Source organism: Furipterus horrens, unplaced genomic scaffold (assembly GCF_987537825.1).
Source record: "Furipterus horrens unplaced genomic scaffold, mFurHor1.1.pri manual_scaffold_3, whole genome shotgun sequence".
Taxonomy (NCBI): Eukaryota; Metazoa; Chordata; class Mammalia; order Chiroptera; family Furipteridae; genus Furipterus; species Furipterus horrens.
In genome coordinates, this window is record NW_028327173.1 from 124,234,808 (window position 1) to 124,306,896 (window position 72,089).

At 36.9% G+C, this 72,089-nt stretch overlaps 1 protein-coding gene across 1 annotated transcript; it reads left to right on the top strand.

The window, feature by feature from the left end:
• The first annotated feature begins 9,776 nt into the window (after positions 1 to 9,776).
• On the top strand, positions 9,777 to 32,784 carry MBIP (MAP3K12 binding inhibitory protein 1). The gene is given in 10 exon segments (XM_090271845.1): positions 9,777 to 9,956; positions 13,631 to 13,750; positions 15,459 to 15,474; positions 15,477 to 15,715; positions 15,801 to 15,897; positions 18,395 to 18,460; positions 18,706 to 18,858; positions 22,374 to 22,471; positions 30,711 to 30,749; positions 32,204 to 32,784. Coding segments are annotated over 10 exon segments (1,065 nt in total). The 5' UTR covers positions 9,777 to 9,827; the 3' UTR covers positions 32,312 to 32,784.
• The last annotated feature ends 39,305 nt before the right edge of the window (positions 32,785 to 72,089 follow it).

Genomic DNA, 72,089 nt, shown 5'->3' on the forward strand with positions numbered 1-72,089 from the left:
AGTATTTCAAGCAAATGGACATGAAAAAAAGAAGCTGGGGTAGCAATACTTATATCAGACAAAACAGATTTCACAGCTAAGTCCATAAAAAGAGACAAAGAAGGACATTTCATAGTACTCAAGGGAACAATCCATCAAGAAGATATAACCCTTGTAAACATACATGCACCCAACATAGGGGCACCCAAATATGTAAGGAAAATCTTGAAAGACTTCAGGAAGGATATAGACAGCAACACACTCATAGTAGGGGACCTTAACACACCATTGTCAACAATGGACAGATCTTTGAAGCAAAGAAAACACCAAAGATATTGTGGCATTGAACAACACTCTATATCAAGTGGACTTAGTTGATATATATATATATATATATATATATATATATATATATATATATATATAGAACTTTTCACCCCAAAGAAGCAAAATATACATTCTTTTCAAGTGCACATGGAACATTTTCAAAGACAGACCACATGGTAGGATACAAAACAACCCTCAACAAGTTCAAGAAAATTATACCAAGGATCTTCTCAGATCACAATGGCTTAAAACTGGAAATCAATCTCAAGGAAAAAACTCAAAAACATTCAAACTCATGGAGAATGAATAACATGCTATTAAATAATGAATGGGTTAACAATGACATCAAGAAAGAAATCAAGAAGTTTCTGGAAACTAATGATAATGAACACACAATAACCCAAAACCTATGGGATACAGCAAAAGCAGTCCTGAGAGGAAAGTTCATAGCAATACAGGTCTACCTAAAAAGGATAGAAGAATCTCAAATAAAAAATCTAACCCTACAGCTACAATAACTAGAGGAACAACAACAAACAAAGCCCAGAACAAGTAGAAAGAAGAAAATCATCAAGATCAGAGAAGAATTAAATGACAGAGAGACTAAATAAACAATTCAAAAGATCAACAAAAGTAGGAGCTTGTTCTTTGAAAAAAATACACAAAATCAACAAGCCTTTAACCAGGTTCATCAGGAAGAAAAGACAGAGGACCCAAATAAACAAGATCAGAAATGAAAAAGGAGAAATCATGACTGAAATCACAGAAACACAAGGGATTGTAAGAAATTACTACAAACAACTATATGGCAAGAATTTCACAACCTAGAGGAAATGGACAAATTTCTAGAAACATATACTCTTCCAAAACTGAATCAAGAAGAAGCAGAAAGCCTGAACAGACCAATAACAACTAGTAAAATTGAAGCAGTAATCAAAAAACTCCTGTCTCACAAAAGCCCTGGACCAGATGGCTTCACAGGTGAATTTTATAAAACATTTAGGAAAGAACTAACTCCTATCCTTCTCGGACTATTCCAAAAAATCCAAGAAGAGGGAAGACTCCCAAACTCACTCTTTAAAGCCAGTATTACCCTAATTCCAAAACAAGGTCAAGAAAGACACAACAAAAAAAGAAAACTACAGGCCAATATCGCTGATGAACATCAATGCTAAATCCTCAACAAAATATTGGCAAACCGGATCCAGCAACACATTAGAAAAATCATACATCACAATCAGGTGGGATTCATCCCAGGGATGCAAGGATAGTTTAATATTTGTAAATCAGGAAATGTAATACACCACATAAACAAAATGAAAGACAAAAACCATATGATCATATCAATAGATGCAAAAAAAGCATTTCATAAAGTACACACCCATTTATGATGAAAACTCTTAGCTAAATGGGAATAGAGGGAGCATACCTCAACAATAAAGGTTATATATGAGAAACCTGAATCCAACATCATACTCAATGGGCAAAAACTGAAAGCATTCCCCCTGAGGTCAGGTACAAGACAAGGATGTCCACTATCTCCACTCCTATTCAACATAGTGTTGGAAGTTCTAGTCACAGCAATCAGACAAGAAAGAGAAATAAAAGGCATCTAAATTGGAAAAGATGAAGTAAAACTGTCATTATTTGCAGATGATATGATAGTGTACATAGAAAACCCTATAGACTCCACGAAAAACTACTCAACATAATAAGTGAATTCAGCAAAATAGCAGGGTATAAAGTCAATATTCAGATATCAAAGGCATTTCTGTACACCAACAATAAAATATCAGAGATAGAAATTAGAAAAAATCCCATTTACTATAGCATCAAGAAAAATAGAGTACCTAGGAATAAACTTAACCAAGGAGGTATAAGACCTGTACTCAGAAAACTATATAACACAGAAGAAAGAAATTAAGGAAGATACAAATAAATGAAAGCATATACCATGTTCATGGATGGGAAGAATCAACATCATTAAAATGTCCATACTACCCAAAGAAATTTATGGATTCATATTTCACAGACCTAGAACAAATACTTCAAAAATTTATATGGAACCAAAAAAGACCCCAAGTAGCCACAGCAATCTTGAGGAAGAAGAACACAGTAAGAGGAATGAAAATACCTGATACCAGACTATATTACAAGGCCATGGTAATCAAAACAGTCTAGTACTGGCATCACAACAGACATACAGATCAATGGAACAGAATAGAGAACATATAAATAAACTCAGGTCTATATGGCCAACTAATATTTGACAAAAGGGGAAGGAATATAAAGTGGAGTGAAAAGAGCCTCTTCAACAAATGATGTTGGGAGAACTGGACAGGGACATGCAAAAAAATGAAACTAGACCACCAGCTCACACCATACACCAGAATAAACTCAAAATGGATCAAAGACTTAAATGTAAGCCGTGACACCATAAAAGTCCTAGAGGAAAGCATAGACAAGAAGATTTCAGATATCCCACATAGCAACATTTTCACTGATATATCTCCTAAGGCAAGAGAAGTAAAGGAAAGAATAAACAAATGGGGCTACAGTAGCCCCTCTCTATGTCACAGTTCACTTATCGCACCCTCACTGTATCATGGGATTTGAAGAAATATTATATTTAATTATTTATCACAGATTTTTTGCTATATCATGGGATTTTGCGGTACTGTATATGTATGTCATTAAATTTATGTAGGTTTAAGAGTGTAGAACAAATGTAAGGTTCCTACTTCGCAGAGGGGTCTGGAATGTAATACCCGCGATAAGTGAGGGCATACTGTACATCAAACTAAAGAGTTTCTGCTCAGCAAAAGAAAACATCAGCAAGATGAAAAGGAAACCAACCATATGGGAAAACATATTTTCCAATGATACCTCAAACAAGGGATTGATCTCCAAAATATATAGAGAAGTTATAAGACTCAATACCAAGAAGACAGAAAACCCAATTAAAAAATGGGCAAAGGACCTGAACAAACACTTCTTCAAAGAGAACATACGGAGGGTCCATAAACATATGAAAGAATGCTCAACATCACTAGCCATCAGAGAGATGCAAATAAAAGCCACAATGAGATACCACCTCACACCAGTCAGAATGGCCATCATCAACAAATCAACAATCAACAAGTGCTGGTGAGGATGCAGAGAAAAGGGAACCCTGGTGCACTGCTGGTGGGAATGCAGACTGGTACAGCCACTACGGAAAACAGTATGGAATTTCCTCAAAAAAGTAAAAATGGAACTGCCTTTTGAACCAGCAATTCCATTGCTAGGATTATATCTGAAGTATCCTGAAACCCCCATTCAAAGGAACTCATGCACTCCTATGTTCATTGCAGCACTGTTTACAATAGCTAAGTGCTGGAAACAGCCTAAGTGCCCATCTGTAGATGAGTGGATCAAAAAACTGTGGTACATTTACACAATGGAACACTGTGCAGCAGAAAGAAAGAAGGAACTTCTACCATTTGCAACAACATGGATGGAACTAGAGAGAATTATGCTTAGCGAAATAAGCCAGGCAATGAAAGAAAAATACCTTATGCTGTCACCTATTATAGGAGACTAATGAACAGCACAAACAAATATGCAAAATTGAACCAGAGGTATGTAAAAAAGGAGTAGACTAACAGTGACAAGGGGGAGGGGTGGGAGAGAAGAGAGTAAGAAGGGGAAGTGTCTAGTCAAAGAACATGTATAAATGACCCAAGGACATGGACAACTGGATGGGGACTGACTGTGAGAGAAGGGGTGGACTGGGTGCAGGGAAGCAATAGGGAAAAAAGTGGGACAAATGTAATAGAAAAACAAACAAACTCAGGACTGCCCTGGGTCCCCGTGGCTGTGTTGGTTTTATTGCACAGGCCTGTTTTTTCTTCACAGTGAGTATTATATTAAGTAAAGACAAATAGTATACAATTTCACTTACGTGTGGAATCTAAAAAAAACAAAACAAACAAAAGAAAACCAAAACAAACTTATAGATACGTAGAACAAACTGATGGTCACCAGAGGGAGCATGGACAGAAAAGGGGAAAGGGATTAAGAAGTGCAAACATCAGTTCTAAAAAAATTCATGAGGATATAATGTACAGCATAGAGAATATAGTCAGTAATAATGTAATAACTACATACATTGTCTTTTGGGTACTGAACTTATTATGGCAATCATTTTGTAAGATGTAAAAATGTTGAGTCACTATGTTGTACACCCGAAACTAATATAATATTATATAGCAACTATAATTAAAAGTAAATTAAAGAGGAAAAAAGAAAAAAAAAAACAATAGAATCTAAAAAACAAACTAAGCAAACAAAAGAACAGGATAGAATCATAAATACACAGGGTGTTGTGATGGTTGTCAGATGGGAGGGGAGTGTCGGGGAATGGGTGAAGAAGTGAGGGGATTAAGAAGAACAAATAGGTAGTTACAGAATAGTACTTTATGGGGACGTATAATATAGGAAATGGTGTAGTCAAAGAACTTATACGCATGACCCACTTATACACTTGCCTGAGGGAGTAGGTTTTGCTGGGTCGAGGGTGGCCTGGGGAAAAAATCAGCACAACTGTAATAGCATGATTAATAAAATATAATTTACAAAATGAAAGGAAAAAAATTTTAATATCTTTCTTCCCTTGAATGGGCCATTTCCTTTTAATTGGCCTAACTTCTATTAAAATTAGTGATTTACCAATTATTGAGAGAAAGGTGTTGAAGTTTCCAAACATAATTGTGGATTTGTATCGTTCTTTCAGTTCTATCAGTTTTTGCTCCAGATATTTTGAAGATGTGTTGTTAGTGCACAAACAGCACTGTTGCATCTTTTTTTTTTTAATTTTATTTTTATTGTTTATGCTGTTATAGTTGTTCCCACTTGCACTGTTAAGTCTTGCTGGTGTATTGACCCTTTTAACATTAATTCTACTGTTATATCTACTTTGTCTTATATTGAAATAGTCATTCTGCTTTATTTTTATTGGGATTGGCATATATACCTTTTTCATGTTTTATTCTTTAACCTATCTCTGTCTATATATTTAAAGTGTTTTTTCTTTAATCAATATGTAGTTAGATTTTAACTTTTAATCAGTCAATCTGTGTTTAGATCATTCATATTTAATGTTATTATTGATATGGTTGGCTTAAAATTTATTACCTTGTTTGTCCCATCTATTTTTGTTTCTTTCTTCTTGTTTTTCCAACTTTTTTGAATTACTTTTATGGTTCCTTCATCTCTTCATTATTACCTTATTATTTATATTTCTTCTGAAAATATTTTATTAGTTGCCCTAGGACTTATAATTTACATCTTTAATTTATCACAGTCCACCTTCAAATAATATTATATTGCTTTATGGGCAAGGTAGAACCTTACAACTGTATCCTTACAGTTCTTCCCTCTCCGTTTTTGTGCTATTGTCATCACAGCTTCCTTTTGCATATGCTATAAACCCGTGATCATTTGCCACTATTTTTGCTGTAGACAGTTACTATCTTAAGAACAAGTAAAAATAAGAAAAAAATTATTTTATATATCACTTTATTTTAACAATCTCTTAAGATCTTTTTTTTTATAATGTTTTTTATTGATTATATTGTTACAACAGTTCCAATTTTCTCCCCCCTGTTCCCCTCCACCCAGCACCCCCCTCCCCCAGCAATTCCCCCCCCCAAGTACAATCTCTTAAGATCTTAATTTCATTATCTAGATACAAAATTCTTTCTGGTATCGTAGTCCTTTTGCCTGAAACACTTCCTTTCACATTTATTTTCATTTTATTTACTTAAAAAATCTTTATTTCTCCTTCATATTTGAAAGTGAGATGCAGAGCCTAATATTTTCCTCTTAACTGTGGGCCAGTAACTTGCTACTAACAAATGAATTAGATGATAATAAGAGACTAGGCCTTACAGGGACTGAGGCCTCTATATTATTGGCTTTCTCCATAGTGGGTGACAGAACACCCAAGCAAAGCTCCACAATTTCTGACTAACAGAACATGGGAGATAAAAAACTGTTTGTTGTTTTAAGCCACTAAATTTTGGGGTAATTTGTTACATGGCAGTACAAAATTAACACTGGAGTTCTGTATATTTCTTGGTCTGTGGTTTGATGCTCTCATTATTTTTGGAAATTTCTCCATCATCATCTCTTGAAATGTTTCTTCTTGATTCTCCTTTAGGAGTCTCAATTATACATATGTTAGACAGCATAGTATTGTCCTATAGTGTCTGTATATGCAATTTTAACGCATTGCCAAATCAGCTTCTTCATGCCCGTACAAAGACACCAATCCCAGCTGAGCAGTACCCCCTTTTCTGAAGGTCTCGACAGACATGTTCCTCATAAGCTTCTAAATTTTAGTATTTCCAAACTCTTCCCTTGTTCCCCCAGTCCTAGAGTGGTTATCTGTTTCCTGAATTTGCTAACTCTGTGATATATTATTGTTCTTTGTTATCTTCTCAGTTAATTAACAACTTCTCCTAATTAACACTTCTGATTAAAATTTTGTTATAACGACAGGCATAGTTTCTGTCTCCTGACTAACACTTGACTGATTCAAAAAGTGTTACAGAGAGTCCCAGTAAACAAATCTTCAAAGATGGAATTTTGAGATTGGTTTAGTTGTGTCCATGGACTTGATTGTAGTGCTGAGCTCCTTGATAATAGAAAGTGGAATGTTGTGATCCAGTGTATGACATGGCAACACAACTAGGAAATATTACTCCGACCTATTTAATCACGGAAATTTTTATCTAGAAAAGCTTCTTATAGGACTAGTATTCAGCAGAACAAACTTTGGAAAATGTTGGCTTAGTCACACTTCTCTGTTCAATGTAATTCTCCCTAAACACATCAATCATATTTAAGTTGTTACTCATGTTTTACCTATATTGAGAAGTTTGAGTCATCATGTGGGCCTCAGTCCCTGTTTTACAAGCGTTTAGAGCTTTTCCTGACACTGAATCTAAACACCACATGAAAGAAAATAATTGATTGTTTTGTTTTATACAGCCCTCCAGTATGATCATTGTCACATTATATCATAGTTGTTCATTTCCATATATGCCTAGACCACTAGAAGTGGAGCTCTTTGAGAGAGACACCTGTCCAAATTCATCTTTGTACTTCCAATGCTGATCAGAGTGTCTGTCATATAGTAAGGATAATTAATCTGCATGCATATCATTTATGAGAATGGTTATGGAGTCCAGCTATATTTATTGGTTAAGAAAATTTGAGCACTTTGAATTGAGTATTCCAGAAGAGGCTACAAGGACATGAGTCATTATTTGAAACAAATTGTTTATAGCATTCTTACTATATGTTACAATTTAACCGCAAGAGTAGAAACTTGTTCGTTTGTTTTTCTCCATTTTACAAATCTGTTCACCTTAGATAGGCAAATAAATTCAGCTCGACAGGCATATGCTGAGCAATTACTCTGCAGGAAACTGTACTAAATCTTAAGTACATGAACGTGATACAGTAGGGACATTCACCCTAAAAATGTTTCAAAGGAGTGAAACACTGTCAATATGATTCCAACAAGAATTTAACCCAAGTGTTGCATGCAGCACAATCTTTGAAATAAGGAGGAAGACATAAATCCAAATTGAAATTTCACAAAGTATTATTAATCAGACAGCTTTATTAAAAGATACTTGTAATTTCATAGTCAAAGTCCAACATTTAAAAAAGTTTTGTTGTCCAATTAAAAAAAAAACAAGATTTAGAAGTATTTTTAGTTATAGCTCTATTCAAAAACACTTAAAAATAACAGTTTAGAGATAAGGGAAGAGAGATTTAAAATTTTTAATTCCAATAGTCTAGTGAATTACACTAGAGGAAGCAAAGGTGGAAAGTTGCACAATGTGTATTCTTCAGTTTTAGAGGAGGCCGAATGAAAGGGGAGGAAAGAGGCATCAAGGAACTGGGATAAGGGCTGTAGGGATAAAAGAATTCCTTTGACCTGTCCCTAGGGAGCCTCTTAATTAGGCTTTCACTTCTAAAGGTTGCAGGCTTCACAGGATCTTGAGAAATCTTGTCTGTTCTCTTTTTCTCAGCAAGATATAAAGTTTATAATCCATCGTATGTCCAGAGACATCCAGGAAAAAAAATTCACAATATCTAATCCCATATTGAGCAACATTCTCATTCAAGCCACTCATTCCCATATCTAACCTACAGGCATGATTCTTTGGAATGTTAGCATATTTTCTTTTCCTCTGGTTCTCTTCTTAAAGAGGAAAATAATTGTAATGGGGTAACTAGAAGTTTTTGTTTTACAACAAATTAGCAATCGGTTTCAGATCATTTGTTTTCATTTAGGTGTAAAGGTCCCCCCTCCACCACCCCAATATTCAGGACACTGGTTTGAAACACATTTGGAACGTGTTTTGTATATTACCAGAATACAATCTTTAATAAATAAGGTACTGCTTATTCCTTGATTTGCCATCACTGATTTTGAAATTTCAAGTTTTACTTGTTTCCTTGAACTCCTAATATAGAATTAATTGATATTATCATATCCAAAAGTAGAGCTTTCCTATCAAACCTTTCATAAGCCAAAATGGTATAAAGTGAATATGCAATTATCATTAATTTATATAAAAATATTTTTAAGCACTCCCAGACCCCCCAAATAATCTATCAAATAATACCACACATGCTTAATTACGTCCATCTTTACGCTAAGCATACCACCCTTACTAGCTCTTAGGCTTTTCGACACCTTTGTGCTAACAGATGCACAAAGTAATTCTGTGCTTCCACTTATACATTAGTATTAATAATACTTAGATAATACTTTAAGTTTAACTCGTTTATGCATTATTTCTCCTTTCCTGGAACCACTCTTCCTCTTTCCTGATGCCCATTCCCTTCATTCTGGAAAAAAATTTAAATTTTCTTCTATTTTTTTAAACAAGATTTTGTAGGCTAAAACGATGTGGATTTCCTCGAGCTAACTTTAAATATATAAATAGTAACGTATAACAAAATAAGACGAAATAATGAAATCTAAAAAGGGACGTTAGTTTGTGTAAGTTTCAAACTGCCTCGTAGAGACGAAAATGTTCTCTCCGATTAGTATACTTCTGCTTTTCAGCGTTTAGAAATACGTGTGGACACCTGCGATCTTTCTCCAGACCACTCTACAGTGCTATGTTAGAATTTCAACTTTTAATTTGGGACGCACTCGTAAGCAACATCTAACAGTCAAGGAAAACTTCCCAACCCTCCCCATCAGCGAACCACACCTGCCATAACCACCCCAAACTCTAGATCCAGCACCACGCAGGTGGGCAATTACCCGGTCCCAGTACTTGGCGTAAAGCTACAACTGCACCTGATTGGTGCATATTTTTGTCAGTCAGTTCTAAAGAGTGGGTTCCCAAATCCCGCTTTTGCCGAGACGCCGTGTTTATACGTCATCGCCGAGCGACGAAAGCAGGAGAGGGGCGGGGGTGGCGTTGGGGGCGGCCTGCGAAGGTGTCATGGCTGGTGTCGCTGAGTTTAGTCTCCCGTGCATCGGTGACAGGAGCCTGGAGCAGAGCTGCAGCCCCAATCTCTCCCAAGAGGTGCTCCTCGAAATCTTTCGCTCCCTGCATACGCTGGCTGGACAAGTGAGTGATGGCCTGTAGGAGCAGGGGTACGGGAAGTCTCCGGCCCCTACTTTTTTTCTCTAGGGGAGGCGGGGGGCGGGTCGGGGGCGGTGGGCCTTGGGGACCGTGGAGGCCTGGCTAGGACCCGGCCCGAGTAGCTGAGGCCAGGGAGGAGCCGGCACCCAGCCACCAGCGGTCGAGTGAGGGCGGCCGCCCGGAGCTAGCTCAGGACCCGTCGCAGGCTAGGTTTCCTGGCAGCTCTCTCCGCAGCAGTGAGTGAGGTCAGTGCAAACCTGGCTCTGCGAGGGACCGGCTCAACGGATGCGGAAGAGCTCTGAGGGTTTGGGAGGCTCCTGGCGCTGAGGATACTTTTCCTCCAGTTCATTCACTATAGAAATTGATAGGTTAGTACGGCCCGAGATTTCTGCAACATCTCACCCCCCCCCTTTTTTTTTTGTATAATTTGCTCTTAGGAGTCACGGACTTTGTTTCAATATTTTCCTTTTGGCCGTTGTGTGCATCAATTAACTCTTTCAAAAGGGGAGAGGAGTAAAATAAATTAATATGAAATACTTATAGAAGAAGTTCTATGAATTACTATGGTGGATACTGTTTGCATCAGAACTATTGTTTAATTATTAACTAGTTTAGCTAGCTGATAAATAGCTTTTGCAGAAACGTCATAATAAAGTTTTGTTTAAGTACAAGTTCACCTTACACTATTCCAATCAAGTCACTATTTCGTTTCATGATGTAAAAATGCAAAGCAAATTTTAAATGAAAAACAACTTGAAAATAAGTTTGTCTGATGTTTGAAAAGAAATATTTTCTCTTATAGGTTAGACGGAGTATTTTCTAGCTGTAAAAGTTTGTTTAGGAGCTAGTACTAGTGCATGTAGTAGGAACAGAAGGCATTTGTGTCAAAGATAACGTTACTTCCTTTATGAAAACAAAGCCTTTGTCTGATTTGTGAAAATTATTTTTAAAAGCCTTGGGTGGATGGAGAATCAATTTTTTAAAAAATTATTTCAGTATTTTAAAAAGTCCTGATATATTTATCATGATTACGAAGAGCATTGCTCTAAGTTAAACATTCATTTTAGTTTAATGGAACAATTATTAATAGAATCTGCTAAAAGCTGTAACTTTTAAACTCAGTTATTTGCTATGAACTTATAAAAAGTATTTCAAAGACTTGGGGACATTAATATTTCAGTCTTAAGACCCAAAACCTGAACATGATTTAAAAGTTTGAGAACTTTTTCTGGTGTGGACATGGAAGTTTTAAGGTTTTTTGTTTTGTTTTGTGATGAGATTTTTTTTTAATGACAGGAGAAATAATTTTATCATGTCTTGAAATATTTGACATACTGAATTTTTAAGACTCATTTAAAATTTTAAACATTCGGGTATTCTGTAGCTATAAGTAGAGATGTGATTAAAATTTACTCATGTCACCTGTCAGAAATGTTTAGAGTAAATATTGGCAAGTTTACTTGACACAATGAAGTGACCATCTATACAAGTGTTAAAAATAAGATTGTGTCAATTAAATACTAACCATTTTGATAATACTGTTTATATTTTGAGATGTATTCCTTTAAGATGAAAGTGGAAGCCAGAGTACTATACTTAACAAAATTGCCCCTGTAGAAAATTAGTATTTCTTTTTGCAACAAGTTTAAAGGATTTTTTAAAAAATGTATGATGTAATATGCCTAAGTTCATTCTGTATACTATCATTGTATTATTAGCTCTGCAAAGGAAACATAAAATTGAATGTTAAAAAGTATTTTCTATTTCAGATTTCAAATTTACTGATTTTTAACCTTATTACTTGCCTCTGCATGGCCCATGTTACCAAACTGAAGAATTATTTATTTATAGCTTGGATTTTCATGTTAATAAAGTTTTTACTGAAAATGCATATTTAAATAGTTCACATTAATGACAGACTAATACATTTTTGAGTGAGTGTTTTACAGTTGCAAGTTCTATAGGGTAAAAGTGCATAGAATTTATATTACTAATTGGGACTTGGTTGAGTAAGTAATTGGATATATTGGAATAGTTTTAAAGTTATATTATTATGTGGTCTTCTGAAATTGCACTTCTTTAATTTCACTTGAAGGCTTACATAATCCCGCTGACTTAAAATGAGAATATGGTCCAAATATTGTGATTTATTTTCTTTAAGTTATTATTTTCTCTAGAAAAATGTGATTGCTTGCTTTATCCCCAACTGTAGTCATTAATTTGTATAGACAAATATAGATCTCTTTGAGGACTGTAATACTGTAGCTATAGTTTCCATACATAAGTTGTTGTCTAAAAATGTCTTTATAGGCATTAAGTAACACAAAATTAATGTAATCTTAATGTAAAACCTTAGTTAAATTGATGTAAACTAACCTTTGCTAGTGCAACCTACACAAAACTTCCTTTTTCTTTATACTTGTCTAATATGGACTTTAAATGATTCTGGTCTCATGTTTAGAGAGTGGTAAATTTCCGTCCTGTGGTATTCATTCAGTATACTGTCTTTGGCGTAACTTTGTATTTCTTTGGTTCTTTGTACAGTTATTCATCTTTTTGTTTTATTATGATTACAACTCATATGACCTGTATTTGAACTAATGTAATGCTTGCCTTTATTTTGTAGAAAATGTGACTTAATTTTAAAAAAATGATTTCTGAAAAAATAATGTAGTAGCTTACTTGATCCTGCTATGCAGTATGTATCCTTACAGTATAAGCATATGTTCCTAGAAAAGTTTATGGAAGTTCACTTTTATTCATTCAGAAGATTAAGGGTGGAGGGTTTCCCTCTAAAATTTTTGCTCATTGTGATATTAATTTTATATTTAGGTTATTGGTAGTTTTCCATATATAACTTTATTTAAATAGGTCACACTTACCTAACTAAAATAAATTGTCATATAATGAACTCTCACAGTTTACCAGAAAATACATTTCAGCAAAAGATCTGATCATTTCATCCGGTCTCTGGCTATTTATTTCACTGTTGTAGAAAAGCATTTGTTTTTCAATTTCAGGTTTCCACTGCCTAACAATAGCTTAATTTTTATTTGAAGGAGATATACATGTTGCCATTTATCTCTAGGCTTCATAATATATATGAATAATTTTTATATTTAAATTATTTTTTAAATTGGTTAAAGTTGAAAATAAAAATGTGATACAGAAGACATCAGAGTACTAATATAGTTTAGTTATGTATTTATGTATATATTTCACAGAAAGAATGCGTATATCAGAATTTTCATAAAAGTGCATGCCCCCTCTGTTTAATGTTTTGAGCCTGAAGTAGTAGGATTCTGAATAGGGCAAGCCTATCTTGGCCTCCATCAAAAGGTTTTTAGATATTGAAGTGTCAAGAAAGTCTCATTCTTTCATCTTTTGTGGATGGTTTCACCCCCAAAACGATCCCATTACACAGACCCAAGAATAGAATTAGAATGAGATGTCATTTTACTTTTTAATGAAAATTGCACCTTTCTTGGCCTTTTAAAATGGTAACTCAATAGAGCATTTTCATGTGTCATTAAAAGCTTGATAACTTTGAGCTAAATAGGCATGTTACTCTATAGAAATCCTTTTTGTGTGTGACAATCCCAAATACATACATCTTAATCGTGTAATTTTTGTAATGTTTCTGGTTTGCCTCTTTGAAGCTTAACCTCAGAGATGATGTGGTGAAAATTACAATCGATTGGAACAAGCTCCAGAGCCTCTCAGCATTCCAGCCTGCTTTGCTCTTTAGTGCACTTGAGCAACACATTTCATATTTACAGGTAAATTCTTGTTTAAAATATTAACTTGATATAAGTATTAAGTGTACTTAAATTATAAGCTGGAGTATTTGTCAGTTCTGTCTTAACACTACATTAATAGTATTAATAATAAAAGATTACTTCATCCAGATTGGATCCAAATCTGTCAATTTACATAGTGATCAGGACAGTTAGAGGAATATAGCCCAACAGGCCGACGTGGGAATGAAGATTGAATGAATGCAGTTCTATGCAATTCTAGACTTGCACTGAAAATTCAATACAGTTGCATCTATGGTGGGTTATAATTAAGCAATAAGACACGGCAGGTGTGTGTCATGCCATGATAATGATTCCATGCCTTGGGTGAGTTTGGAGGCTCATGGAGTGCTTTCTGTGGTTCAAGAAGTGGCATTATCCCAGCATGACACATCCTGGAGTGTCTATTGCAATTAAACAGTTTCAGCATAGTTTTTAAAAAGAAAGTAATTTCTGTGGCATTAATATCTCATCTTAGTGAGTATCCAGTCATTTTTTTGTCTTTTCTTTTTCTTAACAGTTTTAAATAATTCATACTTTTTATTAGAAGTTAACATTGAATTGTTATTTATAATAGTATTGCTATGTTATAATGTTTAGTATATCAGTTCAAATAACTGAACAGTATTTTGATCTTGCTGGTTTTCAATTGAACATGTCTGCAATTATAATTGATGTAAATTTGCAGTTTATCTCTAATCAAAATATAAAATATGAAGTGTCAAAAAGGTAACTGGAAATATTATTTGGATTGGTCAGTTTGCTGCTATTGCGATGAAAGGTTTTCAGAAGAGTATTTGGTATAGCAAACAATGGAAGCAAAATTATAGGTAGAAAAAATAATTGAAAGGTTGACAGGTGTTGGTGTGTTTTGATTAATGGAAGAGACATTAATTTTCAGCCCTCTGTTTAATGACTTTATGGGAAATTTTAACTCTGTTTTACATTAAAAGTAATAGTTAACCCTAGTTTTAAAGGCAGAAGCAATGAACTATAGAACTCAGTTGAGGCCTAATTGTGGTGGGTACCTGAGTAGTATAATTCATATTATACAACAGGCTCCCCCCTCCCCACTGGTAATACTGATAGGCATCTATCTCTTTTCATCTGTGGGTCATGGTAGGTTTTTTTTCTTTCTTCATTTTCTTTGTAAAAAATTGATTTCATGACCCCAGAAGATATCTTGCCATGTCAGGAAAAGCCTGAGTGTTCACTCAGCATAACACCTATATATTTCATGTCTATACTCTCTCATTCACTTTGGCCAACTGCAGTTTCAAGTGGAGAATCTCCAGTGATACAGTGATAATGCAGGGCTTTGCTGAGTGAGAGCACTGGCTCTTGTGCTAAAGAGGAAAAATACTAAGCCTAGTGTTCTGAGGAGGCATTTGAATGACATGTTAATTAAGTGGCATTGGTGCCAGAGGCTGAGGCTTTCATATGGCACAAAATAAAAGATGAGTGACAGAATGATTCCCTCAAAGAATATTTTAAATTTCCTCAGGTTTTCTTTCTCTCTTTTTTTAAAAAACAGATTTATAACAAATGATAATGGCCACAGTAGCAGTGTGGTCAGATCTGTATATTCTGATATGCCAACTTTTTATATTTAGCTAATAGATACTAAATATTGTATTTATGTAGCAAAAATTTATGTAAGTATGTTAAATGTATAATTAATTTTGATCAGTTTGAACCCCAACAGATGGATTGTGTTCTTCTCAGCCTTTTTTAGCAAAACTTCAGCCTCTGATTAAAGAAGAGAATACAACTGTTGAAGAAATAGGAAAAGGAGAAACAGGGACCAAAAATGAAGTAAATGCCAAATTTCCCATGGGAGACGTACAAAAGGAAGAAAAGCACAAAGATTGTGATTTAGGAGATGTGAAAAAGACACAGATCCATTTTGATCCAGAAGTAGTTCAAATAAAGGCTGGAAAAGCAGAAGTAAGAAGGGTTTTTTTGAGGGGGTACTAGTTTTAAAATCTTGTTATATTTGAATTATTTAAACATGCATACGTATTGTTTGTAGATTGACAGAAGAATATCTGCTTTTATTGAAAGAAAGCAAGCTGAAATCAATGAAAACAACGTCAGGGAATTTTGCAATGTTATTGATTGTAATCAAGGTAACTATCTAGAAGAATAATTTTCATAGGATTTTAAGAACAGTTTTTACAGTTGCTCTGATCTCTCACTTGTTTTAAAAAATGAATAACATTAAGAATGCAATTTATTTCATAAGTTTATTTAGACACTAAGGCAGCAGAATTTCCTTCTGTTTAATAATAGACTATATTGCAAAATGGTTTCATTTACACAAAAATCAAATAAATGGTAACATAATGAAAGGCTCATGTTTACCACAGGTGGAATGTTTTATTAAAGTTTCTTTAGGAAATGAAGATGAAGTGTGGGTAACAGGGTTGCTTGGTCTCATTAGTAAGAAGGAACTAAGCTATATAAATTTCATGCCTATAAATGTACTCATGAAATTATGATGTGAACTTACATAAAGTGAACTAAGTAAAGTTAATACTCCTCAAGAGGGAGCAGTTTTCTCAATACTCTTAAATTATTCAAAATGTTTTATGTCATGATAAAAGCAATTTGTCATGAAACTGTGGTGCTTATGCTTTTTCTTTCTCTCATTTGCTGTTTTTCATCAGATTCTCCCTTTCCTCCCCAGTTGATGCTCTAGTATATTTACAGATCTGCAGGTATGCTGCTGAATACAAAATATTGTAAAGCGCTGGCATAAATCATTCAGGCATCATAGTAATAATCAGAACAAGTAGCCTTATAAAAATTATGGAGAAGAGTTCCTAATTGGAATGAGGATTTTTCTGTTGCTTCTAATATCTCATGGCTAATTATCATGAATATAGAATTGTCAGATGAACCTAGAATTGGCTCTCATCACTGATCCTCTTAATAATGAAATAATACAGTCTCAAGTTGGGTCCTAAATTCAGCCTTTTCTACTATTAACATTATGTCTACATATCTGTAGGTTTGGTATATTTTACTGTTAGTTTCTCAAAACAGGTGCAACAGTGGCAGAGTCTCAGGTACTACAGTCCAGCTGCAAGCAACCCATGAGAAAGGGTTTGTTGAGGGAGCAAGCACATGTGTCACTAATGTTATTCCTCTGTTCTCCCTGCTAACTCTATTATTATAAACCACCAGGGGAAAGAAATTGACAAGAATTGAAATACTCAGCAGGATTCCTTGGCCCATTCAATTCCTAACTGGCTCAAAACAGAGCTAGCAAGAATTGCTGTGGAGAGTGACTAGCACTCATACATTCACTGTCTTCACACCATGCTGAATTTCTCTCTGATGGGTCATTTAATCTATATATTTGGAATATAGCTCCGAAATGGATGATAGCTTCTCTTTTTAACCCTTAGCCCTATGAAATGCTAGAAAGGGAATGGAGAAGTGATGGGCCTTTAAACATGTTTTGAGGTATCTCAAAACAAAAATTAAAAAAAGAAAAGAAAATGACTGTTTAGTATCTATATATAAAAGGTAAGTGAATTTGGCATTTTATTCACACAGTTTGGTTTTTTCAGCAGAACTGTTAAGAAAACTTAGACTGAAAAAAATACAAATGTATTATTGTAATGTGTTAGTGTGTTCTTTTTAACACTTCTCAAATTGATTTAAATATATGAACAGTGGATTTTAAAAAAAAATTCCATAGGGAAAAGACTTTTCTTTCAGTATTGCTTTTACCATTTGTTCTATTATAGAATAAAGGGAATTTTTCAGAAAATATACTGCAATGGATGGTTTTACCTAATGTAATTTAAAATATTATTTTATAATATTTGAAATATTTATATATTATGTTAACATCTTTCCAATAGTCTCCCTTGTTACTTAATTTATTTATTGATACCCATTTTGAAAGAAACCATACTTTTCATCTTAGAAAAAGTGGAACAAATTTCCACAAGGTATCTTTTGTAAAATTGCATTTTTTTGAAAGGGGCAGTCTAGAAAGGGGTATGTGGCTTTTGTGATAGAGGGATTTTTTTAAAGGAGCATTGGAAATCTAGGTAAAGTGGAAGAGTATGTGTTATACTGGAAGTTTCAAAGTTTTTTTGTGTGGAGTTCAGAAATAAAAATGTGTTGAGTGTATAATAGTCCTTTTTGTTAGATGTTCACTAATTTGATCAGTATGTAATATAAAAAACTGTATATTTTAAAAAGAAAGTTGAGTAAAATAATAAGTTTTATTTATTTCTGTGTTGAAATGAAGTGAATAATGTCTCTTTGGCTTAGAATTAAAATAACCTCTGTACTATATAAATTTTTCCTCAGAGGCCAAGATGGTTTTTAGGGATATTGTTATTCGTTAAAAATTATATTACGCCACTGAATGTTGAGGCTTTTGTATGTGTAATTCTGAAAATTAGATATGATTAGATATTATAAATCTTAGAGGGCAAAGATCCCTAATTTTATCCTGTATGTGATGCTAATTTAATTACTCTTACTTAAAATTGTATTTGCATTATGAATAATATGTTAATTAATACAAATTAATGGAAGTTTGTCAAAATCTCATACATTTGAAGTTAAGAATATACTTACACTCATCTAAATTCTCCTCAGAAAATAGTTGTGCAAGAACTGATGCCGTTTTTACCCCCTACCCCGGATTTAAAAGTCATGTAAAAGGTAAATATCTATTACTTGATATCTTTTATCACTGACAGGCTTATTATAGATTACAAGCAAAATGGAACAAAAATCACTTTGCTATCTATATTTTGTTTATTTTAAACCAAAAAATCCTGCCTTTTTTCATACCTGAGTTTGTGGTTAGATCATCTTTATGAAAAATATATAAAGTACTATTAGGGAAAAGGAATTTCTAACTTTTGCAATGTACGTTTAAGAAGCTCAAAAGTTTCTTAACTTAGTTTCTAGAGTCGTGAATACATATGGACCACAGACTCGACCTGAAGGAGTTCAAGGGTCAGGTCATAAACCAAGCAGCATGCTCCGAGATTGTGGTAATCAGGCTGTAGAAGAGCGACTGCAAAATATTGAGGCCCACTTGCGATTGCAGACAGGTAAGCAGAGTGCTGGGCAGTGCCCCATAAAGTACCTTTGCAAGTGGCCAAAGAAGTTGCAATTCATTTAGTCACCAAATTTTCATTGAGCACTTGTCATGTATTGTATAAAACATTGTTCTGGTTGGTACAAATATGGAAAAGAAAAAATAAACAGTTTCTGCTCTCAAGGAATTTATAGTTCATGTCTTTATGCTCTTCTTCCTCTTACACTTCTCACCAATTTGAGAGTTTTAGTAGAATGGGAACAGGTTCCAAATAGATCCTGACATTCTCACTTCATTAAAGTCAGAGCTGAAAACTAATGTAGTCTTTTCCTGCCGCCAGTTTCATAACTTACCTGTGAGCATTGTTCATTCTTATCGCCTACTGTGCTAGGTACAAAGTATTGATAAATGTGATCCTAATCCTCAAGAAATTCGCAGTGAGGGTAAGCTTGTAAATTAATAAATGCCATAGGAAAAGTGAACTAACATTTATTGAATAGTACTAAGTGCCAGTCACTCTGAAAGAATTATGCATATGTCAACTCACTTAATATTTAACAGTACCCTTGTGAGGTGTTGGTGCTCAGATAAAGAAACTGAAGTTCAGAGAGCTCAAGCTACATGCCCAAGGTAGCGACAGCTAGAAATCAAATCTAGATCTTAACTGGCTGCAAAGCCTGAGTCTCCCTCCTCATTCAGTCACCAGATTTGTTGATTTTGTCTGCAAACTATCTCTCACATCTATCCACTTCTTTCTGTGTCCATAGCTACTACTATAGTTGAAGTGACTGTGTTCTTAGTGAGGGAAGGATGTTAACTGGTCGTTTTGACATTGGACTTCCCCACTGAGACCAGTTTTTCACCCTGTAGCCTAATTACTTTCTCTAAAGCTCAAATCTGATCTTGCCACTCTCCCACTGTTTCCTGTTGCCCTTATATGCATACCAAACTTAGTACTTATTCATTCCACAAATAGGTATTAAGTTTTCTTTATAAGACGGGTACCGTTCTAGGCACGGAGAATACATGTGAACAGAAATTCTAGTACATCAGTTATATGCTACCCTAGGAAAGGTGGGCTGTGGATGAAGCAGTTTGACCAAGAGAGGGGGAAGGAGATTCGGATGAGTGGGGGCAGTAATTTTAAATAGCATGAGCTACACCTCTCAGCCACATCTCTGGGCTTTCCAAGCTTACCATTTATTTTGCTGTCATAGTGCCTTTACCCAGGCTTTTTCTTCACCCTGGCTTTTCCCTCCTGATCCCACGCTGTGTGGATTACCCTTTACCATATAGCCTCAAGGCACCTGGTACTCCCTGTCTCCTCTGCTAGATAGTAAAGCCATTGAGAGCAAACTGTCAGGTTCATTACTGTGTACCTAGTGCAGTGCCTGGCACAGAACAGGTATTTAAGTGTTTATTGAAAGAACAATTTGCTCATTTTACCTTTTCAGATATGTGCAAGGTACAGTGGGTACACAAAGTTAGTGTTTAGCTCTCTCAGGAGGTCAAGGAAAAGTGATATTTGAGCCCTTGTAGGGTTAGTAGGAATTTTTCAGTGGGCAGGAGCAAAAGATTCCAAAAAGGAATAGCATCTGCAAAAAAGTATCAAGGCACACATATGGTTCAGGGAACTTCTGAATCCAGTCTAGCTGGAGTATTTGCTGGATGGAGGTAGAAAATAAGAGAATGAGCAAATCTCCGAGGGTAATAAGAGATTAACATTAAAATTAATCCCTTTGCCCAGAACTGGATGAATTCAAAATATAGCTGTATAAAAGGATTGACTGGTTTGTTAAGTCGGGTAGTATTAAGTAGTTAATTTTGAAAAAAATACCTGTTGAATGTCTCCTGTGTGCCAAGCTCTATTTTAGACATGAGGGATACTGAGATGATGTAGTCATAGTCTCTTACTTCAAGGACTTTATAATCTGGAAGGAAGACAGATTACTAGTGAAGTGGAATATTAAAGGGGCTGTTGAAGGAAGGGTGTGGTGGGGACACAGGGAGCCACGATGTGAAGTGATTCAGGCAATGCTGTGTTGATCAGTGAAACTTGAACTGGCTCTTGAAAGGTACAACAGTGAGGCAGAGGACGTTCTAGGTAAAGGGAGCAGCAAGAACAAAGTCAAATGAATAAGTTACTCATTTTACCTTATTTAGTAACAAGAATACCAAGATCCTAAGATAAAAAACATACTTCTAGAGTTTTTATTTTTAAAAAGCTAACGCTTTTGACATGAAGTTTTCCCATATTCTTTAATTGCACAGTCATGGGTTCATTCAGACATTAAATAGTGAGCACCTGTGTAGTCTATGAACTGACGCTGCCTAGGTTTGTGCGGGGCACAAGCTGCACAGCCATACACAATGAACAAAACAAAAAATTATGCCCTCTTGGAACTTAGAGTGGAGAGTCGAGCAATAAATAAACAAAATACGTATACAGAATGTTGGGTGGTAGTAATGGTTCAGCGAAAAATAAGGGAAAGAGGAGCCAGGTAGGGGGAGGTAGTAGCACTGGTATTTTTTAAAGGGTGCTCAGAGAAGGCCTTACAGGTGAGGTTACTTTTGCACCAAGACCTGAGGTTGGCGAGAGCAAGCCTTGTGAATTTCGAAGTAGAGGGAACCACAAGTGCTAAAACAGGGTACTTGGCCTCGTTGATAACAGAAAGAAGGAATTAAGAGGCTGGGATGATATGACTATGGGGAGAAGGTCCAAACTGTGTCGGACCCGTAGACTCTTGTAAAGGCTTTGACTTTGAGTAGGATGTGAAGGTATTGGAAAGTTTTGAGCAGACAAGTGACGTTATCTGACTTAACGGTTTAAAAGGATCACTGCCTGCTGTGTTGAGAATAGACGGTATGGGAGCAAGGCCACAGGGGAATCAGTTGGGGGGTTGTGATGATCCAGGGAGAGGTGGTGGTGGTGTGCACCAGATAGTTGCGTTGGAGGTGTTGAAAAATGAAAGGATTTGGCATATAATCATAACCTTGAAATTTGAATAACCTTAACTTAATATTGCCCACCTTGGAAAGTTTGTTAAGAAATACTGTAAAGCTGCTCATAATATTGTTCTAGGTTAAAGGAGAAAACATGGCCATGTAGAGAGAAATATAAATTGAAGTAAATGATACAGTGTATTGCAACCACTGAGTTGAATTATTAATTATAACTGCATTTTTCTCCTCCCAAGTAACTATGAAAGTCTATTAGAAATATAATACAAATTGTTGTATACAGGAACTATTCAATATCTTGTAAAATGGATTTAACATAAAACTCTTAGTAATACAGGAAGCATAAATGGAGCTTGGGGAGAGCTGTGGTATAATAATATATCCAGTAGTGCCTAATATGAAAATGTGAGCTAAGGATTTCATTCTTATGTACTCTTGTTAATTTATTTCCTTAAGTTTAAATATTTCCCATTCCTATGCATAAGTATCTTTGCATGATATTTTAAGAATACAAATTGTAAGGAGAATTGTTCAATGGTATCTCAGAATGTTTTTAAATATATTTAGGTGGTCCAGTGCCAAGAGACATTTATCAGAGAATTAAAAAACTTGAGGATAAGATCCTTGAATTGGAAGGCATCTCTCCTGAGTACTTTCAGTCTGTCGTAAGTATAAGTATCTTTTGAAAATAACTAAATGTTATTTTATTTTAGGATTCTTAAGTGTATAATAATTTACTCATCGATCTGCTATATGTGAAATTTTTTTAATAATTCAAAGATGAATGAACATAGTTCTGTGTATGATGTTACCTAGCTCTTTAAAAATTATGATTCCAAAAATTATACTGTAGATTCACAATTTTTTAAAGGGGGTACTTATGTTATACATTACCCAGTTTCTGAAACTTAACCCATTTTCATAGCATAATATATCCTAGATAGTGGTCCATCTTGCCGCTCTGAACTTGCTGTCTTCTCAAACAAAGGCTTCTTCTGGGACCTTGTTCTGCCAGTTATCCTTTCAGTCTCTTTGATCCCTCCCTCTTCACAGACTGCTTCCTCAGCTCGTGCACGCTTACCAGTCTCCCCCATACTAAACAAACAGATCTCAATCTGCCACCCTGCCTTTTTCTTTACCTTAGCCACTGCACTTTTTGAAAGACTAGTCTGTATTGTCTGATCCTCAACTCAAGCATTTATTTATTCACTCACTTATTCATTCTTATCTCTTTCCCAAGGACTATAAGAAACAATGTTGTGCTGATAAGTATCTTCTTTGTAACATCATGTGTTTTAGACAATGATCCTGAGCTCATTGTATGATATTATTTCCTCCATCTTCTGGGGTCATTATCCATAACACTGCCTTTCCTGAGGTCTGGATGTGTGTGTTTTCTTTAAGGCGTGGCATATTAAAAAAAACTAAAATAATGTTGTAAAAGTGAACAAGATTTTGTGATATTTTTCCTAAAACTGTTTTTGAAAAATTATGTAAAATAGCTTATATTAGCATGGGTCATTATAAGTCACCAAAAATACATTTAAAATTATTTTAGGTATAGCCTCAATCTTTCCAAAGTCTTAAACTTGGGTATTAGAGTGAGGTACATAAAATAAGTTATTTTCAGATGAAGAAAGCAGCTTATATAACAAAAGTGAGCAGTGAATTCTAAAGATCAAAAATTTAGCCCTGGCTGGTGTGGCTCAGTGGTTTGAGTGTGGGCCTGTGAACCAAAAGGTTGCCAGTTCAATTCCCAGTCAGGGCATAAGCCTGGGTTGCAGGCCAGGTCCCCATTTGGAGGCATGCTAGAGGCAACCGATTGATGTATCTCTTATACATTGATGTTTCTCTCCCTCTTTCTCCTTCCTTTCCCCTCTCTAAAAATAGATAAATAAAATCTTTAAACTTTTTTACAGAAAGAATTTTAGTGATTTATAATACTTCTCTCAAGTGTAGAATGATGTTTATTAAAGTACTAAGGGCTAAAGCAAGGCTTAAATGAGATAACACCAGTCAAGCACTTATCACCTACCTAGCACATCGTGAAACCTCAGTATTACCAGTTATTTCATTTCAGAAAGCATCTATGGAGTAGCTATATAAAATGTGGACAAGTCACACAATTCTTCTAGCCTTCAGCTAAACAATTTGAGATTTGTTGGTTGTACTACATAATTTCAAACATCTTTATATTTCTAGGATTATTTTTTGAATGTATCTTTCTAGGAAACTTCATAAAGATTTTTATGCCTTTCTAAGAACAATATGCCATAAGTTTTCCCATTAAAGTTGTCTTCATTATTTTATCCCTCGGCAGGTTATTCTTCTCGTTCAATTTCATACCTTGTTAATATAATTCTTGTTAACAATAGAACTGATCTTACAAGAGAATGTCATAGATTAGACACCTCCAGTGAGACCTTGCCCATCATTTAGCTCTTCTCTCTGATTCTGATTTATAAAAGCTTAATATATACTTTAAATGCTATACCCAGAAGTTTAAAGTGTCTGAAGTTTAAATGCTATCGAAAGCATTTAAGCACAGAAGTGACTTGTTCAAGTGTTATTTAGGTGATTTATCTAGTATTGTCCTGGGAGGTAAATGAAAATGAAAGAATAAGAATAAGGAGATAGTATTATACTAGCTTAGATGTGAAGTGAGATCCTGAGCTAAGGACATGAGAATAGAAAAGATTAATGTAGGAGACAGTAGGAAAGAAAAGTTGACAAATACAGTATTGATAATTAATATATGGAGAGACAGAGAGCAAGGGCGAGTCCAGTTTCTTGTTGGGAAAATGATACTATCATTGCTAGAAATCAGAAAATCTGGAGGGGGTGATATTTTGGGGGGGGGTATGAATCTGAAGTCATAGCAGGATATACAGCTAGAAATATCGGGTAAGCTTTTCAAGATATAGGACTTAACACTTGAGACAATGAGGTAACATTGAAGCACAGCATGTGGAAAGGGAAACATTAACAGAAAAATAAGGTATCAATTGTATTGGGTTTATAAAACAAAACAACTGTGTAAAGTTATGTTCATTTATGAAACAGATACAAAACTAAAAAAAGTTAACATAAAGTAGGAATTACGACAGAGAATAGTATTTGTTGCCTCTTAATGTAATCATTTTAAAAATCTTTACCTTTCACATTCAACATGGAAAGATTTGTGTGGTAATGTTTTTAAAAATTTAAGAGCATTGCTTAACAGACCATTTAAAAGATACAATCCTTGAGTATTTCCAAAGAATTACTTAGTGATATTAAATTATGACCCTTGAAAACAGTGAGTATAATATGCTTCACAAGTATACTTCCACAGCACTTTTGTTCATTTGATAGCACTTATCACTTATAATTACATGTTTACACATTATTTTTCACATTGTATTTTGAATCTCTGAAGGACAGAAACTGTCCTGTTCATCTTTTAACACAGAGACTGTAGTAGGCATTGAATAAATGTGCAAATGAATGGGTAGGACTTGGCTGATAGTTAATTATTGAACTTTTGAAGGTGTGTTAACTTTGTTCCAAAGCACTGACTAGGCAGAATCTTAAATGTGTTCTGTAATGGTAACTCCCAGTTCTAAGGGAAGTGTCAGGAGAGTGGGTTGCTGAAGACCAAGTCAGCTTTATGTACACAGGCCATGCTGCATGGTGGGCCTGAGCGTGAAGCAAACACCGGATCCAGCAGGAAAATTAAATTGCAAACACAGTTTGGAGAGCCTCGAAGATCACAGGAACCGGTTTGTAATTCCAGTGTCATTGAAGGGCACAGGCACCAGTTTGCAATTGCTATGTCATTGAGAAAAAGATACCTGTAATTTAGTTTCATATCTGGTGGCATTATGAAGTGTGAGTTGGAGAGAGGTTAGGGTCAAGGAGAGCAGTTTAGGACCATCATTGTCCACACCAGGGAGAAATGAAGGTGTGATTCCGGGCAGTGGGACTAGAAGGGAAGAAACATTTAAGACACAGCATCTTTAAAGTCAATAGTCCTTGCCTGATTAGAAGTAAGGAAAGGGGTTGGTCAGAAAAGAACCTCCTTACCACTGAGTCTCCTGGGTGTGTGTGTGTGTGTGTGTGTGTGTGTGTGTGTGTGTGTGTGTGTGATCACCTTCTCATCAGGACATGGGCAGTACAGATATAAGTTACCTGCTAAGGTAAAAAACAGGAGAGAATAGACATTTTTTACATTGTGTCTGTTTAGCTCTTTAGTGTACTATGATCTCAAATATTTCTCTCAGGTACCAAAACCTGTTAAAAATTTCCATCTTGTGCCTAAAAAAAACATTTTAAAGCTTGTCCAGTGTCTCCACAATAAATGTCTTTCTAAGTGTTCTACCTGTCAAAATATTCTGCTCTGATCTAAGATAAGCCCCTAAGACCACATTTTACTGGTTTTTTTTTTTTTTTTTCATCCTCACCCGAGGACTATTTTTTTTTTTTCCATTGTTGTTACAAAAAGAAGGGGGAGAGAGAGACAGAGAGAAACATCTATGTGAGAGAGAAACACTGACTGGTTGCCTCTCATAGGCTTCTCAACCAGGGATTGAACCCACAATCTAGGTATGAGCCCTACTGGAAATTGAACCCCCAACTCTTCGGTGTACGGGATGACCCTCGAACCACCTGAGCCACACCAACCAGGGCCCACATGTTACTGTTTTAAGTCATTGAACACTGATGTCCTTATAACCTCATTCTGACACTTTTCTCTTTAGTTTCATGATACAATAATAATCTGATTGCTCAGTGACATGGAAACTAGCAATATTTTATAGATTAAACTGTTAGGAAAATAAGGGGGAGTATTTTTTCATCAGGTGTGTAAAAAGCCACCTCTAGGGAGGGTAAGAGACTGAGCAGTGAACAAATTAAACATTAAGCCCGTATCTGTCCATAGGTGCCACCAGAGGTATTCGGCTCAGTTTGGCAAAGGAAGGAGCATGTTTATATAAGCAGTTCTTCCCCGTATTTAATAATTTTAACGCTTGAATGATTTTGCACCTATCACTATTGATAAGAGGCATACCTCAGTATTCTTTGAAATAGCTTTTGACACAAAGGAAAATGTGACTTTTCACCTTTGTTCTAAATCTCAGTGGTCAGAAATGTTAATGAGAAAATTTTGTCTTCTACACCTAGTTTCTTTGTCAAATGTACTAATATATCAATTTGTCTTTTGAAAGCTTGTGGTTCTTTGAAACCAAAAACAGTATCTAGACAGATTTCATTAGGTTCGGTTTTAAATAGTTCAGCAGCATATAAGAATGTTAGCTTAATATAATAGAAATTTAAACTCAGAATGGCTTAAACAGTATGAAAATTACCTTATAAAAGAGGAAGTTCAACAGTAGTGCAGTCCTCAGAGTCAAATGATTTATTGGCTAAATCATGATTGGCAAAGGATTGGGCTCTTTCCCGTCAGCTCTACTTTTTTTCTCTTCGATTTTTTAAAAATTATAGTTTATTGATCATGCTGTTATGGTGGTAATGATTTCCCCCCCTAGCCTCCCCTTTGGCCCCCTCCACCCAGTACCCACCACTCCCTCGGGCAGTCCAGCATTGCTCATCTCCATGGGTCGTGTGTTTATGTTCTTTGGCTACTCCATTTCCTACTGTACTTTACAATCCCTGTGGCTATTCTGTGACTACCTATTTGTTCTACTTCTTTTTAATTGTTTTTCTATTATAGTTGTCCTACTTTTTTTCCCATTGCTTCTCCCCACCCTGCCCACCCACTCTCCCACAGTCAATGCCCACCCTGTTGTCCATGTCCATGGGTCATATATTATAATGTTCCTTGACTAGACCCTTCCCCTTCTTATGCCCCTTCTCTCCTTCCCCTTCTATTTGTACTTCTTAATTCCTCCACTCTTAACCCATTCCCCCATGCCCCCCTCCCATCTGACCACCATCAAAACGCTCTCTGTATCCATGATTCTGTGTCTGTTCTTGTTGGCTTAGTTTAAGATTCAATTGTTGATAGATAAGTATTTCTGCCATTTTATTTTTCATAGTTTTGATTTTTTTTCATACATAAATCCTTTTAACATTTCATATTATAATGGTTGATGATGATGAATTCCTTTAGTTTTCTTCTTGCCTGGAAAGCTCTTTATCTGCCCTTTGATTCTAAATGATAGCTTTGCTGGGTAGAACAATCTTGGCTGTAATTTCCCTGCTTTTCATGACTTTGGATATTTCTTGCCAGTCCTTCTAGCCTGCAAAGTTTCTTTTGAGAAATCAGCTGACAATCTTATGGGAACTCCCCTGTAGATAATTTATAGATAATTTAACTTCCTTTTTCTTGCTGCTTTTAAGGTTCTGTCTTTATCTTTAACCTTTGGCATTTTAATTATGACATGTCTTGGAGTGGACCTCTTGCATCCATCTTGTTTGGGACTCTCTGTGTTTCCGGGACTTGTGTGTCTATTTCCCTCACCAAATTAGGGAAGTTCTCTTTCATTTTTTTCTAATAGTTTTCCAATGTATTGCTCTTTCTCTGTGTCTTTAGGCACTCCTGTGATGCGAATGTTTGGAGCTTGAAGTTGTCCCAGAGGCTGCTTACACTGTGTTTCTTTTTTTGGATACTTTTTCCTTCCTGTTGTTCTGATTAGTTATGTTTTGCTTCCTTATGTTCCAAATTATTGATTTGATTCTTGCCTTTATCCATTCTACTGTTGTTTCCCTATATATTGTTTTTTTAGTTCAATTATTGTATCCTTCATTTCTGATTGGATCTTGTTTATGCTGCTGAGGTCCTCACTAAATTCCTTGAGTGTACTTATAAACAGTGTTTTGAACTCTACATATGATAGATTGCTGAGCTCCATTTTGTTTAGTTCTTTTTCTGGAGTTTCAATCTGTTCTTTCATTTGGGCCATGTTTCTTTGTCTCCTCATTTTTACAGCCTCCCTGTGTTTGTTTCTGTATATTAGGTAGAGCTGCTTTGACTCTGTGTTCTTGGTAGTGTAGCCTAATATAGTAGGTGTCCTGTAGGGTCCAGTGGCACAGCCTCTCCTATCACCCAAGCTGGGTACTTGAGGTGCGCCCTTCATGTGGGCTGCATATACCCTTCTCTTATAGGTGAGCCTTGATTGCTGTTGACAGGTCAGTGAGAGTGATTTACCCAGGCCAGTCAGCTGCATGGACTGGCTGTGACCACTGACCACCACATTCTGCTCCCCATGGAGGATCAGCTGTGCAGGGACAGGGTGGTGGTGCTCTAAGGTCTACAGCTGTTCATTGAGTGCACAACCTCGGGGGTTTCCTGGGTGGTGCAGACCAAGGTCAGTCCCCACCTGTGTTCTGCCCAGAGCCTCCCTGCCTGAGCTAAGCAATCTGAAATGGCTGCTATTTGTGCTGGGCTTGGAGATTCCCAGGCAAAGCCAAGCTGTGAATCTAAGCTGGCTGCTACTAGTGCCAGGCCTGGGGTTCACTGAGGCCAGCTGTTGCTTATTTCAGAGGGTTTAGAAAGTTGTGACACAGGAGCCAAGACCAGCCATTCAAATGGAAAAACATCTTGGGTGGGCCCCTAAGTTGGGTGAGGCAGAGTCTTGGGATCTCCAGGGCTGGGCAAACAATGTTGGACAGGTTGAGGGAGTCTCAGATATGGCACCAGCCTGACGGCTCTGTAGGGAGAGGGTGTAGAAAAGGCTCAATGTCCTTTGCTCACCTTGATGCCAGACACTTCAGTTCCTCCCTGTGTACCACTGGTGCCTTTCAAGCTGCTACCCTGGTGCTGGAGCTCAGAAGGAGTGTGTCTCAGTAGATGAGTTCATGTGTGGATTCTTTAAGAGGAACTGCCTGGGGCTCCAGGAGTTTCTTACACAGACTCAGTCCCCACTGGCTTTTGCAGCCAGAAGTTGTAGGGATTTATCTTCCTGGCACTAGAACCCTGGGCTGGGGTCCTGTTGTGGGGCTGAGATTTCTCACTCCCAAAATATCCCTCCTGAATTTATACCCACCCCATAGGCGTGTTCCATGTCTGCGCCCCTCCTACCTGTCTGGATGGCTGTGGTTTCTTTAACTCCATAGTTGTCAAGCTTCCATCTAACTTGATTTCTGACTGTTCTAAGTAATGGCTGTTCTATATTTTAGTTGTAATTTTGATGTGGTTGTGAAAGGAGGCAAGCTGTGTCTGCCTACGCCACCATCTTTCCCTCTCAGCTCTTCGTAGTGCTGCTTTTTGCTCAGGCAGATGGCAAGATGACGACAGCATTGTCACGTGTCCTGTCCAGCAGCAGTGTCCAGAGGAACTGCCTCTTTTGAGGGTTTTCTCTTAGAAGTGAGGACATTTTGTTCTGAAGCTCTCCCCCTAATCCCCAGCAGACCTCTCCTTTCTTGTGGGCCCATCCATGCCCGTTGTCAGCACTGCCAAGACCAGTGTGGTGGGGTCCGCATTCCCCAGCCATACAGAGGAGTGGTGGTAGGTGCTTGCACAACCAGTGCCTTACTATAGTCAGTCAAGAGTGTGGGTATGTGTGTTTTCACCTCTTGGCCTGGTATTCCAAATTCTGTTTTCCTCTGTCTGTTGCTGCCTCATTTGTTCAGTGTCCTGGGATGGAAAGGTTATAAAAACAGAAACTAAGAAAATCCTCAGGGCACCTCTTTCCACAATCACTCAGTCTCATTGGAAGCTGAGAATTAATGGGAAAGTGTGTATAGCCAGGGACAAGCATGTTGCTGTGTTGTTACTACTATATAATGTTAATATCTTCAAGGGTAACTTCCAAAATATAGGGAAGTGGTTGTTGTTTGCAGATGATGCTTGGTGAGGTTGTTTGTGCCTGAATTGTTCATATTTTATTTAGTACTCTATAAAGGAAAATTGTTTACATTTTGTAAGCATTGGTTACTTAATAGTTTTTACTTTTATTCTAGAACTTTCCTGGCAAAAGAAGAAAAGTTCAGCCACCTCAAGTAAGTTACTGCATTTTCATTTTAGCTTTTGGAACAGTTTGATTGGCTTTATACCCTTCTTGATAAAAGTTTCTACTATGATTCCTTTTTTAGGTCATATCTTGGGATTTAGAACTGAAATAAAGGGCAGCATAAATGAACACATTGATTGCCACACTAGAAAAAAAATAGTTTTCCCTGGAGCCACAATGTTTTATTACAGAAATAGAATAAAAACATTAAAACAAAATATTTCTTTTTGATTTGATGAAAAAGTAATGGGAAAAACAGTTTTTGAAGAAAGTGTTTTTGTTTACATGTCAGATTTAATGAAATTTAAAGGTTAAAAATAAATAAAAAATAAGTTAATTAACTTATATTCATTTCATTCACATTTTTAAATTGCCAGTATTCATTTAACAATAACACCATCAGTAAGTAAGATTTTCACGAACCATCTGCAAGGTTTTATCCATGAGGCCACTCTTCACATAATATGTATGTTATTGCATGATAGTGTGAGTTGCCTGTGCACCACGAGGTACCCAAGGTAAAGTGACGTGTGAGTTGTGTACACTTCACAAGGCTCCGGGCTTAAAACTAGGGTGAGTTAAATATAACTCACATGGCAGTTAATGCGTTAATGTACTTGAATTAGAGAAATAATTTTATTTCAAGGGTGTGGGATGACTCAGATGGGCCTAGTAAATATAAAAGTCTGTATTCAGCTGTTAATAGTGGGAGGATATATCAGTTACAAAATGCTGAAAAATAAATGCTTAAGCAATTTAAATCTCACCGCCACCTCTGTTCTGCAGATGCTACTAATTAGCAGCATCTAAATCAAAGAAGTTGACAGGCTGTCTTCAGCCCACCCTTGTCCACAGTAATAATATATTAATTAGTTAATAATAATTAGTAAGGTTTTGCTAGCCTTCAGTGGTGGTAATGTAAATTTAAAGTTGGGGAAAACTTTAAAATTATTTTTTGGTTGGGTTATTTTTTTAAGAGTGGCATGCTACTTATATTTTTATTGTAAAATTTAGAGTAAATATTTTAGAGCATCCATTTTTCTTCAGGAGAGGTAATTGATTGCAGTTGAGCCATAAGAAGAGAATTTCCAGGTATTTCAAGCACTTACGCTAATCCTAAACTTTAATTTTTGTTTCTTAACTATCGATTATAAGTATGGTCAGTTTTTTAAAAGTTTTTACAATCCTTTCAAAGTACAAAAGGCCCAGGAAAGCTTTCACTAGGAAATAGAAAGAAAGATAAATATTTAAGCCTTGTTATTTTATACCTTGAAATTTATGATGAGTCAACATATATGGTTCACTTTTTAAATTATTCTCATGAGAAAAAAGACATTTGCCATGCTTTTGGATATTTTAAATATTTATAGTTCATTTAGCACTTTATCTGCATTAATATACTTCAGAGTCTTACTCAGCAATTTGTGTTCTTATTGTTTACAGCAGAGCTATTCACTGGCTGAACTTGATGAGAAAATTAGTGCTCTCAAACAAGCCCTGCTTCGAAAATCAAGAGAAGCAGAATCCATGGCAACTCACCACCTTCCATGAAAAACTCTTATCCTTGTCATTTTACTTTTTTACATACATGTGTGTAACCTACATTGCAATTAATTAAATGGATACATATTTATCAATGTAGATGTCCCTATGAAATAAAGGTTTATTTTCACATGAGTGCAGCTGACAGATATTCCAACGAATTTTGAAATAGTTAATGCATTGAAAATAGCATTGTCAGAATTTATTTCCTCCTGTTTTAAAGGACGTACTTTGGAAATTTAAAAACTTAATATGAAAGTACATCTTTTTTGTTTGTGTGTATGTACCACAGAAAGAAGATTTGTTTTAAATAGTGATATTTTAAAAGGACTTTATATTTGTAACACTGATGTTAACCAGTTTATTAGTTTAAATTAGTACTTTGTACATAAGGCATTCAACAAAAAATTAATTGACCGAAATGAATGCATACTTTTTTAAATGTTAATTTTAATGTAAATAAACAGTATATTCCACCTTTATCCCCTTATTGACTGTGTGACCTTGAGCAAGTTATAATTCTCTCTGTGCCTAAATTTCTTTATCTGTAAAATAGGAATGATAATAATAGAACCTGTGGTTGTCATGAAGAATAGGTGAAATCATGCATGTACAACTTTTGAAAATGGCCCGAGGGAAGTGCTCAATAAATATTAGCTATTATTGTACAAAACCAAGTCTGTCTTTGGTAACTTGTTAAGATGTTACAAATTATAGTCCTTGAGACCCTCACCTTTTTACAGTACCCCAGTTATGTTAGGCAGTACATACGTTTCCTAGTTGAAAATTAAACATTTAAAAGATGCAACTATAGTCAAGAAGCAGATGTTTTAGGTCAAGAATTGTTTGGTTGTAAGAATAAGAAGACATCTACTTAGTTTGTAAAAGAGGAGTTATTAAAGAAAATCAGAGATCTGGAATTTAATTGCAGGAAGTATAGCTGGACATTATGATGTCTAGAAAGTCATTAGCAGTTCATTTCACTGTGTCTCTAGTTGCCTCTGTCTCTGTTTCTGTCTGTCTGCCCTCCTTGTTTTCTGCTCTCCTTTTGTCTTCCTCTTCTTTTCTTTTTACACATAATTATCTATACATCTTTATTCTCTCTCTGAACTTGTTTCTCAGAAGGCCTCTTCATTTCTGCTTCCCCAGACATGTTAATCCTGTCTCCTTAGCCTTGGCTTGTTTGTGCCTCAGAGCTGCCGTGGTGCACTCTGAACCCAGTTCTGTAGAACCTTACAACTCCATTGACCGCTGCTACTTACCTATCGGTATTTCTTCGAGTCCTTCGGAAACTGAATCTCATTCAGTGTGATTAGGGGTCTCAGCCAGCTGTGGACAGGATGATGGGGCAGGAACCTCTTCATATGACTGCAGTGTACACACAACCTTGCACCATCATTTGTGGAAGCCTTGAAAATAGTCACCTGGTAAAAAATGGGGGTTTTGGAATCATACCCAAGAAGTGGATGTGCACACTAGGTCAGTTCCACTAACTTACTATATTTCTTCTCTGTAGAGGAAACTCATCTTTCAAGATAGTTTTGCCTAACATGCTCCAGTATTACAGGTATAGCTGCTATAATGCCTGCCCCTTGGTCTCCATCTGGCCCTTGTAATCACCATCCTGTCAGAATGACGCCCTCTGGGTTTATTGGCACAATTTACCACCATCACACCACCAATGCAATAGGTAAACTATCAATAAAAAGAAACACTAGGAAAAAGAGGCCGATTTAGATGTGGATACGAAACCTAGAAAACAGCTCTGGCTGGTGTGACTCCGGGGACTGAGCGCCGGCCTGCGAGCCAAGATGGCAGGTTTGGTTCCCAATCAGGTCATGTGCCTGGGTTGCAGGCCAGGTCCCCAGTTGGCATTGTGCGGGAGGCAACTGACTGCTGTTTCTCCCCCTCCCCTTCCGCTCTCTAAAAGTAAGTGAAATCTGGAAAAAAAAAAAAAAAAAGAAACCTAAAAAACAGGGTCACATACATGTAACTAGTCTGCCCCTAAATAAATGCCATGAGTATGTTTGTTGACTCCTTTGGCAGTAGACAAGCTCCTAAGTCATGCCTGACAGTCCTAGGATCTGGCCATTAGAAGGATTTCCCTTTTCCATTGTCCTTCAGGCCTGCTCTCATAAGGGACACTAGAGAGTCTTCCGCTACACTTCAGTGAGTATTGTCTGGTGCCAGCATCCTTTTCCTACTTGAGTCAGAGCCTCCAGAAGAGCCAGGGCTCAGCACCATGTTGGTATAGGTTGGTACAAGTGCTTGTTCAAGAGTAAGGTTCTTCTGGTGATAACTACCTCAATTTTAGTGGGCCTTCAATTATTCTTTCTCGAGTACATCGAGTGAAAGGCATGCCAGGAATTTCTGTGGGGGGAAGCTTGCTCCCTTACTCATCAGGCTACTTAATGGCCATTCCTTCAGGATTTTTGTTACTCAGTGCTTCTTAGACCCATTGTTCTCAAGAGAATAAAGAAGAAAAGTGACTGGAAAGAGATTTGCAGGACAGGAAGCACTTCTCTGTGGTCTGTCCCTAAAAATCCCTCCCCTCCACAGGTTACATTCCAATTTAGGGAAGTTTTTTATTAGGAGTTGGGGTTTACGGGTGGGGTGAGGAGTAGGGGACAGGCATCAACATGTTCAGCCTCTGGAAAAGAGGTGGGCTCCCCACACTTCCAGCTGCTGCTGGACACCTTCCTTTCAATTGCTAGGCTCCTGAGCCCTGAGCTTTTCCAAATTCACAAATAATATCTGGATTTTATTTTCGGCCATCTCAGCAGAAAACATTCCCCTTCATGAAACAAATATGTAATTTGCAGCTCTTCTCTATCTGCTTTTAGCCAGACAACCTTGTATGGAAAACCCTCTTTGCCACTGAATTTTAATTAATACATTTCAATATTTGACAATTTTCAAATCTGAAGCTTTGCCTTTAATGACATGGGGTTTGTGTCCCAAGATTTTAGAAAATTGTTTAATTCTCTATTTTGCCATCTCTTACCTCAATACTACCAGTTTTCCATGAAACAGGGAAATAAGGATCTGGTGGTAACTAGCCAGGATTTTAGTGAGCTTCTGTCACCTGCCTTTACCCTGTCCTCCTGCCTAGACTCCACAGCTCGTTTTATATTTCCACTCAGAGCCTGGTACTTGCACTCCCATTCCTAGCACTAATTTCTGTTATAGGGATTTATTGTTTTCAAGGAACAGAGATCCACTTCTAACTTAAGTAAAGGGATTTTGTTATAAAGAAGGTGAATAATTCAAATTGCAAGAAGTTCACTCAGGTTTTGTCACCTTCTTCCTGTCGCTGGACCATGTTGTCTTCACTGTTTGTGGCTTGGCGTCTCTGAAGATGTCTTCTTTCCTGCTTCTATGCAGTTTAGTTTTGCTCTAGACTTTGGGCTCTGTGGTGCTGCTAGCTCTGGCCTAGCTCCGGGCTCCTTTGTCCCGTGTTTGTTTCTTATGATTCAAAATCTGGAAAAAGAAGAATTTGTATTCTCAACTTGGGTCAACTGTCCACCTATGGACCAATTAATTATCTGTGGCTTGAGTGTTAGGATCTCCAAGACCACACGCCCAGGTCTTTGCGGAATGAGTGGCAATTCCAGCAAAGAAAGCATGGCTGGGAACTCTGACCCTGTGATCTAGACTGATGAACAGTTGGCCTTTTTAAAGTTTTTAGGTCTCTAAGAAATAACTTTTTCTGTGGCTTGAACTGAAACATTTTATGATCCTTTAACCCTAGAGATAGCCTCTGGGCCCATTGGACAAAATTTGAGTTTTTTGAGCAGTTCTAACCATAAGTATTGATGTTTAATGACTTTCAGTTATCCCTAATATTCTCCAAGAGAACAAAGAGAACATTTACTTTTAAAAAATAGAATAAAACATATGTTTCAAATCCCATATAGGCCCATTGAACCCTTTTATAAGTCTTAAGATACATTATAGGATCTCAGTGTTTTAATTTTTCCTACCTCTTTTGAAATATTTTGCTATTTTTATCATCCCAGGAATTATTATTCTTCATCAATCAGTTATTCCTAACTATGCTTAAAAATACTAAAATAATAAGGAAATGGAACCATGATAGAATCAACTAGAAGAACATAATAGTGAAATAAATTACCACTATTACATTATCCTTCAGTTTTCATAGAGCATTGACCAAAGTATTGCATAGTCTGAAGAAGATAGAAAAGTCTGGAGAGACACCATCCTTAGTCAAATCTTTTGTTTTAGGCGTTCACTGAATACAGTTTGGAGTTTAGAATTTTTCATTTTAACCATAATGGCAAATAGAAAATTAACAGAAAGCTTCACACTTATTAAAGGAATTGCAAGGTGAATGCAAAATAACAGAAGGCTATTCTAGATCCTAATGATGTTGATTAAATTGATCAGGTAAGCAAAATCTCAGACCATGACACTTCAGATGCATATTCTAAATGAGTTTTCTCAAACTCAATAGATGAGTGAACCATGCATGTCCTTTTAAGGACAAAAAAGGAAGTATAGTTTTCTCATCCACTTTTTCAACAGGAAGGGCTTCATTCTGCAATATTTTACAACAAGAAGCTGGGCCATCTAATTTTGCTAAGTGGACAGCATAGCAGTATTCTTTCACACTTATTGATGTTTATCCATCAAAATTTACTTGGTATAATTCCTAAGCTGAAACATTCTGAAGACAACAATGATGTAGAAGTGAAAAAATAAATGATGTAGAAGTGAAAAAAAAAACAGATTGATCATTCTAATGACACGTATAAATCCAAAAATTAAAAATTTTCCAATCATCACTACCGTACTTCAACAAATCATGTCATCTAAGTTTTTAAAAGGTATTTCATTTTGGTGATGCAAGTGCAAAATTGAATCAGAAGTAAAGATAAGTTAGAATCTAATAGAAATATACTTGAAATCTGGAGTCACTATTTATAAGATCAATATGTCCCAAATTAATGCATAACAGGTGATGTTACATTCAACCAACATTGCCTATTTTGAGTATATATAGCTTCAAAGTCTAAAAAATATGAAATAAAATTGTTTACTATGCTTAAATTCTTATTAAAGTTCTAATTAAATTATCTTCTTATACTTCTGTAAACTATTCATAAAATTACTTAAATATACACAATATTAAAAAAATTTTTTTGAAACTCATTGGACCTAGGTGGTAAATGATGATGACTGTTTTTCCTGGTATATTGAGAGTTGATATATTTTTATATCTTAAATATAGACTGAACCATTTCCAAAGGTTTATTTTTTTTTAATGGTTTCAAGAAATTTAAAGGCATGTGAAATTACTTCCTCATGTACTTCTTCTAGGAAACTTTAGTCAAAGGAATGAATAAATCTGAGAAAATCTTTGGATTGCAAAATGTTCACATTTCTGTTTTTTAAAAAACCTAAATGTTTTAAGTTGCTGGTAGACTGCTTTCTCTATGTAAAAAGTTGGGATATTTTCAAAAACAATCCATCCTTGGACAAAATACTTCAAATTTGCTTAATTATTTCTTATAATTTGCAGCTCTTGGTAAGCACAGAACTGTCTGAGAAACTTAATGTATTATAAGTCCTATTTTCTTGTCTTTAAATGGCATTTGTAGGAAGACCTTTATCTACATTACTATAAATCCTAGGAAATAGAATTTTTTCCAAGTGATCTTAAAATTAAATTTTAAATATTGATATAAGTTTAAACTGTCCAACAGAAGGGGTAATAATAGATTTTTGCCATTCTAGAATTGTGAAATTAGCCTTTTTTTTAAAAGTATGAACTATTTCAAACACACAAGCAATGTACAGACTATATAACAGACAACTATGTCTCATCATCCAGTTTTAACAAATGTTAACATTTGCTGTTTACTTCAAGTTTTTAGTTTGAAAGAATTAGGCCAAGCACAGATACAGAAAATATCAATCCTCCCACCCCTCAAAGGAACCACAATTCTGAGGTTGGTGTGCATCATCGTAATGCAGTTTTAAAGTTTTCTTTTGTTTTTAACATGTTATATTAATTGTGTCATACTTAAAACTTGTTGCTTTTCACTGAACTTTGTTTTGAGTTTTAAGCATATTGACTTATGTAGATCTACTTTACCTATTTTAACTGCCATTTAATATTTCAAATGTTTGAATAAACTGGAATTTATTGTTCAGTTCCCAAATAAGGGACCTCTAAGTTGTTCCCACTCTTTTTATTTCTTGGATGGTCCCCTGAACTATGGGTGGTAGCCTCTGGAGTGAGTAGCTTGCAAGCACATAGCTTCCAACCTTGGCAAACCAGGTATTCCAGAGATTTACTGAAATGTAATTTTAAAACAGGGATGCAAAGTAACAAGTTATTTATTTATTTATTTATTATGAATAGAACCAGATATATCAAGCGGTAGACAGAAAAGTATAACAAAGCCTAAAACGTACTTTCATTTTTCAACTGTGACAATTCTTTCTTTCTTGTATCATCTCAGTTGATTTAAACATTTAGGTTTAAAAGCACACGAACTATGCTTTGAAATTCACTGTTGCTAGAGAACTTCAGCCTTCATGAGGCAGCCTATTAAATAGGTGCTATTCACTGCCTTTTTTTCCCTTGTTCTTGGAATCCTGATCTCATTTTTCTGTCTCAATAGAAAGCCAACCATAGATGAAGAACTCTCATGCCAATTAACAAACCTAGAGAAAAAAATATGCCTGATGCTTAAAAAGTCATGGCCTCTGACCTCTATTTACCTTTATAAGGTAAAATCGGAGAAAGGGAATTTAAAGGGCATTCTGTTAACCTTAGTCTGTTGCCTGAGACTCAGCCCAATGTGCCATTATGATTTTTTTAAAGCAATTATGGAACATTAATTTATTCATTTAACATTTATTGAATAAAAAGTATTATAATGAGGCTGAGTATATACTGATACATAAAACAGAGAATCTCTACACTCAGAATGTTTAATCACTGTTTGTCCTTATCCACAGCATTGACAATAACCCCAGTTGCTCCTTTTCAAGAAAACTAGGGAGATCTGGAAATGCACCAGAAGCATAACTAACATGATCAAGACAATATATGAATAAAAATAACCAGCAAAGCTAAACATTATTAGGGTTTGTATATCATACAAGTATTGTATACAAATTACAGAAAAATCCCGCTCAACTGGCTTAAACATGAGAGGGTTTATTATTACATGTATGATAAGTCCAAGAAGTCCAAGTTTGGTTAATACAACAGTTCATCGTCACTGAAGGTACAGGTTCTTTCCTTCTTTCTGCTTTATCATCTTAGGGCTTCCTGGCAGCAAGATGGCTGCCACACTTGCAGGAGTCACACCCAGATAAAACAATGCAAGACAGCATAAGAAGTGTCCTCCCAGGTGTCTTTTTTCATGAGACATTGTCTTACATCTCATTGGCCAGAACTATATCACATGCACCTTCTTAAACCAATCACTAGCAGGAGAATTACATTTCCATGATTGGCTTTGACTACTTTAGCTGAATTTAAAATATTGAGTAATCACATGCCAAATGTTCTCTACTATTGAGTGAAAAAAATAACAACAAATACAAACAAACAAGCCAAACAGAGGATAAGTATTGTGCAAAGCTCAGGGATGTACAGACAATGCTACTGATGGGAAATTAGAATATGTGTTAAATGAATTGATCAACTCTTTGTTTTTAAAGTTTCCACCTGACTACTGTAGCTATCTGCAATAGGGAAACAAGATCAATATTGGGAGGTGCCTATGCCCCTATAAAGCCTTTCTGAGAATTTCTGGCTCTTGGCAAAATGTTACAAACCTGAAACTTCAAATGGGAAGTAAAATAGAAATTAAGCATCACTCAATATTTAAGCTGTTGTTCATTTCATCAATGAAATACTATTACTGAAAGAACATTTTTCTTTAAAGAAATAAAAGTATGTCCCTGAATCTATTTTATGTTTTGTTAGTAAGCCAAACCTTATGTCTTATGTTAATGATTATAATAATTCTTCTTGTATTAAATAATACTGTTGACAGTAGGGAAATAATCTCCTGAATTTATAGAATATGTTATATCTTTAAAGTGCTTTCTCATACATTAATCTGAATTATGTCTCTTTCTTAGTCTAGGATGGGGTAAACAGTGATAATTGATGCCTTATTTTTTAGATATGAGACTTGGGCCATGTCAAAAGTTGAAAGATTTACCCAAGACTTCATGGGTAGGTAGTTAAAGAATCAGAATTACCTCATTCCTAATCCAATGCTTTGGAGATACTTAACAATTTTGTGTACAGTAGTCCATCTCTATATCATGGTTCACTTATCGTGGCCTCACTGTATTGAGGGATTTTTTAAAATATTATATTTAATTATCATGGATTTTTCGCTATATTGCAAGATTTTGCAGTACTGTATATGCATGTTGTTAAAGTTACGTAGGTTGAAGAGGGTAGAATATGTTTAAGAACATAAGCAGTGTTTATAAAAGTGTGGAAAAGGTTAATAAGGGAGGTTAATAAGGGACTGGGAATGGTTTATAAGTGTGTGGGAAGTGTTTATAAAGCCTTAAAATATATATAAATACTAAAATAAATGTAAGGTTCCTACTTCGCGGATTTTCACCTATCATGGAGGGGTCTAGAATGTAATACCCTCAATAAGTGAGGGAATACTGTAACTTAAAATTATTTGACACTATAAAATCCTGTTTAAAAAAATACTAAAACAATCAGAATCTCTCTTGTGAATAAATTACAATATGATGTCTTCTTTTAAATTTTACCTTCTCCAAGCTAGCCCCAGCTTTTAGGTCGGTGAAATCTAATGACCTTAGATATATTAGATTCAAAATGTTTGTTTTCCAAATGTTCCCATCACCATCTTTTATTAGGGATTCTACATATTCCATATAAACTCATAACCCAGCAAGCCTTGGACTAGAACACTTGTGTGCCTTTAAATCCTGTTTACATCTTGATTGTGAAAGAGCCAAAAGTCAAATTTTAAAAGAACAAGAGTACCTAAAGTGAGACCCTCAAAGACAAAGCTGAGAAAAATCTCACTAGAAGGGGCCTTGTGTAGAAAAAGAGACTCTTCCCACTTCCCTGAATTTCAGGAGTGTAAAATGTTGAAGAAATGCTTTAAATCTGTCACCCTTCATCCCTATCATTCAAAAGTGATGGGTAGATGGTGATAGAAAACCAGACAAACAATAGGTTCAAAGGGAGATATTTTCTAAGTAAAATTAGAAGAATGGAGCACAAATTTCCCTAAGAGGATTGTGACAAGCCATTTGTCTTGGGGAATGCTCATCTAAATGGAGGTTACAGAGAGTGCAAGATTTCCATCTCCTGCCAGGACCAGACTCCTATATCAAGTGGCCCACTTAAAGTCCCTGCTTAGATCTCTCAAGTTATATATATCAAACTCAGCACTTCTTAGACATAAACTCCCGATCTTTTCCTCTGACCTGCTCCAGTCACATCATTCTCATCTCAATGGATGGCAATTCCCTCCTTCCCAGCCCTCCGATCAAAAAGTTGCTTTTGATTCCTATCTTTAACTCTTATCTTTCTTTCATACTCCACTTTCAATTTGTCAGAAAATTCTGTTGTCTCCTCAAGATACTCATATATTCAAAATCCAACCATTTCCCTTGGCTTCCCTGCTACCACCCCAATTTGAGTCACCATGACTCTAAGCCCCTGGATTATCTCAAGATCCCCTTGAGGTCCCCCTGACTCTGCCCTTGCCTCTCTATTCTCTGCTTTCAACACAGGAGCCAGAGTGAGTCCTTAAAAATCACAAGTCAGTTCACATCACTTCTGTGCGGAAAACCCTACGGTGGATTCTCAGTTCACCCAAGAGAGAGAGCACAGTCCTTCCTAAGGCCTGCCGGCCCCTTCCTTCTCTGACTGTCACTTCTTTGCTCCTCAGCCCTGGCCTCCCTGCGGCCCCGAAAGCTCCCCCACGCTTCACCTCTTGGCCTGGAGCATTCTTCTCTGAGGTGCTGTCATCCTCCGCTTCATATCTCTGCTCAGATGTCACTCAGTGCCATTAGGGGTGTCAGAAAAAATTCAAGGCACCAGGTAAACTGGATTTCACATAAGCAATGAAGAGCATCTTAGTATATGTCCCAAACACTGCGTGGGACATATACTAAATAAATTATTCATTGCCTATCTAAAATTCACATTTAACTGCACATCTTGTTGTCTGGGTTTTGTTTTTAATCTAATTTTGTCAACCCCACAATGGGTTCTATCCTGACCCAAGTACATCTTGCTTTCCCTCCTCCACCAAACTCCAGATTCTTCTCACCTGCTTTATTTTTTCTTTCCTCATAACACTCAGTTTCTTATAACAAAGTAGTACATAATTTACTTAAATATCACATTTATTGTCAGTCTCCCTCCTCTGAAAAGTCATCTCTGTGAACGATTTCAACATGATTTATTTTATGGTGAAAGAATAAAGAATAAAATAAAGAATAAAATTCTTTTTCAGCATATTTCTTTTCCATTGTTTTGAAGAGTTGCAAATTTTTCATGAAAACCCTTAGGGAAACATAGGCACTCTTCTCTGCACCCTCACTGTTCTTAACCATCTAATACAAAAATACACATGTTAATATAATTGCTTTCCATCCAAAGCTAACCATTTACTGTAATCTATAGAAAAAAAATTTTGTCCTCCAAAAAATACACCAGACACATAAATCACACAATAGAAAATTCCCTTGGGGAAAAAAATTACCTTAAGAAAATCCTAACACTAATTGAATCTCCGAGTTATGACCTTTCTTTAATAGGCAAATACAGATATATACAGGGTTGGACAAAAGTAGGGTTACAGTTGTTCATATGAAAAACAAAACAATAATTAATAAATAATAATACTAGAATAAACTGTGTTTTGTGTACTCACAACTGTAAACTTATTTTTGCCTCACCCCGTATTTAAATTAACAAATTAACTTTCCTGCTGCAGCAAGGAGGCCATCTGTGGAGTTCCTGAGTTCAATACAAGCTAGGGAATATGTACCCACCTTTTTCTTTATTGATTCATTCACCTATTTATTCATTCAACACATTGCCTTTGTCTGGCTGCAGAGTGCACAGCACTATGTCAGGTGTTGGGGAGGGGAGAAGGGAGAGGTACCCTTGAGAGGGAAGAGGGCTCGGGTCCAAAGGGCCTTGGAAATCAGTTTACGAAGCCAGTGGGCGGGGCAGGAGGAAGGCCTGATCAGATTCCCATGGCAGGAAAATTGCTCTGGCTTCTGCTACAGTGTGAATAGATTACTATACTTAGATACATTACACTTGATTAAGAAGTTATTATTATAAACATGGTCTTAACCTTAAACTCGAGGCCTCAAAGTGAAAATTTCAAACAATTGAAGAAACCTTTGAAGAAACCATAGAAGGCCTGTTCTAAGTATCTTATTATAGTCTACTTTAATGCAGTTTTTAAAGTCATTACCTGTATAGCAAACATCTGCAATTTTATTCAGTTCTGTGAATTTCAACTAATTCTAAACCTAACCTTAACTTTCTAACCATAACCTTAACTCTAATCCTAAGCCTATCCTTAACCCTAACTGAACTTCTAACCCTAACAGTATATCTTAACTGTAGCCTAAACCTAAACCAAACACTGAACTAAACTCTAACACAAACCCTTGAGATGGAGGTAAAAGTTTAAAATGGAGAAAAAGGAAGAAAGGGCTGGAAGGAACTAACAATAAGAACATTCTCACTCAAACTAGAAGAGGATGAAGACCTTCTGGTGAATTATCTCATTTAATCCTTACCAAAAGCACAGAGGTGACTGTGTTATTATCCCTGTTTGCAGATAAGGGATTTGAGATTAGAAAGGTGAGCCATGTCCTCTGCAAGGCGCAGGGTTGGTGAGCCTCCCCTCACCCACCCTCTCGGAAGCTCCTGTTCTTGCCCCTTCAAAAAGCTGCCAGTATACTTTTATATAGTGCAGCTAACTTAGGCAGCTGATGGCGAGGGGAAAGGCTGAGGTAACCTTGAATAAAAACAGAATAAAAGGGAAAAATGGTCAGCTAGAAAAGAAAGGGAAAAATTAATTTAAAAATAAATAAAATTTTGAGGAATTACCCTTTTGATAGGTGCAAAAGAGGTGATCTGCTTCTCAAATGAGGAAATATGGAGCTTAGAGGGTATCAACTTGATTTTTTTTTTGGGAATACCACAAGTACAATCATAAACATAGTTTCTACTGAACTATAGAATTCAAGAGCTGGCCGTCTTGCTGAGGTACTAATATTAAAGATAAAATGTTACAGAAAACAAGCCTACTTATTAACTTATTTAACACAGCTCCTCTCACAGAACCTGGTATTTGTCATTGGGCAAGGTTTGATCAGCATTCAAGTCCTCTGAATGGCAGCTGCTTTTTTTAGTAGATTTGGCTGCCTAGCAGGGTAACAAACACTCCTCGCTACAGGGGACAGTGGGGTCTCCCGTCCCCAAAAGATATTTTCATGCAAGTGTGTGGCAAAAATTCTAGAAAACAGACTCTCTTTGGAGGGAGGGAGATCCAGTTACTCTGAAGGTTCAATTCATGTCAAAGATACAGTCTAACCCCGGGCCAGTTGGACAGTCTGGTCATCTACATATTGAGGTTTGATGGGCACAGGAGATATCTTCTTCCTGAAACCAGCCTCCCTACGACATGGTAGAGATCTTAAGAGTAATATGCCCGCTTGCACCACTACCTGACACATCTCATTAAATGGCCCTCCCACTACCAAAAGCTTCAGGCACTGGTGGGCTTTGACAGGAAGGGTGCAAGGGGAGAACGCTGACCCAGTTAGCCCTCCTCACAGAGAAGGCCAGCCAGCCAAGAAGCAGGTGCGTCTGTATTTAGGGAAAGAGAACAAGAGCTGTCTATCCACCATGCCTCAGAGTACTGAGTACACAGTCAGCACTCAGTGCTTCTGAAATCGTTGTTGAGGGGTTAGGAGAAGTAGAAATGAGGGGTCAGCCCTTAAACTTATGCTTAACTTTTTCACGGGCTGTATCTGAACAAGCAAAAAATAAAAGTAAAAATAATGGCTTAACGGAGCAAAGTGATGGCAAAGTGAAAGTTTAACCTCTCTGTGAGACATGGTGCGAGCCATGTGTGAGTTTTTCTAAATGTGGGTTTATGTTTTTGTGCCTTTTTACTTATTAACAAAGCAGCAAAGCAAAAAGGTGGAAGAGAAGGAAGGGAAGAGAGGCAAAACCAAATTCAGTGATTCTCTCAGCCCGTGTAGGGCCTCTTTGGGTGGCCAGGTAGCATCATTTGGGTGGGCAGGCCGGCCCACCATAAATCAGTACCCCTGTGCCCCAAGGTGGCCTTTACCAGGGAATATATTTACGGAGAGACTTAAAGTCTAACTGGCATTAGCTACCAGAAAGGGCAGTTGGGAGAGTCTGAAAACTCTGAGGCAATAAACATCCAGCAGCCAGTACACTAGATGAAAACAGGAGGGAAGAGAAACATTCCGGGTGCCAGAGCATTTTGCAGATAATTAAAGCAAAGGCTTCACCTCGCAGCAGGATGATTTTTAACATACCTGACCCAGGGCTCGACTAGAGCTCTCTCAAGGTCTCTTCCAGTGCAGTTATGCTATTAGCTTTCAGAATATCCTACATGGGGGGAAACACTTTTCTTCAAGCTATTCCATTTTTCAATTATTAAAGAGCTTTGAGTTTAAAAGTTCACCAAATAAAACCCACCACACTCCCATCTCCGATGTACCCCTTATCTAATGGGTAGCAACAGGATCACTCTTTCAGACACTACAGCCCACATCACTTCAACAGCCAGCTGCCCTATTTCACACTTGGAACAGACTATGCAATAAACCTATTCGTTTTTTGTTCGTGTTTTTCAATTGTGTGCCTCAGAAATGTATGCTGGATGTTCTCCTTTGCTATAGGAACAGATTTCTTCTTTGCAGTGTAGGAAGTGATGCACCTCTAGGAGGCTAATTTCTTATCGTGGAGTGCAGGATCTTAATAAATAAACCCAAAAGTGAAGTGCCGTTTTGAACAGCCCTCACACCAGCGGGAAGAATCGGTGAATGAGGAACCACGGAAGACTGCTCACTACATACCCATTTACTCCAAAATATTATTTGGATCAGCACTGGATATTTTTAAATAAATGATAAGTGATTCTTCTTTCTGTATTAATTAAGAACTTACACTACTCCTCAAGTGTTTTAACTCCCCCAGTGCCAAGCTTACGTCCTCTGGATTAATTCTGATGCATGAAGAGCTTTAAAAACATAACAATGGTAAGCAACGACTCAGAGTGATTAAGAAATCAAGATATGTGCAGGTGCTAGTAAAAAAAAAAAAACAACAACATGCAGAAAGATGGCAAAGGGAACTGAGAAAGAGTGCGCAGACACACGGTCAGAACAACCTAAGAATTTAAGGCCTCGAATATGCTGGCGTTACCTCACATCTCACTTTAGAAGGAACTGCGGGGCGGGGCGTGGGGGTATGGAGAACATCAAAGACGCAGAGCTTCCGCAGAGGGCCTAGCACAGAGTAAGTTCTTGAGAGAAGTGACAATGAAGTGAGAAGCAGTGACAAAAGAGGGATAAAATTTTTTTTTCTTTTTCCCTGTGGTCATTCTAAGTAGATTTGCAGCACAGAAGGGAGTATCTACACTTCGTGCAGCTGATGCAGGCTGGTAACATCTGATGGCATGTGCTAGCTGTGTGCATTACTCAGGGATCTCCTGAGAAACAGCCAATGGGATGGATGAATAGATAAGAGAGATAAGAGACTGGTTATGAGGGATTGGCTCACATAAACATGGAGACTGAAGTTTAATGATTGCCAGCAAAAAGCCTAAGAAAGCCAGTCATGTAGTTTTAGTCCAAACCCACAGGCCTCAGAACCAGGAGTGCTGATGTTCAAAGGCAGAAGACGGCTGTCCCAGCTCAAAAGAGACCAAGTTTTCCCTCCCTCCACCTTTTTGTCCTATTCAGGCCCTCAACAGATTGCATGAGGCCAACCCACCATGGTGAAGGTGATCTTCTCTATTCAGGCTACTGATTGGCATGCTAATCGCTCTGTAAACACACTCACAAATACACCAAAGTCATGTTTTACCAACCATTTGGACATCCCTTAGCCCAGTCAAGTTGACATATAAAATTAACAATCACAATATAACTATCAACTTAGAAAGCCTATTTCAATTCAATCAATGAAACTGTTCCTTCTAATGCCAGCATAATACTCTTTCTGTAATACAGGGTGGTTTGCTTTTTCATGCACAGGTTTTTCTCAGTCTGGAGAACCTGTGCTCAAAGGCTTTCTCCAAAGCCATTTTGAGAGGATGGCCACTGAATTTCTCAGCCCAGATTCTATAAGTCAGAGGCCTCCCTCACAGGGGAAGAAGCAACCAATATGTAATAATATTGAAGTGTCTCATTTTTTCAGAGACAGAGAGCCTGGGCCTGACACACATCTCTCAGAGCTTCCTGCTAATGATTTCCCCAACAGTCTCAGGGCCAGAAAAGATATCTCAGTAAGTCTAACTTTTATGGTTGAATAGCTTCAGAAAAGCTGAATGTTGCAGATTTTGTTTAACTTTAATCCCAGCATGTAAGTTTTCTTTGTTGATAATTTATTTTTGTTTGTTTATTTGTTTTTTTATTGTCAGTGATCAGTGATAAATAATTTAAGATTTTCTTGACAAATGCCCACAGGAAGCTTAAGAGTGTTTCCTTTGGCCTCTCTCGAGGTAAGCCCCTGCCCACAGGTTCAGTTCTGATCTCTTTAAACTAAATGCATACTTACTTTACTCCTAGCATTATCGGAGAAACCCTGGTTCTTCTCACTGATACAGTAAAGAATTACAGATCAGCAAGCCTGTTAGCATGCATGCAGACTTTATTAGTGAATGGGAGAGCAAAAGCAAGGGTGGCCAAGGCTGGGTGGCAAGTTCACCCTAGAATGGCCAGAGGCCCCGCAGCCAGAAGGACAAGAGGGCCAAAAGCACCATGAGGTCCACGAGCCAAGAGCCAAGAGAGCTTGTCCTTTGTTCTGAGGACTGGTATAGTTGGCAGGATGGCGGTGAGGGAGTTACATTTCAATTGACTGGTAAAGGTGGTGCCAGCTTTCCAGGACTGGGGCATGGGTACCTAAAGGTGCTAATGGGCTTCTTCCTGTAGGCATTATGGGCCCTTTCCTGTCTTTTGGGCCTTGGGATGTAAACACAGTTTCAAAGGCTTTCCTTCCCAGATATCGGAAAGGACACTTAGAATTCCAAGGACTTTCCTCTTCCCCTGCTAACATAGGATTTCTTGCGATATTGGAACACCTGGCAATAATATGGGACTAGGCCCAAGACTGCTGAGTTAGTAGTTGAGACACGTCTCCCTCTGCTACTCATTTGACTGTAACACTAGGATAATCAATGTTCACTTTTTCTTAAAAATAACTGAGCAATTGGGTTTTTTTAGTTTGAGTTATAGAGTGAAAAACAAATACAAGCTAATTTTATCAAATAATCTCTAGAAAGAAACAAACCATACCAAAACAATTCCCTTTGTGGACCTTCTGTTAAACTATGCTGAGTCATGGACAAAATACTCATCATAACTGGGGATAGAAAGGTATTGCTTCAAATCTATTATGTACAAATCATCTAATTTTTCAAGGTTAATGAGTGTAATTTACCCATCTTTGGTTACTAAAGGGGTTATATATGATAAACAAAACTTAAGAGTTCATTTCATTTCTGTTGTTGATTCACCCACATTTGTTTGGCTTTTATGTTCATGCAATTGATTTGTATAATTCTGTCCAAAGCAGATGGGCAACTGCTCATGACCACTTGCAAACCATTTAGATTATTATTGTACTGATGTTTATTCAAGGACAAATGGGGAGAACATAAAAGGTGTGATGTTCAACTTAGCATAACAATATCATGAAAAATCTATTTGGTCTCAGCAGTAAAATAGATTCTCTCTACCCAATCATCTTCATAAGTGCAAGTGAATTGTTTCTGTCCATGTGGCTGGACTAGCTACCCAAATTAATTATGGCACAGCGTTCTAGTTCCACAATATACTGCAAACTCTAAGGCATAATAAAAGAACAGTTATCGCCAATGCTATGTGATGTTAAATTTAAATTTCACATGGAAGACAATTTTACAAATCTCACACTTTTGAACCAGAGGATAAAAAATTATAATCATCTATTAAAAATAAGTAAAGAGATATGTTTGATAATCCAGAGAGCCAGAGTCTATTCAGATAGTTCACACATAGCAATGATCCTAATTTTTTTAATGAATATATTTTTTGTACTTTAGTAATATACTATGTTAAACTTCACACCTTTATAGTCTGGCTTTGAATTATAATTAGTACCACTGAAATAACATAATGTCTATACAGAACCTTTCAGAAGTTTTCTTTTCCAGAGATATACTACACAAATTTATATATTCTTTATGTTTAGATTTGACATTTTCATAAATCTAAACAAGTTAAGGGCAAGTGTTTATTAGGTAAATAACAAAATACTTTTTCCTTTATACCACCAGAAGCTAATTAAAGCTCTTTCCCTAAATTCCAGACCAGTTAAAAATACTTCGGAAGGACTGGAAGGGTGTTTTAATTTTTCTTCTCAAGTGCTAATGAACAACTCAGTCTACAGTACAGACCAGAGATGTCGAGAAGATACTTCAAATGTGTGCAGAAGGCCAAGCTTAGAAATGTGTACGCCTCAGTAATTGAAAGGAAAAGCTAATGATCTCTAATCTTTTGCTAAAGACCACTGTGTCTGAGATCTGTTAGAGATTCATTGATGCCATTTTCTTTCCCTGGGCATGAGGGAAGACTGTCTTTCTCAGATCTTGTGTTGTTGGATACAGACCATGCAGCTGAGTCCAGGCCAGTAGAATGTGAGTGGAAGTGATATGAGCCACGGATTTGATGTAAGCCATTTTCTGGCTTGGCCATAATATCCTTAATCTCTTCTTACCAATTTTCTTTGAGGTAAATTCAAATTTACATGGGGAAACTTCAGTCTACTTTAAAATTCAGATAGAAATTTAGTTGATTAGGCTGAAATTCTCAAAACCAGAAAGCTTTGGAATGCTTCAAGAATGAAAGTTGTTTAGGCCAATCAAGTAAAAGCTATGAGCATCACAATGCTCCATTTTTTAAAGACTGTGTATCTTGGAAACTGGAAGTTCTACTTATACTACATGTATTACTGAGTATCAAGGATTAAGATACAATAATATAGAGAGGCTTTTTAAAACTCAACCAGATATAATGTAATCTTTTTCTGATGACTGTGCAGACAAGTCAGAATTCCAAATGTTTCCGATTCGCCATTCTGAACATGAACATTCTGTGAATAGTACCATTGACGCAGCAGGTCAGGTGACTTGGTTGACTCTGGGGAAGCCCGTGGCATTCTGCAGCTTGTATTTTTAAATAAAATCCTAAAATGCAAAGCATGTATTACCTTTTTCTTCCTGTGACACTACCCAGACAAAAACACTGTAGTTATTTTAACTTCATATCTATTTCTTGCAGATGAATGAGAATTTAATATATACAGATTAATTCAATTTATTCATATCATAAGATCTACATTTATGTTCTCACAACCACCTATCTCTAGCCTCTTTCTCTAAGTGAAGAATTATATAACTTCACAGAAATATAAACAATGCTTTGTGCATATTAGTATTTAAAACCTCAACCTAAAATTCTACAGATTTTACAACGAAGGTTGAAACATTCAACAACTTACTGTAAGGGGAACTTTAAGTTTTGCCAGAAATCATAAAAGATAATTTATTATTTTCTTCTTTGATTCACTTGAGGATTTATAATTTCAAATCCTTTGAAATGTTCACCTTCTTGTATTTAAAGTAGCCTGATCTTTTGCTTAGGAAAATATATTGCCACATTTATCAATCTTCTGAGAAGTTTCTTGACCAACTTTACCTTCTAAAATGCTTAGCACCACAGTGTAATGGTAACTCTGCAACGAAGTTACATATTTTTGTAATCCTTTTCCCTTAACTGAATAATTATTGGTTAAAGAATAGTTTCTTCCCAAAAGGCTTTGAATGCTATGGTCCACAATGCCATCTGATAGCCTCAGAAAGTGAATGAGCTCGTCACTAGGACATGCAATCCTCCAGGCAAAGAAGAAGGAAATATGTTACAATGTAATTAAATACTTACTTTTGGGGAAAAAATAGGAAAAGAAACTTCATCTTTTGTCAAATACACTTTTGTTCACCAAGACTTTGCCAGATTTGCAGCATGTCAAAACTGGTCCTTTCCTTAGCCATTTAAGCACCAAGAATGCACACTCATTGTTCACAACCAGTTTCCGCTTATATGTGACAGAACAGCTAGTTGGAGAGTCAGCCTCCGTCAGTGTCTATTTAGGGCAAAATGTCAAAAAAGAATGTCCTGCATTTGGGGCTCAACAATAATGAACATGGCTAACTATGAAAATTAACAAAAGAAAGTGAACAGCTTTTTAAATTCTGAAGCACATTAGATTCTGGTGTCCTTTTTGTTCTGATTGTTGTGGCTTAACACTCTGAAAAGACCACCTGTTGGGCAACCATTTTGTGATTGTATTAAATGCAGTGATTGCATAAAAGAACACTTTCCAAAATAACCTGGCATTATTATTCACTTATTTTATAGTAAATCTGCATTCAAAACCTGCATTAAAATATGAGGCTTTTCTCCTAAGTGAAAATTAAAGCTACAAGATTGATGTAAATGCACACTCAAATGCAAATACATGATTTTATGGTCAAATACATTGTATTTAAAAATGAGTTCAAGCAAACCTTTGATACGGCAATTAGAGAGTATGTTAAATAAAGTGAAATATTCAAAAGTGGGGCATAGTAGACAGGGACTCTCCAACGTAATGGCACAAACTCATAGCATATAATTGTTAGACTGACACAGAGAGACATAATGTAGTGGAGAAAATGACTGTTGCCTATTAAAAGATATGATATCCTCAGCAATCCTGAAAGCACATTTTACTGGACCAATACCTTCAAATTCATGAGTAAAAGAAATTCTAAAAATCCCCCCTAGAACATAGTGGAAATTAAAATATTATTGTTTAAGTTCAACTGATGAAAATTAAAGTTCATGCTGTAAGTGGTGTCTAAGAAGAAAGAGAATACTAAAATTAAAAAAAAAAAAAACCCTGGCTGCTATGTCTCAGTGGATTGAGTGTCGGCCCATGAGCCAAGTGTCACTGGTTCAATTCCCAGTCAGGGCACATGACTAGGTTGCACGTCAGGTCCCCAGTTGGGGGAGCAAGTGAGAGGCAACCACACAGTGATGTTTCTCTCCCTCTCTTTCTCCTTTCCCCTCTTTCTAAAAATAAATAAATAAAAAGCAAACAAAAAAAAAATATTAAAATTTTTTTTTAAAAACACCTCCTCCTAAGACAAAAAGATAATTGCCATAACTATCTTTCTAGTAGTTTTTAAATATGCTTTTTGACATTAAATGTATAAAAACTCATCTGTGGTGTATGAACAAATAATTCTATCTTTAGCTTTGTGACTACTTTAAAATAGTGTGGTGACAATCAGTTCTCTATTCCATGACTTATAGGGGTGCATGACCCTGTAGAGTTAATACATTTTCTGAACTTGGAAAATATTACTCCAAATATTTTAAAATATTACATAAAATAGTTTCTAAGATTTTCTAAATATTTCATATTTCAATTTAATTCTGATTATAGATTATAGTCTCTTCCCTAAGATGATTTATTTCATTTATTCCACTTGTTCTACTTAGTAAGTGATTATATTGTCACAAAAATAACACTTCTTTGTCACTGAGATACATCCAAAAAGTCTATCACTAAGTTTCTTAGTTTTTATTCACTCAAAGCTTTACTTCTATAAATATTTTTAAAGATTTATTTCCATTATATTAAAAGCAAACTTTTCCTTGAAAGAGAAAAAGGAAAAGTGCTTTCTGTAAACCTTATTTCCAAAGTAGAAAAGACCACCAAAAAAGAAATTTCCAAGTTGGTTAAATTTGTAAAAAATCTCATTGTTGAGTCGTGCAAAATATAATGCCACATTTGTCAATTTTAAAAAGTATTTTATTGTTGTTCTATTACAGTTGTCACAATTTCCCCCTTTGCCCTCCTCTACCCAGCCCACCCACTGATCTCAATTTTCCAATAAGTTCACTAAATTCTGAATATTTAGTTAAAGTATGAATATTTTTTAAAAATTCCTCTCTGGTTAGATTTAAAGGAAGATTGTTTTTCTGATAAATAAATGTATTTGGATATTACATATTCTCTGACTTTATTTTATATTATTTAAATCCACAAGCAAAGATAATCCCTGGTTTTTAAAAATATTATTCTTTCCTTGTGTTTCAGAACATTATACAGAGAAACACTTGTGGAAGAATTTAGCAAAGAGTAAATATTCACAACTAGGGTGGGTACTGTAAATGAGATAACTCTTCTTCATAAAATTGGGTTTTTATGGTGAATAATTATGTATACAACCAAATGTCATGGCCATGTATTTGCTTGGAAAAGAGTTTAATTGAGATACTAAAATTATCTGGCAATTTTAAATTTTAGCTCATATCACATAAGTTTAGCTTCCTAAATATGTTTTCTTGACATAAGTGCCAGTCAATGGAATACTCATTACCCTTCCATAAGAAAAACCATATGGAAAATCAGCAAAGGATATCATGTCATGTCAAATCATGTCATAATCTAGTGTTAGAGACCATTGTAAGACAGTGACTTAGTAGGTTAAAACAATCTAAAGCTATTTGTGGAGATGTTCTATACCCAGGATAAAATATACTCTATTCTAAGGAAAATAGCATCCAAAAAGATTGAGGCCATGAATCTAGCCTAGTTAAATAGAATCATAGATATAAACTTGAGTTTATGTTGAAAAATAGGGTAGGCTTGAAGTAAAAGAGAAGTGTGTCTTTATGAGAGTCACAATATACCTGGAACTGCAAGGGTTAATGAGTGGTAAGGAGGAGATGAAGGGAAAAGAGAGGGAAATAAGATAAACCAAGCAGATGAAAGAAAGGATTCAGTAGAAGGCATTGTTGGTCACAGCCTGGTGTCAGAAACAAAACTAGAAAAATGAGAACTGCTTCAATATGGAAGGGAGATAAAATAAATAAATAAATGTATACCATGTAGCAAAAAGAAAAAGAATAAAAAAGCTTTCAGGCATTTCATAGAGTATATTTGTGAAAAAATAAAGCAAGCAAGAAAGAAAAGAAACAGTGAAATTGAAATTTTCTCCAAAGGCATCTCATCTAGAGAGTTTCATTGTGTCTTCCCTTTCACATCAAGAATTTAATTTTGCATTCCTTTTGTCTGTCTTGAGGCACAATTTAGTTTATTTCATGGATTTTTTTTCTTTAAAAGTTCTCTTATTGGCTAAAAGAACACATAAAGCTCAGAATCTTGCCCACTCTCTTCAGTACCAAGCTTTGGAGAGACAGGAATGTCTTACTCACCAGTGTTTGAGTATTTGCTCATTTTCTCGGCTATACCTGTAACAGCCACCATTTGCATTGTCTTTAAGACACTCTTCTTAGGATGCTAGAACTTACCATTAATCAATAAAGCTCCTTCTATATGTTCATGGAATGGAATATAATAAGTTGAATTGCTCTTTTCAGCCCCAGGGTTGTGATTCTAACCTGATGACACATTTTATTTCTGATCCTTTGGGGGTCTGTCCAGGCTTTTGTGAGAGGTCTCCCGAATCAGAAGGAGTGATTTATTTGGGTTGTTCTAAATCTCTGCTTGAATAAACTCAAATTCCAGATTTGACTCTGAAATGAACTAGTCCTTCCCTGACTCTTTGGCTACTTTTGGCCCAGAGCCAAATGAGCTTACCGAATTCTGTTCATATTTGCAAGTTGGGTTAATTCTGACCTGAGCTAACCTGCAATCAGGAAGGATTCCTGTCCAGTCACTTCCCTAAGCTACAGCACATGGGAACAGGACTAGGATGAAGGGCTGGGGGGGGGGGGGGGGGGGTTTGCTTCTCGTATTACCTGGACAAGGCACTTCAGCTTATCTCTTTATAAATGCAAGGGTGTTAGTTATTTCTCACTTCACAAACATATCACAAGTTTGTAGACCCATTCTCTTCCACTGATCAATGCTATACAGCACTTGTGGAGTCTCCATACAATGAAGACACTGCCATTCAGCCTACGATGCCAGGCCTCACCTATTGTGCCATCCGCTTTATGTCCATCCCCCATAGGTAGCCTCAGGCAGCAGTCCTTTCCTGATCTTCTCTCTGGTGCCCATAGCAACCCCATCTATTAATGCTAAAATGTTAGTGCTGTTTTTTGTTGTTGTTTTTTTCCCTTTTCCTGGAACCTTTTTGAAATGAACTTGTGCAGAATTCACAGCCGGAACTTACCAGCCTGAATCCAATCAAGTTCTATAAGACACACCATCTAAAAGCTGACTTATACATTCTTACTGATTAAACCTGCCATTTAACAAAAGCTTTTTGCATTTCAGAATTCATTTTCTTCCCTTCACTATTTTTTCTTAATTGCTTATGTAGAAAACTACTTGGGAGCAAACTCTCTTGCAAACTCTTACTTGAGATTTACATGAACATATACATGTATGTGTCTGTACGTGCAATACTTGAAGGACTATGTGTTTAAAAGCTCAGACATTTTCTATATCTAGAAAGTTCTATGTAGTTTCTTTTCAATTTACTACTTCTCTGGCTTAAAAACCTCCCTTGCATCAAAATGTTTTATAAAGTTAGTATTTCCTTACTGCAAATTCTTTATAATCAGTTTCTGAAAAAAAATGGGACAATCATCAGTTTCTGCAAAGAAACTTGCTAGTCTCCAGGTAATGTGTAAATATTTAAAAACATTTTTTGGTTTAATTTCTTCCCTCCAATAATACCCTGATTTAGAGTACTCTCACTTTCACTGGAAATTTTGTATTTACTCAAGTTTATCCATTATTTTTTTCTCTAACACAATTATTATTCTTTTGGTTTTTAAGAAACCCTGTTTGGGGTCAAATACACGGTAATGAAAGACAACTGGACAGTGTTGAGCATGCAATAGAGTATGCAGATGTCTAGTAACAATGTTGTATACACCTGAAATTTATATAATGTTATTAACCAATGTTAGCTCAATAAAGTTAATTAAAGAATATATAAAAACCCTGTTTAAAAATTGTATTCATTTAATATGCCTGTCTTTAAGAGATCAAAAATCCTAATGCTCCTTCATTTGTATGTCACTTGTTAAGGGTACATATTTTATAAACTGCAAAAGTTTGCCAAATTAATAAGAAGAGCCAGAACTCTCTCCTGGAATCACCCACTGCTGAAATTCAACCACTTGTTAAATAAAAAGCAATAGTTGTGAGTAAGCATAGCACTGCTAACATCACACACTTAGTTTAGGCAAGAGGTAAGTTGAAAGACTTTCTCTGCTAGAACTAGGAGCAGGATGTGTGTTTAAAAGCTGGAATGTAATGACCCTACATGGGAATCTGAACCCAAAACTCAGTGTTAAAACTTGCCTTATCAATAAATGGTGCATTATCAAAGAGAGGGTCTGCTGAGTACCAAGCTAGGGTGTTTCCTTGGGGTGGAGAGTAAGGCTGCCTCCTCTAGCATTCTTGTGGGTACCAGCAGCCATGGCGTAATTTTATTCTCTTCTGTGCAGACCCACGCTGAATCCACCAGGAATGCAGGCAAAGGCCTTGGTAGGGCTGCAGCAGTTGTGGCCAAGTGATTCCCTATTAAGAGGAGCTTTCTGGCTGCAGAAGGAATTGAAACCTGACAGGTTTGCTAAGCAAGGGCCAGGTAGTTACAGTAAGAGATGGTCTTTTCCTGTGAAGTGCTCTGTTAATTATCCATGTGGGCAGGAATTGTTTCTCTTGAGCAGTTACTGATAAGAGATAGTATTCAAACAGTTAATGAAACTCCATCTGTATAGGGGCTTCCAAGTGGAAGTACAGGCTGAATTCATTAGTTTCAGATGTGAGGCTTTTCTTTTCCTTTTCTCTTTTCTTTTCTTTTCTTTTCTTTCCTTTTTTCCTTTTCTTTAAGCAAGGAGAAAACCCACTGTCCAAACAAACAGCATTTGTGAAGTTCTGAAAAGACATTGCTATTGGAAATGGGGAGGGGAAAAAAGAATAAATGCTTTCAAGCAAACCCTACTTTCTTTAAAATGAAAAACAATGGTAAAGGTTTCTATATGTAATTAAAATCTCATTCTGAAGTTACCATTGCTACTGGCTTCCAAAGAACTCAATTAACAGGAAACTGTAAAGAATATGGTATTTTCTTTGAGAAGCTTTAAGAAGTGCTCCTAAGTAGACAATAGGTTGGATAGTAGCTTTTACCTCCAAATGACATGCAATTATGGTTCATTCCAGGGTAGAAGAAAGGGAGGTAAGGCTGAGAAAAGTAGATTGAAATTATTTTTGTATATTGAAATTAGATTTTCAAGTATGCATATTTATCATTAGACTTTATAACAAAATTCAGACAAAAAATTATACCTTTGTACAAACTCTAACTTTACTTAACTAAGAAAATTATGTTATTTCTTTAAAAATAAACTACAATCCCTCCCCTACCCTGTTTAGAATATTTCACTCACTGCATGCACACCTGACCAAGATCTCATTTCTCAGCTAGAGGTTTTCTTTCAATTGAAGATTAAATGTACAGTCCTGGGGATCATCTATCTCCCCGGCCCCCCACCTGGTGCGTTGGTTCCCCAGCGCCCACTACAGTGTAAGTTTTAACTTCAAAATGCTGAATGAGGCCTCCATAGGTGTGGAGACTGCAGAAAGCACAGAAGAGACAACTTATGTCACCCAGAATGTTAGTGAAGTTGACAAACCAAGCCAGTCTGCTGTGGGCGATTTGATTAAGCACTGCTTCAGGTGTCTGCCACTTTGAGTTGCTGAAAATTGGGTCTTAGAAATTCAGGATCTGAAACAGCCCCTGCATCCCCAGGGCACTGACAGACTTCGCAGCCTGCTCTGAAGAGAGTGGACCACCACCCACAGCAGGGGAAGGCGACAGCAGTGCACGCTATTAAAGCTAATGAGCAAAAGCAGTGACACCTGGGAGGGAAAAAAATTAAATTATAAATAAATAAATACCAGGAAACTACCTGTTATTCTCTACCTGTGAGGACCTAGGAAGGCGCCTGAATTTCTGGACTTTGTCTTTGATCACAGACTCAGACCTTGGGAATTTTGTCGATTCCTTCTTTTCTTACAGGCTTTTTTTTTTTTTTTTTTTTTTTTTGGCCCTTAATGGAGATCTTGAACTGCAGAGCCGCCGTGTCAGAACTCAGATGGTTAACATTCACTTCTTGCTGTTTTATTGCATATTACTGTGAGCGCCTGAGCAGCGGGAGCAGATTCGGGCAATTACAATCAAGTCAGGGCACACGCCGCGGCGGAGCAACACGAGCATGATGAGGATACTGATGAGGCACTTATCGAAAACCCCACATCATCCACACTCATCAGCCACAGCATGTCACCCCAAATGAGGCATCAGCTGCCTTCAAAAGGCTCATTGCACAGTGTTTACTGCTTCCTTCGGACCCACTTTTGATTTTACGGTCAGAGTCGAGTTCAAACAGCAGATGTCTGGCAAAGACAGGTCTGGGCCTCTAACAGCTTTCCCCAGAGGCCTGGGGCTCTGTCCTGGGAGTTCTGGGGAGCAGGGACTGGCGGGCCAAAGGGACGCGGGCAGGCAGAGAACGTCCAGTTCTGTTTCTCTCAAAGAGGAATCCCTTTCCCAGAAGGGGCCCTTGATTAATTTCGAGCACTGACACACAGTAGTGGCATAATGGGGGCGGGGGGCTGGGGGCGGGGTGCAAGGAGCCTTTCACAGTTCTCCTTAAAACAGTAACAGGGTGGGTGGGACCTTTCACTCGGACAGAAGTCCTGGAAAGGTCAATCCCTTTGGAAAAGACATAGCCAACCAGGAGAGCCATTCAAGTGGTAATTTTCTTTCGTCATTAGCTCATTCTTGGGTGGTTGGCATTTATTAGCAATTTATAGGAGGCCTTTATTTCAAAAAACCTTTTCTGCTCTAGAAGGAAATACATATATTCCTAATAATATTCCTTAAAACTATTCTTTGTTGCTTTGGGTTAATGCAACTTGCAGCTAACTACCTGGGGGAGTCTCTCTGTTTACACTGGAAAAAAAGAATATGAAAATCCAATTCCATCTATTTTTCAATCTATGTCATTCCTGCTAGGGAGAGGGCAGCAGGCTGATACTTTTTTGCACATTTTTCTTTTTTATGGTTGGATTAATCAATGACATTTATTTTAAAGTTCTTAATTTTGTAAAAACTCATCCTATGGTAAAATATTTTCCAGGTAGATCTAGACCAGTTGAACTAATACCTATAAAATCCACACAGACTTTCAATTTTTCAGTCTTTTGGAGACTTTTCAGTTCTCCCCCACACCTCCACTTGTGAATGCCATCTCAAGCATCCAAAGTACCACAGTAAAAAGGAACAGTAACACACAGCATCCAGCCTGGCATGACGTAGGAAGGGGATAAAGGTGAGCTTACTCTCTCCCAAACAAATTATCTGGCCTGGAGACATTGTTCAGCAAGGGGCTTGGTGCAGATTAGGTTCAGAAAGACAGGCCACCAGAGCCACAGATGCTGATGAAGACCCTGGACTCTGAGACCTAGAAAGAACCCTAATGCACCTGACACAGGTCTAAAGTGCTCCTTTCCACACTGGGTTCTGGGGGTCAGGAGCTCTCTTCTTTTTCAGTTTAATCACAACCACTGCTATTTTATTCTCACTGTTTTTACATATGATTCTAAATCATAAAAAATCCTTTAATGGGATTTTAACATCTTTCTAAGAAGTGGGGAACGAAAGTAAATACTTTGGTAGACCTCCGAGTTTTGAAGAACTTTAATAATTATGAAAAATGAATTTACTTTTTCTGCTAAGTCATTTTACCCAGTCTTTGATGTTAACTTAAGGTTTCCAAAAATTTCAGGAAAGGGAGCCCTTAATGTCCATTCTGTCTCAGAGGCTGTGCTGATTTTCTTTCCCTCTGGGTTCCTTTCTCCTCTAAATCTTCTGAAACTCCTTTCCATGTTCTTTACCTGGTATTCTAGTTTGGCCCTTTTTTCCCATACTCTTCTATAGTTTCTGAGGGTCTTTCCTACGTTTAAACCTACAGGTTTGAATTACACACTTGGATTGAAGGGAAAACCACATGACATGGTCTAGGGTGGTGACCACAAAGGCCCAGAGCAATGCGTGGCTTTGTTGGCTCCTGAGGAGCCAAGATGAGAGGAGGCAAACACGAGCTGACATTTCCCTTCACCACCCCCAGCCTCCAGTAGGAACAAGGAGGCTTGATGCCCCAAGAATGTGGTTATTATATTATAGTGAGTAAATACTAAAAGGAATATGAACTATGAATGCAGAAAAAATGGGTGGGTACAATAAGATAGTGGAAAATTTTGGAAGATTAGATTAAGAATTAACTTAAGCATCTCATATTCATCATGCTCTTTCCAAGTTTTGCCCATGACTAATTTTCACTAAGTCATATCTTATCAACCTTTCACTTAGTATTTCTTTTTAGAGGTCTTCTAGTAGATGACATGATCAATGATATCAGAAGAGAAAAATGAGTATTTAATTAGAGTTCAGCAGTAGATTATGGAGAGGATTCAATCAGATGTATCTGTATGCACATTAGCAACCTTCTAACCATCAACAATGCCTGCCTTGGTTATTGGTTCTAGGGGTCGCAAACATTACTTATAATCCTTTTGGAAACTTTAATATCATTGGTTGTATATGTGTGTGTTTTAAATTTTTATATATTGGATGCCTTTCTATGTCTTGCTACTGATAGAAGGGGTGGGGATGGCAGGAGAAGAACTACGAATTAAAATGCAGCATGATAAATTCTAGGCGATTCTCCAAACCAAATGAAAAGGAATTATTCATGTAGAGTATTCAGAAGAATTCCTTGGTCAGATGGCTATTGAGTCTTCTAGTTTTCAGCCTCTGACTTAAGAATCTGGAGAAAAAACTACCCAGCTGGATCCTTGCTGGAAGCTTCAGAGAAGATGCAGGCAAGAAAGAGGCAGTTTGTATGTTTGTATATATATGCAGCATGCACATCTGGAGAGTGTGTGTGTGTGTGTGTGTGTGAGGGTGGGGAAGTGAGAGAAGGAGATCTCTTTGTGGGGTCATCATCTAACGCTCTTTGTGATGCACATTCTAAATTAGGCAAGAGGGATGCATCTTTCAAATGCAGATCATGTTTGCATTAGGAGAGCAATGAGAACACTTGTCAGTTTCAGAACATTTATGTGCTAGAAGTACTGTTAGCAGAAGAGCAGTTTAGATAAATTCAAGACTTTTTTTGCTGATCACAAACATTAAGCTTCACACCTGAAGCCCTCAACCCCCCGCTGTGCTCTAATCCTAGCACCATTCACCCTTAGAGACTCAGAGTGCTGTGCCTCAGCTCTCAAACCTTTGATTGCCGTTACTTTGAATGCCACCACCTGCAAAAATGCCTTTTTATTCCCTTTGAGCCTCTTGAGAAGGAAGTAAAAATGATAATTCATGACAAACATTAATTAATTGTTTACAAGATGATCTTTTCTTTTTCCAACTTCTGTTCAGCAGACATGTTGAACTGCAAGATTCCACTCGCGACGCCAGAATTCGTCAAGAGCCCTGCATTGTTGTTTCTCACTGAGGCATAGGACCGACTGCAGGCCATTGTTTCTCCAGCTCAAGTGGGCCTGTCTGGTTCGTGCTGGAAGAATGGAGTTGACATGCGTGAGTTCCCGAGTATAAAAGAACTACCGGTTCTAGGAAGGAACGGGGGTTTAGCCACTAATGCAGAGTAAATAAACATTTTTCACCACCTCTTGCTCTATGTGATTTTTTTTTAAAGGTCAAGAGCTGCCATTACAGTATTTTAAAAGCTTCAAATTATGTTTAAAGAATGTATCACTAAACTCACAAAAACCTTATCAGAATTTAGAAACCCACTGTGCTTGTTTGGATCTTGAGTTTAGCATCACTGGAAGATGGGATTGTAAAAGGAACCCGATGCCCCGTGGTTTCTGATATCCTGCAATTTGCTCAAAGTGAATGTTGCTCAAGTTCTTCTAAGTTGTCTCCAAATATGGCAAGTATTGAGATATTTCAGTTTCAAAATTTCATCCGGTCTGCGCAGGGGCCACCCATTCTGGAAAAACAAGGATAGGCTCTGGGGACTTTTCATGACAAACACATTCAAAATGCAAAGAATGGGTCATGCTCCTTCGAAACCTACAAATGTGTATGTGAAAGAGAAGAATAAAGGCAGAGGGAGATTTTTTAAATTAAAGAATAAAAAACTTATCACAAGAAAGTGTGGAGTAACACCAGAAAGACTTCCTCAGCAACTGAGGTTTTCAGATTTCAAATTAGGAGCCCTTAGATCACGGCTACAAGGCTGAAAATCAATTCTGTATTTTCTGAGTTAATACTGAGAATTGCACTCAACAGACATGGAGACTAATAAGGTATGCAGAAGGAGTAAAAGCAGCACACACACACACAAATTCGGGCCTTAGTTTTGGCCATGATCCAGCACAATGATGTTTCTACCAGATTTGAAAAAAAAATCAATAACATCTGTGGTATAATGGTTAATTAAAGCAGCTCTTCAGCAGAGCTCAGGAGGAGAGGCTCGGCCTGAAATTCAGACAGCTGAAGCTTGATTATCAGGAAAGAATGCTTTTTTAGCTATAAGTGGATAGGCCAAAAGCTGCAATGTGCCGAAATGGGGAGAAAAATTGCTTTTATTTTAACTTTAAGTAATCAATACATGCTTTTCACCTGTATTAGGACACTGCTCAGCTCCAAAGCCTGTTACTCCACTTCAGCATAAATTCTAGCTACTGTCTTTTGAAAGTTAGGTTTAAAAAAGAGCCCCCCACCCCCGCCCAACCCTGATTGCCTACAAAGCAAAAGAAAAGACTATGCAGGTGTGGGTGCGTGTCCTTGAGACCAATTAAAGCTCAGGCTCTAGCATGGTCCAAGGGGGTTTATTCCATAAGCCATGAGCAAAGCTGACCTGACCTTGGGCTACACAGAGGTCATAGCCAAAACAGTAAGGCGGCACAATAAAAACACTGAAAATTCTCAAGGAGACTGAAGATTTCCCCTCTTTTTATCTTCCTATTGTTTCAAGTACTGTGTCAGGGAGGTTCTCTTTACCTTTTTAAGGACAAAGTTCAAAGAATCAACAATGATGTCTCCTGGCTATAGATGACAATATTCTCTAAAGAAAAACAACTGGTAACACCCACCTTGACACCTTGCTTTGGCTTCTGTCTTGAGTAGAATTGTCTACAGAGGCTACAAACTTCAAAACTCACTCCAGCCCACTGTGCTCAGAAAGGTCAGTCAGAGTGAGGATTCTCGAGCTTCCAGGGAAGTGACACTGAAGCAGAATCTTGGAAGATGAAGTTTCCAGGCAGACCAGGGGAGAGAAAGGCAGAGAAAGCATTCAGAATGTATGTGGATTATAAGGCTTAGTTCAGAAAACATATGTAGAAGAAGTGATACAGATATTTTACAAAATCTTCATAGTCTTTATGTTTTACATTGGCTATCCTCATTTTAAGAACTCTCACCATCAGGGTTTCCGACACCTTCCTTTAGAGCTATCACAATCAACTCGTTCTTTCTGTCACCTGACCACACTCTCTCACTGGAGGTTGGAAATTTCATGGCTACGTTTTCTTTCTACATTAAATGTATTCAACATCTTTGGCTTTTCCTCAGGGGTCCAGTTTTCCATCCCGTGCCTTGGTTTTTTACCTTTCTCTGAGCCTTTTCCAGATTCCCTTCTTTTCTCGACAATTTCAAAATGCGAGCTAGATTTAAAGGTGTCAAGAAGCTGGTCTGCCCATCAGTGCAGCGAGTACTAAAGTATGAATTAGGGCAACAAATAATGACGCTGGCCACTTCTCATCTTAAAAAATGTTTGTCTCTGGGTGAATTCCTGCTCCTTTGCTTACTGTGTTCTATAGGACAAGAAACATAAACTCCCTGGGCTCCAGTTTCCTCATCTGAAAAATGAACAAATAACAATAACGACTCAAATGGTTGTTATGTGGGTTTAATGAATTAATATTTATTGTGTTTAGAATACTGCCTGGCACAGAAGGATTGCTAAATCAGTGATTGTTAAATAAATCAATTGCCAATACTTATTTAGCATGAGGTTCTCTGATCAAGCTTATTTTTGTCATAATTTTGCTTGTTCATTTTATTGCTTCAAATGCTACTCACTGGTTATGCAATTCAACCTTCTTCTGCTTTTTGATATGGATCAATTCTCCACTATCATTTTAAATTTTATTTTTGTCCTTTAATGTATTAGTAACTCATACTTAGAGCCAATTATTTAGTCATTTTTATTTTATTATCCATGTTTTAGAATAATTTTAAAATTACATTGCCAGATTTTCTTCTCAGGAAAGAAATGACATTTGCCTTTACATTCCTTTGGATAGTTTTTATGATCTTATACCTTAAAGACTGACTCTCCATTCTTGCATCTGTTTTCCTGGGTTTGCCTTTATGCTCTTCCTTAATAAAGTGCTATAATTTCAGTTTTCTCAGCTATGTGTTTAGCACCCTATCTTTAATTATTTCTGGGACAAAACAGGTATAAGTAATTAAATCAAACTTAAAGTGCACGTATCTTGAACAACTACCAATTTAGGCACCATGCTTCCTGTTGTGAATATGAAAATGTAATGACTGTTGCTTAGAATTTGCTTAGAAATTAGCAGATTTAATTACTATTAAAAAAATAAAACCTTAACTGGGGAGTTAAGCACACTTAGATCTATTCTCTTGTGTATTGTAAAATGAGATGGGAGTTAAGCAGCCCAGAGGATTGGAGCTCTAAAAATTTGTCATGCATCCAGAGTCCTTCTTTCTCTCCTACTTTGATTTTCACTCTCAGGTCATCTCATGGTTCAAGATAGCTGCTGAAACATCAGCTACTACATCTCTATCCCAAGCAGCAGGATGAGAAAGATAGAAGCAACGGCAGAGAAGGTATACATCTCTTCCCCTTATGGAGTCTTCCCAGAATTCCCATTTAATAATTTGGCTTACACCTTACTTGCCAGAATTTAGTCATATGCCTAGCTGCATGGAAAGTTGGAAGATCTAGACTTTATTCTGGTGTCACTTGTTCAGCCAGAAAGTCATGTTAAAGTAACCAGACTGGGCCCAAAATGGAGTTATTCATGCTAAGCTCCATGTCAGCACATCAAAACATAACTAAATTTCTATCCTTGGTTCTCCCAAGAAAGTAAGGCATGGGTCAACCAGCTGCTTAACACAAGTTATCTGACCCAGCTCCAGGACTATCCTTTGTTCCGTATAAGGAAAGTCGTCGTTGTCAGCAGCCGTCCGTCTCGAGAGACGATGGTGTAGCTTCTTAAGAGTCTATCTGCACCGCCGAGAATGGCTGTGCAGTCCGACTCGGGAGTGACACGGTATCTGTCTCCTCCCGTGTTGAATCGACATCTTGCGATGACGCTGGAGTGTCCTCTCCAGTGAAGCTGAAGCTACAGAGCCTGGGCAGGGTGATATGGAGGGTCTGCTGTTGCTCATGCAGCAGACCCCCCCTCTCTTCGCAGCTGAAGGGTCCAAGGGAAAGACGGAGTCAATACAGCTTGGCTTCAGGTGCGCCGCATGAGTTGCCGGTGTTGACTACAATGTCAAACCGCCTTAGGGACTCCGGCTCCGGATTTTCTGTCGGGGTTTACTCCCTTAGCCTTTCCCCTGAAGAGGTATGCCGCAAGGCAGCGGAGGTTTTTTGGAGTCAGAGTTTTCCTTCTCTGATAAGGAAAGTAGCCTTGCAATAAACAATCTGCTCATCCATGTATTACTTCTCCATTCCTGCTCCTCCTGTCTATAAAAGCCCTTCATTCTGTGCTGCTCCTCAGAGCTCCTTTCTGCTAGATTGGATGCTGCCCAATTCATGAATGGCTGAATAAAGCCAATAAAATCTTTAAAATTTACTCAGTAGAATATTATTCTTTAACAGTTGGGATTCTAATGCTAAGGAAGAAGGGGAAGGTGAATTTTAGTGCTCAACAAGTAATCTCTGTCAAAAATAAAATAAGGGAAGAGGGTTTGGTAACAAGAAGCTCAGAGTTCAGTGGCAATGATAAACATGAAAATGATTAATTATAATATATTGAATTGAGAGATAATTAGTTTTATGTAAAGTTGTTGGTATCTTTATTTAAAAATTTAAAATTGATTTTAGAGAAAGAAGAGGGGAGAGAAACATTGATTAGTTTTTCCACTTATTTATGCACTCATTGTTTTTTGTATGTGCTATGACTGGGGATAAAATGAAATCTTGGAACAATGCTTCAACCAACTAAGCTAACCGACCAGGGCAAGTATCTTTTTATTTCTATTCATTGATGTGATTTACAGCTTTAGAAAGCTTTTTTTTTTTTTTTTTAACTCCTTTCCACCGCTTGCTTTCCCCCAGCCTCTGCCATCCTCCAGGCTGAACCAAGCATAGTGAAATGTGGTTTTAATTGATTTCCCAAAGTGCAGTTGCCACTGATTTGCAGGGGCTTATTTATGTAAATGTATGTCTCACCACAAGTCACAAAGCAACTTGAGGAGTAGGCCCTGGTTATCTTTATAAAGAGAGTGTGCTTAGCCTGGGGGGTTCTCAATAGTTGCTTGGTAGGATAATCTCCTATGCTTGAAAAAGTGTTTTTTATAGCGTACCCAGCTCCTCCAGGCTTCTTTACCACTGGAGAGAAATGTCCACCTCAGATAATTTCGTGCAACATAGTATGGCTTTCCTAAAGTTCCATCCTCACACCCTTGACCAAATAGTATATAACTTCAGGCATATCCTTTAATCTCTCCAGCCTGCGTTCTCCTAATATACCTGTCTTAACATTTAGAGCATAAACAAAAATTAAAGTAACGTTATGAATGAAAGATTAATATTACAAAAACCTTAATTTTATCCTTTTCTGAAGACTTTAGGGTTTCTTTTTCATTTGGCAAAGAAAAATGCTATAAATATATATGATGCAGATATTTTTATTTAAAAAAATCACATACATGCCTCAATGACAATCAAACAAATTGGTATGAAAAATGCTTTGAAAATGTTCTTAAGTATTATGTAAACATAAACACAAAGGATTGTATTATGTTCATTATATTAATAACATTTTCATTAGGATTCCCAAAGAAAGCAAAGGAGGAAGGTTCTGTCCTTGAAGTTAAGGGGGAACATATATACATATGAAACCACTGGGAAATTTTTCAACGCAGAATACAAGGATTAGCATGAGAGATGGGTTTCTATTGTGTAGAGAGGCAGCTCATAACTGCTGAGGAAGCATTTTAGTTGAAAATCAAGCAATTCATATTATGGAGTATAATTCATTCATTTGGCAATGGTTATCTGTAGAAAATAATAGACCAACACTAAGAAGAAGTATTAAGCTAGAATGAATTGAATAATAACAGCAAAAATGATACTGACATGATACAAAATCATGCTGCTTAATCATTCAAAGCCTGTAGGTCAATTAAGCTCTATCAACAAATTCAGTTTACTTCTAAGTGAAACTCATTTAATTTTTATTTTCCAGATTTATTTCACTTGGGGGAATGCTAAAATAGACTCATAATGATTTAGCTTGCAGCATCATCAGCTAAGTGCTACCTATTACAGAGAATTTCAACCTTTTATCAAGGTTCTTTATTTGTTTATTAGGGTTTTTTTTTCCTTGAGATTTAACAATTGTGCACTAAATACACCATTAGAAGAACTAAAATTAAAGTCTAGCACTTTTCATGTTAAAAAACCTTTTATGCACATTAACAAATTAATTCAAGCAAGGCAGGTACTATATCAAATTATTCCCATTGCACAGATAGAAGAATAAGGCAAAATTGCTTAATTCAAGGCAATAGTCACACCAGAGAAAGGTGGGAGATTGAGGTGGTTACAGATACAATGAAATGAAAGAAACTCTTGTATAAGATTGCCAGATAAAATACAGTATCTCCCATGCAATGTTTGGGATATACTTATACTTAAAATAATGATTTGCTGTTTATCTGAGATCCAGATTTAATTATTTGACTTGCATTTTTACCGGACAACTTTAGCAAGCCTACTCAAGAGACCATACTTTCCATCTGAACCACAACTTGCTTTGAATGACAAAAGTTGGCAATAGCATTTTAAGAAACACAAAACACCAAAGAACTCTATCATGTCCTTTTTCACTCGGGTTTCTCTGTGTTAGCCAATTACTCGCACTGAGAATGGTGACAGAAAGGAAAGAGAATGATCAGGCAACCTAAAGCGTCTCTTCCTTTCAGTCCTTCCTTACTCAGCAGTAGGACTTCTGTAGAAAATTGGCAGAATGTGCTTATATCAATAAATGAAATAAAAACAGCTGAGTTAGTTTTGTGCAATGTTTCCATTGTTTTCATAAGAGCTAAATAAATATACAAGCTATGAGATCCAAAAGAAAGAAAAGAATTTCTTGACTTCCTGAAATATGTTCTGTAGAGTGTGTCTTTTATTTTTGACATGATCTTTTGCCATTAGACTAAATAGTGGAATCAAACTGGACAGAAATGAATCGGGTCTGACCTGGACTAAGGACCTGTTGTGCTATGTCTAGATCTTTGTTAGTTATCTTTGAGCATCATAAATATGTCCTGACTTATACCATCTCTCTACTTTATCATTTCATCTCTAGCACTCGATGTCATCATCTGTAAAATTTGCAGAATAGTTTCATCCTCACTTATTAATCACACATACTTAACTTACCTCACATGATATATGAGATAAAAGATGTGAATGTTTGAAACTTCAAATAACTCCATTTACTCTCAACTCTCTGAAAGACATAGAAAGAAAAACTCACACTGAAAAATTAACAACTCATTGCCAGCATCTTGGAGAAATTTTTTTTTACTATTAGATGAGAGAAGCTGTAATGAGAAAAGTAATAATCAGCCTATGGCATGTCTCAACAAAGATAACAGCTTCTTCTCACCTATAACCAACATTTTTGATTGGCTTATACAACAGCTATATTCTTTTCTTCTTCTTCTTCTTTATCTTCACCCAAGGACATTTTTTTTTCATTGCTTTTAGAGAGGAATGGAGAGAGAGAAACACTGATACGGATTGGCATCCTCCTGCACATACCTGGATGGGGGATGGTACATGCCCAGATGGGAGATCCTATGCACCCAGACCAGGGATTGGACCACAACCTAGGTATATATGTGCCCTGACCAGGAATTGAGCTCACAACCTACGACTATGGATGACATTCCAACCAACCAAATAATCCTGGCCAGGGCAACTGCTATATTCTTTAGTCCCTTCTCCCTCACCCCAGAAAGACTTGCTTTCCAGACATGCCACCCTCCTCCCTCCTCATGCCTTGAATGTGAAAGTGGAAGTAAGACCACATGGGGACATGCATGTGGGTTAAAAGCCAACACTCTAAAGGGTGGCAGAGGAGAGAGACAAAGTTGATAAAAGTTGAACCACCAGGACAATCCTGAAGTCGCCTACTTCTGAACATAATGGGTAAATAAATTTTGTTACAGTCCATTCAGCTGTTAGTTAGAGTTTCTGTTACTTGCAGCTGAAAGCATTCCTAATGAAATATTACATAGAAAATGGTGGGAAGGTATGTGGTCTCATCATTGTTATCTCTTCTCAGGTGGGTGACAAAGACATACCTGCGTAGCTCTCCACCACTGTGCAGATACTGAATGTTAAAGTAAAACATTTTTATTTCTTTCATTACAGAGTAATTAGTGCATGTCATAAAAATATATATAAAGTACAGAAATACACAAAGGAAAGATAGAATCACCCATAATATGACCACCTAGAGATAACAACCATTTATATTTTTACTATGTATACTTCTTGTTTTATTGTTAAAAGTTAGAAGCATATATTTCTAGCTTGTTTCTATGAAACTTTGGTTATATAAAGTGTGCACAAATATGTCCATGTTATTTCACAAAAGAGAATCTTTACGATACAATCCATGCAACTGTATATTTTCTTTTACTATATGTTGAATATATTTCTATGCTAATAAACATCTGGGTACATGGATATACCTTTGGCTGTATGGAGTTTCATTGTATGGTGAAACCAAAATTTATTTTATCATTTTAAAATGCTGTCATCCTTCATTCAAAGTCGTGACCCCACTTTGGCCACGGTACACTTAGATGGGATGTTCTTCCACCCTTCAGCCTCATTTGCCAATGCTGCAAACTTGTGTAACCCACAAATATATACACCCTGCAACAGATACTGTTAGCCCCACTTTGCCTGCTCTCCCCCAGCCTAGACTGCTTATTGGAAAGAAAGGCACTTGCCAGGACCCTGGATGCCATCACTCATCCTTTCTCACACTCTCACTTTGACAGTCATTATATGGCCTGCTCCAGGCTGGAGAACAAGCCCCAGTCAGCGGGACAAAAGCTTCAGTGCCTCAGTTTCAGCCTGGTTCCAAACCTTAGCAATTGTCCTCCTCCACTTAACAGGAGGTCCTGCATTGACAGCTGCAGTTTGAGTCCTCCTCCTAGTTCAGAGGTCAATCCCTCTTCCCTCTAATGAGGAGGAACCTAAGATACTGAAAACTCAGCCCTCAACTACCCACTAAAGTACTTGAATGCTCCAAATGAATGTCAGATTCTTTCAAGAGGAGATGACACTGCTATATAAAGGTAATGCTATGTTACACTGGTAATGGGTACAGGTGTTGGGGCTTGGGAATATTTAGAATTTCATATGGCATATACATGATAAACATTAGGTGGCTAGGTGGCTGACTGGCTGGATATATGGATAGATGAATGAGTGGATAGACAAATGGACAGATAAACAGAGGGAGTGCTAAGAATCAGAAGAAATCTTCTGTTGCCTGAACTCTTAAAGACTTAAGACAATGGTTAACAAAACTTTTCTGAGTCACGTAGTAAATACTTTAGGTTTTGTGGGCCACATTGTCTCTGTTGCAACTACTTATATCTGCTGTTATAACTCAAAAGCAATCACAGACAATATGGAAATGAACGGTTGGAGTTATGCTCTAATAAAACTTTACGGACACTAAAATTTGAATTTCATTATATTTTCACGTATCATAAAATTTTATTACTTTTAATTTTTTTCAGCTATTTAAAAAAGGAGAAAACATTCTTAACTAACAGGCTACACTAAAACAATCAATGGGTCAGAATTGACCCAAGGGCTATAATTTGTGGACCTTTGACCTAACCTATAAAATGGGGCTGGTCATGAAAGATTTGCTGCAAATGAAAAGGCCATAGTTCCTACTGAGGAAACAGTCATTGAAACTGTCATCACTCTAGCAGGACCCTGGCATATCACCCAAGCCTCCACACCGCCTAGACATTGAATCAAGCTTTAAACTCTCTCCATTAACAACCAAGGTTAAAGCTTGTATTGCCTATCATGCTACAGAGATTCCCATTTTCACAAAGCTCATAGCCTTTATCATTCTAAGAATCCTGAC